This window comes from Nicotiana attenuata, chromosome 6 (assembly GCF_001879085.1).
Source record: "Nicotiana attenuata strain UT chromosome 6, NIATTr2, whole genome shotgun sequence".
Classification (NCBI taxonomy): Eukaryota; Viridiplantae; Streptophyta; class Magnoliopsida; order Solanales; family Solanaceae; genus Nicotiana; species Nicotiana attenuata.
The window spans coordinates 15,737,919-15,810,007 of NC_031994.1; the positions used below are offsets into that span (position 1 = coordinate 15,737,919).

The 72,089-nt window shown below is 37.8% G+C and overlaps 3 protein-coding genes and 1 long non-coding RNA gene across 10 annotated transcripts in view; 3 read left to right on the forward strand and 1 right to left on the reverse strand.

The window, feature by feature from the left end:
- On the forward strand, positions 17,475-26,279 carry LOC109226643 (protein SPA1-RELATED 4-like). 2 transcript variants are annotated; one of them, XR_002068097.1, is made up of 7 exons: positions 17,475-18,678; positions 18,795-18,952; positions 19,773-20,721; positions 20,799-20,991; positions 21,075-21,386; positions 22,137-22,196; positions 25,563-26,279. XR_002068097.1 is itself a non-coding variant. In XM_019391464.1 (7 exons), exons 1-7 carry the CDS (start codon positions 18,019-18,021, stop codon positions 25,749-25,751), a joined length of 2,475 nt encoding a protein of 824 aa, XP_019247009.1. In that variant the 5' UTR covers positions 17,477-18,018; the 3' UTR covers positions 25,752-26,279. The 2 variants fall into 2 exon arrangements, 1 of the variants encoding a protein (XP_019247009.1); XM_019391464.1 differs by having other exon boundaries at positions 17,477-18,678; positions 20,799-20,945.
- Positions 27,013-36,810, reverse strand: LOC109227655 (beta-glucuronosyltransferase GlcAT14B-like). Its single transcript, XM_019392855.1, has 6 exons — positions 36,708-36,810; positions 36,103-36,211; positions 31,528-32,111; positions 30,591-30,666; positions 30,379-30,494; positions 27,013-27,512 (listed from the first exon to the last, which is right to left on the reverse strand). Exons 1-6 carry the CDS (start codon positions 36,808-36,810, stop codon positions 27,013-27,015), a joined length of 1,488 nt encoding a protein of 495 aa, XP_019248400.1.
- On the forward strand, positions 38,164-54,163 carry LOC109226644. 6 transcript variants are annotated; one of them, XR_002068098.1, is made up of 9 exons: positions 38,164-38,422; positions 41,356-41,443; positions 41,706-41,934; positions 50,166-50,332; positions 50,419-50,858; positions 50,961-51,198; positions 51,278-51,483; positions 53,209-53,517; positions 53,620-54,163. It is a non-coding gene; the product is annotated as an uncharacterized LOC109226644 (long non-coding RNA). The 6 variants fall into 6 exon arrangements; XR_002068103.1 differs by having other exon boundaries at positions 51,048-51,198; XR_002068099.1 differs by having other exon boundaries at positions 50,260-50,332.
- LOC109226645 (late embryogenesis abundant protein D-34-like) overlaps positions 67,347-72,089 on the forward strand; it is a 4,927-nt gene continuing 184 nt past the window's right edge. Inside the window, exons 1-3 of the mRNA XM_019391465.1 lie at positions 67,347-67,815; positions 69,083-69,406; positions 71,926-72,089. The exon at positions 71,926-72,089 is cut by the window's right edge and continues 184 nt beyond it. Of these exons, the coding sequence (XP_019247010.1) occupies positions 67,486-67,815; positions 69,083-69,406; positions 71,926-72,081 (810 nt within the window). The 5' untranslated portion in view covers positions 67,347-67,485 and the 3' untranslated portion in view covers positions 72,082-72,089. The remainder of the gene's footprint in view (positions 67,816-69,082; positions 69,407-71,925) is intronic.

Consider the following 72,089-nt stretch of genomic DNA (forward strand, 5'->3'; position numbering starts at 1 on the left):
ATAAACCATCTCATTAAGAATAAGTATAAATTTTAAATTAAATTATTTTAAATAACAAATAAAAAATTCTTTTTAAGATAAACTAAAATAAAAATATGATACATAAATTAGGATAAAGAGAAAATAATTTTTTATTGCGAATGCTGTGCGGAGAACAATGAACTACCGCCTCATTTTTTTATTCCACATTGATAGTACGAACTTTCATGTAATCGTCAGCTTTCTCCATTCCTCTTCTTGCTCGTAACAAAACTACGTAAGTTACAAATCTCTAGTTAAATAGTCAAATACTCAAATCATCTTGCCGCGAAGCACGGTTTAATTTACTAGCCATTATATATTTAGAATTTCACCTCATAAAGTTACTTTTTCCAGAATTCACTTATAAACTATACTGAATTTATTGTTGTTGACATACAGTATAATCACACACACGTCCCGTGATCAATTATAAGTATATCATATTATAATATTGTGCATATCCTTTTAATAAAGAAATACTATTTGAGCATAGCTGCTATTTTCATAGAGTTGGAACAAATCTAACTGAACATCAAACTGTAACGAGACTGATTCGAATTCCACTGCATGAAATGCTATATATTCTATTGAACCAATATACTGACAAGGGTTTAAAAGGGATTCAAGAATAAAGTGCCATTTTTAGTTTAAAGTACCAAAATGAATCAAATCTGAAACCTCTCGATTGCGCTATCTTTAGTTTCTTTTATTCAAGTGGCTCAAAAGTTCTATCTAAGCGATGACGTAAAATGGGTACCCTATTTTTTATTCAATATCACTATGCCTCATAAATACTATTATTATTTTACACCTGCACGTTTTATTCTACAGATACTTGGTTCTTTTCACTATGACCACAAGAATTTAATAAAATTAAAAAAAAAAAACAGAAAGTATAGTCAAGGTAGTATAAATGAGTACTTCGTCATCTTGAAAATCAATGGTCCTTGTTCAATGCTCCCAGTACTCACCTGTTGATGTTTTAAAAAAATTGCTCCTAATGTCCCAATTTAATTGGTATATTTTTTTTTTTGGTCTGTTAAAAAAATATCTAAATATTATTATATTAAAATTAATTAGTTCTAAATTTTTTATTTTACTTTAGTTGAGAGACTAAAGTCACAGAAATATTTATAATTTATTTCATATTATATATTTTAAACATAAATTGCGATGGTAAAACCTTTTTAATGGGAATTTGGTCCACGCTCCACAGGGAGATGACTTTTCAATAGCAACATAAACTTTTCATTATTTTCAATGAAATATTTAGAGAATATAAATTAATTTAAATTATAAATTTTAAATTTTTAAAAAAAAAAGTTATGTTCAATCAAACACTGTATAAATTGGTATGGATTTTTTTCTCATAGAAATGACACCAGGTAGCTACTCTAAAGGCTGCTATTTAAGAATTAACTAGTCTGTCATGAATTTCAATTTTTCAATTTAAATTTTTAAGATAAAAATACTTAAAATTAGGATTTTTAATTTAATATTTTAAAATAAAATAAATATTGACTAATCTCTTAGAGCCCGTTTGGACATAAGAATTTTTTTTCTTTTTTCCAAAAATTTTTATTTTTTTCCGAAACAAGCGTTTGTTCATAAAATTTTCAATTTTCACTTGAAGATGCCTATTGAAAATTTTCAAAAATTTGAAAACTCCAAAAAGTTGTTTTTCAAAATTTTCACTCAAATCACTCATATATATATATATTTATATATATATATAAATATATATATATATATATATATATATATATATATATATTAAACTAAAGACAAGTACAGAGAGAAATTGATATATTATTCAACTTTCAAACTCATGTACATAATGAAGTGAAATCTCCTCTATTTATAGAAGAAAGGAAGCTGCTAGCACGCTGCTGTGTAAGCTGCTACTGCAAGCTGCTGTTGTAAGCTGCTTGTAAGTTGCTTGTAAGCTGCTACTGTACCAGATATAGATAATCTTCTACCGGGGGTAATATTTATCCATAACGGAGTACCGAAATGATAAGCTTCTTCAGGAGGCTTATTTTCAATAGTATACAAAATAGATAAACATATTTACGGCGGAGTCCCATATGGATAAGCTTCTTTAGGAAGTTTATTTACAATGGAGTACTAAATGAACATCCATAATGTAATATATATTTATAACACTCCCCCTTGGATGTTCATTGTGCCTCATTAAAACCTTACTAGAAAAAACCCCGTGGGAAAATATCCTAGTGAAGGAAAAAGAGTACACATATTTAGTAATACGCATTGCTAGGTTCCTCATTAAAAACCTTATAAGGAAAACTCTATGGGAAAAAACCTTAGTAAGGAAAAAAGAGTGCATCGATTTTACTCCCCTGATGAAAACCTTGTTTCAAATATTTGAGTCTCCGCATTCCAATCTTGTATACCATCTTCTCAAAAGTTGAACTTGTAGATAATATTATCCACCACTAATCCAGATCGATTTAAATTAATCTCATCAAACCGAGAAACTGTTGCAAGTCATTTCATTGAGTTGCTTGCAACCTGCCTGCATAAGCTGCTTGTAGATAAACTTCAATGGAGTACTAAATGGATAATCTTCTACTAGAAGATTATCTATAGCGGAGTAATATATGGACATCCACAATAATATTTTCATAACACTCCCCCTTGGATGTTCATCATTATGTGGCTCGTTAAAACCTTACTAGGAAAAACCCCGTGGAAAACATCCTAGTCAAGGAAAAAGAGTACACTAATAATATATATTGCAAGCTGCCTCATTAAAAACCTTACTAGAAAAAACCCAGTGGGAAAAAACCTAAGCAAGGGCAAAAAAAAGTACAGTGCATACTTTACTCCCCCTGATAAAGACTTAGGTATTTCAGGACCAAGGAGTTCATCATCCTCTTCTGAAGGTAAGAACAGATCCTTATTCACTTTAAGTGATCAAAAAATCATTGGTGTACTCAATGGGTGTGCTTTGTCCATGTAAAAGCATTTTAAGACCCTTTTTGTATAGGCAGATTGATGGATAAAAATCTCATCTGCTAAACGTTCAATTTGCAGACTAAGATAAAGTTTTGTGTTTCCAAGATCTTTCATCTCAAATTCTTTCTTAAGATATTCAATTGCCTTTTGGAGCTCTTCTGGAGTTCCAACAGGATTTATGTCATCAACATAAACAGCAAGTATAACAAATTTTGATGACATTTTCATTATAAAAATACATAGACAAATAACATCACTTACATAGCCTTCTTTCGGCAAAAATTCACTTAGGCGATTATACCACATGCGCCCAGATTGCTTTAAACTATACAAAGATCTTTATAATTTGATCGAGTACAGTTCTCAAGATTTGAATTATATGCTTCAGGCATTTTAAATCCTTTAAAGATCTTCATATAGACTTAATCAAATGAGTCATATAGGTTATGCCTTGCATTTAAATTGCATGACATCTCCAGGTGTCTGGACTACAGGTCCGATCCTCACAATCTTTTACAATATTGTGTACTATATTGTATCAAATATATCATCGACAATTATTTTGTATCGGTTCCTAAGCGACATGATGGGTTTACCGTACCTTAGCTTTATGTTTTGATGATCTAACAAACTTACTGTCAAATAAGGAACCTGACACACTGGGTTCACAACTCAAATCAAGGGACTTCAACTTATGTGAGTTGCTATGACTTCAGAAGATAGAGAATCAACACAGGGACCTGATACCCTTGTGTTTCCCTGACAACAGTACGAAGTCAACTGTCTACAGCTGGAAAGTGACTGCCTACACAGTACACTGAAATAGTGCAGCACAGTTCTGCAGTCACTTCTCATTTGACCTACCGAGTGATTACATCATTCAAGTTATGTCATCCATGTTGTATTAACATTAAACATTACAACAAAACATCACTTGAACGCTAGAGAATTCAGTAAAGCACTCTAACCGTTTTGCCTGCCAAGCATTCAATTCTCAAGTGCATCAAGAACAAAGAACAACACTACTACGGACCAGTTCCTATAGCAAGTATTTTGTATGTCCTTAGTTGAGTTGTAACTTTGTAATTGTTCTTCATTGTAATTCCTACTTTGCTTATCTAGAAGCGTGATTTAGGAACCCCTTGTAAAGCATAAACCTTTAGTGTTTGTGTCGTGACTAGAGTTAGTCATGAGTTGAAGTCTTTGTAATAGGTGTATTACAAAGTGGCTTGTAATAGGAGTATTACAAATTAGTGAGGGATTAAGAGTTTAATTCCTAGATTGCATAGGTTGTAACCTAAAGTTTCTCATAGTGAAGTTGAAATCCTACCAGTGTAGGTCGTGGTTTTTTATCCCCTTGAGCAGGGATTTTTCCACGTAAAAACTCCCTGTTCTTTTTACTTACTGTTATATTAGCATTCTCAGTGGAAACTCATATAGGACCTGGTCTCTATATAGTTAGGTGGACTCATATATTCTATCAATTGGTATCAGAGCGGGTTCTTTCTATCAGGTTAGCACCCAGAAAGGATCCTCATGGCTGCTCCACCAAATTTTGAAGAAGGTCTGTCTACATATAGACCACCCAGGTTCAATGGGCAATACTATGGGTGGTGGAAGACAAGAATGCATGACTTCATCATGGCAGAAGATTCTGAGTTGTGGGATGTTATTTGTGATGGTCCTTACGTCCCAACGAAGAAGGTTGGAGATCCACCTGTGACGATGCCAAAAACCAGGAAAGAATACAACGACGCAGATAGGAAAGCTGTTGAGAAAAAATTTCATGCTAAGAAAATTTTGGTGTATGGCATAGGACCTGATGAATACAACAGGATCTCAACCTGTCAATCTGCCAAGGAGATATGGGAAGCTTTGCAAATAGCTCACGAGGGAACCACTCAAGTAAACCAATCTAAAATTTACATGCTCACCACCGAGTATGAACTCTTCAGAATGAAGGACGACGAATCTATTCAAGACATGCACACAAGATTCACTTCCATCATAAATGAGTTACACTCGCTTGGTGAAATTATTCCTAGGAACAAGCTCGTGAGGAAAATTCTCAGTGTCCTGCCCACTTCATGGGAGAGTAAGGTGAATGTTATTACTGAAGCAAAGGATTTGCAAGAGCTGACCATAGATGAGCTAGTCGGAAATCTGAAAACCTACGAAATGAAGAAGAAGAATGACAGTGAAAGAAGAGAACCAAAGAAGGAAAAGAACCTGGTACTCAAAGCTAAAAGCAATGGCTCAAGTGAGGAGGACAGTGACATGGCTTACTTAACCACAAGGTTTCAGAAGATGGTTAGAAGAAACGGAGGGATACCAAAAGGAGGCAGTTCCAGCAGACTAAAGAATTATGACCTTTGTCATAAGTGTGGAAAGCCAGGGCATTTTATCAAGGATTGCCCTCTCCTGAAGCAAGAACATTTCAAGTACAACCCTGACAAAGCAGCAAAGAGGAACCCGATGCCTGACAAACGCTTCAAAAGAAAGAACGTTGCTGACAATGTTGTAAAGAAAGCTCTTGCAGCATGGGGAGATTCCTCCAGTGAGTCTGAAGAAGAAACTGATACAGGTGATAGCGCTATGATGGCGGTTGAAAGTGAAGCAAATGAATATGATTCAATATTTGCTTTGATGGCTCAATCAGACAATGATGAAGATGATGACAATGATGAGGTAAACTTCAGGGATGTTCAGAGAAATCTGAAATTCTACTCTCCTAAAAACCTCATGTCATTAGCAAATGTGTTAATTGATGCCTATTATAGTCTTGTAGATGACAAGGATGCCTTGACCATAGAGTTAGGAGATGCTGAACAAACTAGAGATGACTTGGTAGTGTGTGTGGTTGATCTGAAGAAAACAATAAGTGATTTGGAGAATGAAAAGGTGGCTTTGACTGAAAAGTTGTTAGTGTAGAACATGAAAGAGATGACTTGATGGTAGTAGTTCTTGACCTAAAAGAAACCATTGAAAATCTAAGTAAAGAAAAAAATGACTTAGTTGAAAAAATTGATGCCTTAGAGCAAGAAAGAGATGACCTCCTAGTTGTGATTATAGATTTGAGGGAAACAATAGAGGAACTCAAAGCAGAGTGTGGGTCTGGAAGGACTCATAAAGGAAAAAGAGTTGCTAGTGAAGCACATATTAGGCTAGAAAACGAATTAAATGATGTAAAAGTCATTTTGTGTTCTGAACTTGAAAAAACTAGACAACTCCAAGCAGAATTGGATAGAGTAAAAAATGATCTTGAAAAATCTCTTAAGTGGACCTGGTCCTCAGATGCTATTACTGCTATGTATGTTCACAATGGTGGAAACAGGTAGGGGATAGGGTTTCAAAGGGAGAAAACTCCCTACAACCCTCATAGAAAGTATGTTACTGTACCCGATAATTGACTGTGTACCCACTGTGGGAACAATGGGCATTTCAAAGAAGATTGCCAAGCTAGAGCTCAGTCTCTTCAAAAAAGCAAAGTTTTTGCTGAAAAAGTAACTGCTGAAAAGGGACCAGGTGCCACTCATAAAAAACGCATGTTACCTGCATCGACTAAAAGAGCATTTATTCATCCTCTTGCTTATTACAAGGGACCCAAACTTGCTTAGGTTCCTAAATGTAACCCTTGATTTCCTTGTGCAGGGAACAGTGAAAGGAAGCAGTCAACAATGGTTCATGGATAGTGGATGCTCAAAGCACATGACTGGGAATACCATGGACTTCCTTTCACTAAAAGCCCTACAAGGAGGGAGTGTATCCTTTGGAAGTGGGAAAAAGGGATACATTCTTGGAGTTGGAAAGATTAGGAATCACTCACTCACTCAATTGAGAATGTGTACTATGTCAATGGGCTCAAGTACAGTATCTTGAGTGTTTCTCAAATATGTGATAAAGGAAACAAGGTGGAGTTCCTGTCAAAGATATGCACAGTTACTAATCTAATAACGGGTGAAGTGGTACTGGTGGCCAAGAGATACAAGAACATCTACGTTGCTGACTTTGAGTCTCTACAAAGTGGTGATCTGAGTTGCTTGAAAGCAGTTGATGATGATGCTGAGTTGTGGCACAGAAGACTGGGGCACGCAAGTTTTTCTATACTAAACAAACTAGTTCAGAAGGACTTGGTGCGTGGTGTGCCCAAGTCAAAGTTAGTGGAGCACAAATTTTGTGATGCCTGCACCAGAGGGAAGCATGTGAAATCCTCATTTAAGCTAAAAAAGGATGTCAGCACCTCAAAACCATTTGATCTCCTTCATATGGATCTCTGTGGCCCTATGAGAGTGCAAAACAGAGGAGGAAAAAGATACATTTTTGTGATAGTGGACGATTATTCCAGATTCACTTGCACCCTTTTTCTTAGATCAAAAGATGAGACCTTTGAGGTATTTGTAGCCTTTGTGAAGAAAATTCAAGTGAAGAAGGATTCAAAAGTAGCCATAAGATCAGATCATGGAATAGAATTTGACAATGCCAAGTTTGATAATTTCTGCAACGAGAATGGGATTACCTATAACTTCTCAGCCCCCAGAACTCCACAGCAAAATGGAGTTGTGGAAAGGAAAAATAGAACCCTTGAAGAAATGGCAAGGACAATGTTGATCGATAGTGGGATTGCGAAGAACTTCTGGGCTGAAGCTGTCAACACTGCCTGCTACTTGGTGAACAGGTGCATGATCAAGTCTCTCTTGAACTAAACTCCCTATGAGCTGCTGAATAGAAGGAAGCCCAAGCTGACTCACTTAAGAACATTTGGTTGCAAATGCTATGTTCTCAACAATGGAAAGGGTCAGCTTGGAAAATTCGATGCCAAGAGTGATGAAGGAATCTTCTTAGGATATTCTTCTCAAATTAAAGCCTACAAGGTCTACAATAAGCGAACTCAGTGCATAGAGGAAAGTGTACATGTAATCTTTGATGAGTCCTACCTTTCCTATAAGAAGAGCAACAAGGGTGATCAGGATAGAGAGCCCCTGTTAGTTCCAGGTGAAGTCATTGATATGGCAAACGGAAAGGCAGATATGATGAGTCAAGTGAAGGAGTCAGGTGAGGACAATGCAGTTCCTTCCTCATCAGCTGGAGAGGAACCAAGTACCACAATTACAACTACTGAAGCTGAAGAAAGAGTGGTTGATGCAGTTCAAGGTACTCCATAGGTTGCTGAGGGAAGAATGCTAGGGGACCAGTCAGACTTACCCAGCTCCTCTACAAATGATGCTCAAGTTCCCAACTGGAAACACAAAATCTCCTATCCTCTTGACAATATACTTACCCCTCTAGATTCAGGAGTACAAACCAGATCAAAAGCCAGAAATTCACTTGCCTTCTTAGCCTTTCTTTCCCAAATAGAACCCAAAAACATCAAGGAAGCCTTAAAAGATGCAGACTAGATCACAGCCATGCAAGATGAGTTACATCAGTTCGAAAGGAACAAAGTACGGCACATGGTACCTCGACCTTCATATCGATCTATCATAGGTGGGTATTCAGGAATAAGCTTGATGAATATGGAAACACTACAAGGAACAAGGCCAGTCTAGTGGTTCAAGGTTACAATCAGGAGGAAGGAATTGATTATGATAAGACTTTTGCTCCGGTTGCTCGTATGGAAGCTATCAAAATCCTCATTGCATTTGCATCACATATGGAATTCACTCTGTTCCAAATGGATGTCAAAAGTGCATTTCTGAATGGATTCCTTAAGGAAGAAGTCTATGTAAAGCAACCTCCAGGTTTTGAATGTCATGAACACCCTGAATATGTGTTAAAATTGGATAAGGCATTGTATGGGTTGAAGCAGGATCCCCGAGCTTGGTATGAAAGACTGTCAAAGTTTCTCTTAGAAAATAGCTTCACAAGAGGAAAAATTGACAACACTTTGTTTCTAAAGAAACGAGGGAGGAACCTGCTCATCGTTCAGGTATATGTTGATGATATCATTTTTGGGGCAACAGCTGATTCACGGTGTGAAGAATTTGCCAAGCTCATGGGAAGTGAGTTTGAGATGAGCATGATGGGTGAATTGAATTTCTTCTTGGGTCTTCAAGTGAAGAAGTCCACAAAGGGTACATTCATCAGTCAGCAGATCAAGGAGCTTCTAAAGAGTTTTGATATGGAAGCTTCAAAAGTGATTGACACTCCCATTGCCACTGCTACTCGACTCGATATGGATGAATCTGGCTCTCCTGTGAATCAAACCATGTATAGAGGCATTATTAGGTCTCTTCTCTACCTCACTGCCAGCAGACCTGATATTGTCTTTAGTGTGGGGCTATGTGCAAGGTTTCAGTCAAATCCCAAGGAATCTCATCTGAAGGCTGCCAAGAGAATTTTGAGATATCTTAAGGGAACACAGGACATGGTCCTGTACTACCCTTCAGGTGATAATTTTAATCTTATAGGGTATGCTAATGCTGACTATGCGGGTTATCTTGTGGACAGGAAAAGTACTTCTGGAATGGCTCATTTTCTAGGATCTTGTCTCATCTCATGGGGCACAAGGAAGCAGAACTCAGTTGCTCTTTCAACAGCTGAAGCAGAATATGTTGCTGCAGCTTCCTGCTGTGCTCAGCTCCTATGGATCAAACAACAATTAGAAGATTTTGGTGTGTTCACTGATTGTGTGCCTCTTCTATGTGACAACACCAGTGCACTCAACATGGCCAAGAACCCGGTTCAACATAAAAGAACCAAGCATATTGATGTGAGATATCATTTTCTCAGAGATAATATGGAGAAAGGGCTTATCTGTATGAAGTTCTACAGTACAGAAGACCAAATTGCAGATATCTTCACCAAAGCACTAAGCAGGGAACATTTTGAGAGAAACAGGCTGAAGCTGGGGCTATTAAGGCCAAATTGAGAACTTGATTCCTACCATTTGGCTATGAAAGTCACATTCAGGTAACATTAGCTAAGGTGTTTTCCGGCCAAGTCTAACTCACTTCAATACCGTTGCAGGTAGACACGCATGATAATTACAGAAACTGCAGAAGCATTGCATGAAAGGCAAAAGAGGATTGAGAACTTTTGACGGACAGCTCAAGAATTAGGTTCTTGTACCACAGGTTAGTAGTCTTGTGCTTTTTCATACATATCTTAAAAGGATGCAAAAATCAAGTGCCATGTCATCAACCTTTTCAGACCCTGCATGTCACGTCTTTTCATTTCAAATCCCTTCATCTCCCTCTGAAACGTTGCAATTCCCCACAAATTTACCGCCGTTTCAGAACTGGTTTCTCTCTACCTCATCATTATTCCTTCTTCCATTAAAATCCTTTCATTTATTTGAACGATCACATCTTCTCTTCAGTCCTTCTCCAGAACTTTCAAACTTCATCTCTACCATGGCTGAAGATCAACCAATAATCCCCTCCTTAGTTAAGAAAACCCCAGAGAAAACCCTTGATTCTTCCGCTTCTAGTGAAACACCTCTCACCATCTCCTTTTCAAACACCACTGAGAGGACATTCCCAAACCTAATTTTCCTACACCCTTTATTTCTTTTGTCACTCTCTCAAACCTCTCTCTCCCTCCGAATGTTGAGAACTCAGAAACCCCGAATTGTGATAGTCTTTCATCTCTATCACCTGAGATTGTCTCTGAACAAAGCAAGGGTGGAGAACAGAGTAAAGTTCCACAGGTAGTAGAGGTCTCAGAGGTTAGTATTGATCAGTCTACAGTTGTTCCCGCCTGTGAGATTGTGGCACCCAAGGAGTCTCAAGAGAAAAAGGCCGTAGAAAACATATTGGTCACATCTGCTAATGGAATAGTGCATGGGGTGATCTCTTCTGTGCCTGAGTCTCAGAGGAAAGAGACATAGTTCTCAATGGAAGAAGGAGTTGTGGCGCTCTTTGAATATTCTGCACCAGCAGAGACTACTGGGACCCCTCTAAAAGGACTTGACCCTTCTCCTAAGGAAATAGGTCAAGGATCCTCTTCCTAGGCCAGTCTCGACCCTGAACCTTCTCCACATTTTGATGTTGAGCCCTTGGAAATTTTAGCTCCTGGTATGAGGTCTAGTGATGAAGAAGATCAAGATGATGTTGCTCTAGATGCGTTCATTGCCAAGAGGAGAGCAGTAACCACTCTTGAGCCTTCTCCTAAGTGACCTACTACTAGAGGAGGCCTTTGAGTCTGCCCTGCAGAAGAGTAAACGGAGTAACAAGAAGAAGAAAAAGAGGCTGGTGAAAATGGGGAGGTTGTGTGCGACAAAACATTCCTGTAGTGGAAGTAGATGAGGAAGCAGCAAAGGAACCAAGTTCATTGGTGAAAAGGTCTCAGAAAAAGAAGCGAGAGGAAGATGTTGCTACGCCAAGTTCAAAATCAGTGAAAAGTGGTGGAAAGCTAAAACAAGTTGTAAGTGAACAATCATTGTATGATGAGGATGTGTTAGTGAAGTCAGGTGGAAAGGAAAAATCGAGTGTAAAGTCTGGAAAAAGGAAGGTGGAGACTGTGAGGGAACCTGATTCTGCAAAAAGAGTGAAGCGTGAGAGTATGTGTGCTAAAGAACAACGGAGGTACCAAAAGGTTCTGTGGGGTCGGACTTTTGACCCAGAAATCTCTGAAATGGCTGGTATGAGGCACTTAATAGACATGGCCGAGTTTCAACAGTGGGGCTATCTGTTCAAGGTGGATGTCCCTAAAGTCTATGAGGATGAGGTCCAATGTTTCTATGCAGACCTTTTTCCTGTTGAAATAGATCATATATGTGCTTTGGTCAATGGAGTTGATATTGTGTTGGATGCTGCTCTGCTTGGGGACATTCTTAAGGTTCCTGCTGATGGTATGTCTTCTATGAAGAATGTGTGTGGGTCAAATTTCAGAAATGCTATTGTGAAGGAAGGTGCAGTCCAGCACGGAGAACGGGTACACAAGAAAGTTGTGCTTCATGTTTATCAGTTGTTGTTTGAGTTGGTCAACAAGGTTCTTCTACCCCGTGCTGAGAGAAGGTCCATCACTTCCAAGTCTGACTTGTACTTGATGGAAGCACTGGATGGGTTCCGTGCTGTAAACTTGCCAGCCATCATGATTGAACACATGCAAAAGGTGGCTACTTTCAAAGATGGGAACCACGGTCTTCCTTATGGATTTCTTCTCACGCATGTTTTCAAGTTCTTTGATGTGCCTTTGGGACATCCCAAGATGGGGACCAAGAAGCAGACCTTCTCTCAAACTACTTTGGAGGAATGCGAACATATTGAAAAAGGTGGAGGGGTAGGCAGCACTTCGACAATCTCTCAACTTATCAATGCTCAAAATCTTGCTACTGAGGAGATTCGAAAGTTGAAGGTAAGGAATGTGAAACTGGAGAGTCAGCAGGACCAAGGGGCACCAGGGTCAAATGAGGAGATCGCTCGTCTGACTAAAGAAAATGCTTATCTTCGGCAACAAGTGGAGAACCTGAAGGAGAAACTGCGAGCAAATGTCGATGAATGCCCGAATAGATCTCGTTCTCAACACCCTTGTTGCCGCCTCTAAGCCCCCTCCTCCTAGTGTCCCCTGGGCAAACCTTTCAGTGACCAGTTTCTGGATTATCTCTTTTTTTCTTATTTTGATGACTTTGGCAGTTGTTTTTGCTTTTCTTTTGTGGTGTGGATGGGATGTACTTGTACTGCTCCCACTGATAACAGTCCAATTTCTGCCTTTGCTGTAATGGCAAAGGCTTATGTTTTATAAAAACTATCCTCTTTTGTTGTTTATTGTTTATGTTGCTCTGCTTCTCTTTTTTATCATGTTGTGTGCACATATGTGGCATAAATTAGTTTGGCTAGACTTCTTTATGTTTATTGTTTGCTTGTGTATTTTTAATGATGCCAAAAGGGGGAAGTATAATTGAAACAGGGATCTGATTAAGGGGGAAGCATAAAGTCAGGGGGAACTTGTGAAATTCCTGTTACTTAATCTGGTTTATTTTGCTCTAAACATGTGTTATCAATTTATAAGTTTGTCATCATCAAAAAGAGAGAAATTGATGGGTTTACCGTACCTTAGCTTTATGTTTTGATGATCTAACAAACTTACTGTCAAAGAACCAGATAAGGAACCTAACCCACTTGGTTCACAACTCAAATCAACGGACTTCAGCTTATGTGAGTTGCTATGACTTTAGAAGATAGAGAATTAACACAGGGACCTGATACCCTAGTGTTTCCCTAACAGCAGTACGAAGTCAACTGTCTACAGCTAGAAAGTGACTGCCTGCACAGTACACTGAAACAGTGCAACACAGTTCTGCAGTCACTTCTCATTTGACCTACCGAGTGATTACATCATTCAAGTGATGTCATCCATGTTGTATTAACATTAAACATTACAACAAAACATCGCTTGAACACTAGAGAATCACTAAAGCACTCCAACCGTTTTGCCTACCAAGCATTCAATTCTCAAGTGCATCAAGAACAAAGAACAACACTACTACGGACCAGTTCCTACAGCAAGTATTTTGTATGTCCTTAGTTGAGTTGTAACTTTGTAATTGTTCTTCATTTTAATTCCTACTTTGCTTATCTAGAAGCGTGATTTAGGAACCCCTTGTAAACCATAAACCTTTAGTGTTTGTGTCGTGACTAGAGTTAGTCATGAGTTGAAGTCTTTGTAATAGGTGTATAGCAAAGTGGCTTGTAATAGGTGTATTACAAGTTAGTGAGGGATTAAGAGTTTAATTCCTGGATTGCATAGTTTGTAGTCTAAAGTTGCTCATAGTGAAGTTGAAATCCTACTAGTGTAGGTCGTGGTTTTTTATCCCATTGAGCAGAGATTTTTCCACGTAAAAACTCCCTGTTCTTTTTAATTACTGTTATATTAGCATTCTCAGTGGAAACTCATATAGGTATCTATATAGTTTGGTGGACTCATATATTCTATCACGACATAACTTGTTGAGATCTCATCACGTTCTTTATTTTCAGGTACCCGAACTTCTTCTGGAGTTTCATGAAATGTTATGTCGTGGGCTCTTCTAGAGCTCATTTCCTCCTTATTATGATCATTTTGATCATTTGCTCCTATCATTTTTCAAGGATTGTTACCTATGTAACCGATCGGTTTACTATGCTTCATGCTTGCAGTAAACTTTATCCTTCAGGGACTTTAATTTTAATAGGAGCATTTGCAGCTGAAATTTGATATTTAACTTTGGATCAACAAATGCTTCTGGCGTTTGATTTGAATTATCTTCTGAGTGAGGATTATATTTAATGATAATTCTTCATATAGCATATTTTTCAGCTGCTTATTCCATCCTTCAAATGTTAGAAAAAGTAACATATATCCCCAATCTTCTTTGGAAAACCTATCTTTGTGCATTGTAGTAGAGAAATTAATCATATACCACACATAAAAAAGTTATTAGATAGTAAAAATATTTGGTTTCTGATCTTAAACCAATTGTGAGGGGAGGACTTATCATATATTGTTGGTCTAATGCATACAAGTGCTGCAATATGCAATTTAGAAAATCTTAGACCAACACATGAAGCTTTGTTCTCATAAGCAATAGTTTAGCCATTAATACGAGGTATTCAATGCTAAACCAGCTTGGATATAAACCAGCATTATCAAGATGAACTGTCTTGATTTCATAATCTGAAAATCATGCTCTTATTTGAGAAAAGCAATTTCAAATGCCAAACTGCAGGTTGACAATAATCACACATGTAACCATCTCATATATGCATCTATAAGTGGTTCACATGATAGGTGAATGGGCCCATATTCACCTTTTATATATTTCAGAATCAAGAGTCTTAGTCCCAACTTTAGCTGGTATAATCAATTTATTATGAGAACAAGCAGCACATGAGAATTCTTGAAAAATCTTCTAGTTCTTCAGTATATGCTTATCTGAATTCTCAAATAGCTCATTTAAAACTGGCAAATAAAAACTTCAAGTTTACCATGGCATATGCTATCTCTTAGCAAACTTCTGGTTTACTATGGCATAAACTTTTGCATTAGTAAACTTCTGATTTACTGTGGCTACTTTTGTAGCTACTTTTGTATTAGTAAACTTCTGGTTTACTGTGATACATGATGTAGTACAAATTGAAGAATAAGGCGGGTAACTGCCCCTATGACTGTGGAAACATGAATATTTTCAATCTTTCAATCATTTGTAGTCTCAGTATGATTGTCATTTGTATTAGTAAACTTCGGGTTTATCATAACATATGTTTTGACCACAATAATGACAAATAAGCTCTTCGGGAGCCTTCAATTTATTGTCCACAATCAAATATTATTCAGACACTTGTATCATGTATCTTCTAGACAAACAGTTAGCTCTTCGGGAGCTTTTGATAAATTTTGTATTACCAAATATTGCTCAAACACTTCTGGTATCATGAGAGAAAATAATAATCAAATAGACAATATAAAGCCAATTCTAAATTTATAAATGACGAAAATTAAGAATTTTAATGTTCTACCACTAACTTTGTGACAAATATCTCCTTCAAGGAAAAATACCATTAACATCTGAATATTTTGTATCAATGCGGCAACCACATAGTCATTGCATCCTTTAATAAAAGATACACGAGTTGTTATTTCCTTCGGGCAACTCAATAACTAACCATAATTTACTAATGTGGTTGTAGTAGAAAGCATTCTACAAGAATGCTTTTGCCTTAGAATGATACTTAATAAAATTATCCAAGATGTTGTACGACAATGATCTTTATGCCACAAAAATAACATTTATATCCTCTGTTATTCTAGCTCTTTGGGAGGTGAGTTGTGGTATTCTTCATTCACCCCAGGGAATAAAAATGTGCTTCGAAAATAACTTTGAATAGCTCATTATTTTGTTTAAGCACAGAAAGACACAGTTTCATAATATTTTCCTGCTTCAGGAGAAAAATTCAATAATTTTACTACTTTAGGAGCAAATTTAAAATACAAAATATTGAGTATATATTTAATTCTCTCAATCATATTACCTCTTTTGGAGGTGAATCGTAATATATTTATATTAAGAGCGCGTTCATATTTACAAAGCTTTATTAATATTGTCACATTCACTTCAGGGAATGGATTAATATTATCAAAAGTTCTCTTCCTTCGGGAGATGGAACATAATTATCTGAACGTGCAATGACCACATTAAATTGTGATAGCGTCTGACCTCTTTTAATATATTTGCTACTTCAGGAGCAAATCGAGGTATGTGTGAAATAAAGAGAAATTTTCTCTAACTTATCTTCACTGTAACCATAGCAAGCCTAAATTATCACTTCTGGTGGTCATAGGCATATACCACTTCTGGTGGTTAACAAAATTTTGTTACAATGTGATATACGAAACATAACCACTTCTGATGGTTGTATATTTCTTGCAACCTTTGCTGGAGTTTAAGTGAATCTAACAATTACCCACTTTTAATCCTTTATTAAGATAATCAAGGAGAAAAATAAGTACAAAAATAACGATTGTATAATTATACGTAGCCCCCAACCGTTTGCCACATAAACTACTGAGGTAGCCTCGCGATAATAGCTTGAGTAAGATCAATTTTTTCTTTCCAAGTTTACGAGACCTCATCCAAGTAAAATGGCATCTGCATCATTATTTGGCTAGAAAGACGTTATTAATATACATGATAAACATATATTTAGAAATAGAAAGTTCGCACCTTGGATACTTTCAAAGATTTGCTCGAGATGGCAGAGTCTCGTGCTGATAACGTATTATAAAATAACGACTGTAAAGTAAATAAACTAAAGACAAGTATAGAGAGAAACTGATATATTATTCAACTTTCAAACTCATGTATATAATAAACTGAAATCTCCTCTATTTATAGAAGAAAGGAAGCTGCTGTGTAAGCTGCTACTGCAAGCTGCTGTTTAAGCTGCTACTGCAAGTTGCTGTGTAAGTTGCTTGTAGATAAACTTCAATGGAGTACTAAATGGATAATCTTCCTGAAGAAGATTATCTATAGCGGAGTAATAAATGGACGTCCACTATAATATTTTCATAACATATACGTGCACTTAACTGACAAGAGGGGTTGCTTTGATGGTAAGCAACCTCCATTTCCAACCAAGAGGTTGTGAGTTCGAGTCATCCCAAGAGCAAGGTGAGGAATTTTTGGTAGGGGTAAGATCTGCGTAGGCACTACCTTCCCCAGACTCCACTAGTGGGATTATACTGGATTGTTGTTGTTGTATACGTGCACTTAACTTTTTTTTTTTTTTTTTTTTGGAATTTGGTCCACAAGAGATGAGCTACATTAATATTTGGCCTCACTGCTAACTGAAAGCGAGCTTTGAGGATGTGAAAGTGCCACGTAGATGAGATGTAATAGAAGCTAAAATCAGTGGATTGTAGATAATGAGTGGACCCCTTGAGGAATATAAAAATCAATTATCATTAAATTAATGTCCTGCACAGTAGCACTGTGTTTTTTTTCTAATAAAATAAACCCCTTTTTCTTATTTTTATTTTTATCCTTTTTTCCATGTATGGAAAGACTTGTTTTCTTTTCATACATCCTGTCAGAAAAGGAAAAGATTTTCACCTAATTTTATGAGGCTGCAGTACATTAGTACTTCTTCTTTACAATAATAAATCAAAATGTTTTGTATTTTCTAAAACTACAGTATCTGTTGTGTGGTTCTTGTTTTTTTTGTTTGCTTTTAGCTGATATAATAGTAGTACAAACTCAGCTTCTTTCTGCTGATATTATTTTTGGCGGTGCTGTTTAGTCTTTCCTCAGATATCTAATGTTTCTTTGTTAAAAAGTAGGTAGCTGATATCACAGAATTTTGTGGGGTTGATGATTTGAACTATTTGTGTAGTAAAAATGAGTTCTTGATTCAGCATGGCTATATTGGAATCATACAGTAGTTTACGAGCTCGATTCGAAATTTAATATTTGTACATATTTAGTAAAATTTTCCGCACCTGGTTGGAAGTAAAAGGATGTGGTAGGAGTCTGAGAATTTCACAGTTTCTTGATTTTTGTGGCTGTGGATTGAGCTACATGCAATTATACGTGGATAAAAAATGGAGGGTTCATCTCAGTCTGGTAGGGAGAGGTCTGAAAATTCAAGGGGTTTGAATATTTCAAGTGTTGTGGATAGGAATTCAAGATTTTGTTATGATTCTGGATTTTCTGATGTGAATTGTCTTAAAGATCAACAGGGCAGGAAAACAATAGGTGGTAGTAGTAGTAGTAAAGATGTTAGTTTGAGACATTGGTTGGATGATCCAGAGAGAAGTGTTGATGTTCTTGAATGTTTGCACATATTTACTCAAATTGTGGAGATTGTAAACTTGGCACATACTCAGGGGATAGTTGTTCATAATGTGAGACCATCATGTTTTGTCATGTCATCTTTCAACCGTGTTGCTTTTATTGAATCTGCATCCTGCTCCGATTCGGGTTCCGATTCGTGTGAAGATGGGCTAAATAGTTCATCTTCACCTTTGCCTATTGAATCTGGCATAGTATCTGATAGCAGTTGTTTGCAGTCAAGTTCAGGTCATATGGTGCAGACTTTGGAAGCTAATAAGAATAGACATATTGAAGAAAAGAAGCATACTTTTCCAATGAAACAGATATTGCACTTGGAAACTAATTGGTACAATAGTCCAGAAGAGGTTGATGGATCTCCAAGCACTTGTGCTTCAGACATTTATCGACTCGGAGTCCTTCTCTTTGAGGTTAGTACTAGCAATATATTAGCAAATTTTGTGGCATTGAGGTGTTCCTTTAGTTAAATTTTAGTGTCCTCTATGATGATGTTTTTATCTTATTGATGCTTATAATTTGTGAGCAGCTATTTTGTACCTTCAACTCATCAGATGAGAAAATTGCAACTATGTCATGTTTAAGACATCGTGTCCTACCCCCACAATTGTTGTTGAAATGGCCTAAAGAAGCTTCATTTTGCTTATGGTTATTACATCCGGAACCAAGTAGTCGGCCAAAAATGGGGTGAGCATTCTTTTTCGCGCCCACTTGGTTTATTCTTTTTGCCTCGGAAAGTTTCCCTTAACGCATTCCATTCTTGAGTTGTTTTGTGACCTGATCAGTTTGTTGTTTAAGTCTTCCACTAATATTTACTTCTGATTTATAACATCATCCTTGAGAACCTTGATTCTAGTCTTTTTGCTATCAAACTAGAAAAACTATTACATGTCTTGCAACAGCAGTATCCCTTTTTTTTCATTAAGAAAATTGGTCGATGCAATGGCTTTACGTCTTGGGAGTAAGATCATATGCATTGTGAGAAAGTAAACTAATTACACCCACCGAGAGTGCCTATAGTTGAAGATATGACAGCACTAGATTTCACGCAGAATTAGCTATTGTGGACAGCTTGATTCTGCATCTTGCAATCTCTTCATAAGGCCTTGTCTCAGTGACAATATGCAAAATCATTGCTGATTTACGGTTCAATGTCCATCTTGAACCTTATTGTTTATTGATAAGGATGTCCATTGTTTCATCCAAAGTAGAAAGACCAAAGAATTCTAAATACTTGTTGATAGTAAAAGAAAATAGATAATAATGACACAAAAGAGGTATCTACTAATGAGTACTATCTGAATATTGTGAGTCCCTTTCTAATGATGAAATGCATTTCGGACGTCTTATCACTCGCTTGAATTTTCTACTATCTCTGCTTCTTTCATCGAATTTTCATTAAAATGGATATTATGCAATTGATCATCTTAATCCGTAGTGATTTTAACACCAATATCCTTGATTCTTTCCCAGTCTCTCCTCATTTGTTCTTTTCAATTGATGACAGCGAGTTGCTAGAAAGTGAATTCCTCAGAACTCCAAGACATGACTTAGAAGAACGTGAAGCAGCAATAGAGCTTAGAGAAAAAATAGATGAGCAGGAATTATTGCTGGAGTTCCTTTTGCTAATCCAACAGCGAAAGCAGGAGGCTGTGGAAAATTTGCAAGAAATTGTTTCTTTTGTATCGTCTGATATAGAAGAGGCGTCTAAGATGCAGACAACCCTTAAGATAAAAGGAGGCTCAAGCTTAGAACCAGCTAAGCGCTTAAATCCGCGGAGGACAGATATTACTGAAGATGATGATTCCGGGAGCTCTGGATCTAGAAAGAGATTTAGGCTTGGCACAGGTGAGAAATCCGATGGTCATCAAGATGAAAGCCAGAAACCCGAAAGGCAAATTGAATATAAAGGCAGCATTTTAGCAAAAAGTTCCCGTTTGATGAAGAACTTCAGAAAATTGGAGACAGCTTATTTCATGACAAGACGCAGGATTGCTAAAACAATGGACAAATCTACGAGTAGACGTTGTCAAACAAGTACGGAATGTAGAAGTTCCGGTACAGCTACTGAAAGGAGTTCTCTGAGTAATTTGTCATCAAAAAGATGGTACAAGGAGGATGGACAGAGTGGATTTATCAATTCGTACTTAGAGGGTCTGTGCAAGTATTTTTCTTTTAGCAAGTTAGAAGTGAAGGCAGATTTAAGGCAAGGGGATCTTCTAAACTCTTCCAATCTTGTATGTTCTCTCGGTTTTGATCGCGACGGTGAATTTTTTGCAACTGCCGGTGTAAATAAGAAGATCAAAGTTTTTGAGTATAACTCAATTCTAAATGTGGATCGTGATATACACTATCCAGTCGCTGAAATGGCTAATAGATCAAAGTTAAGCAGTATATGTTGGAATGGCTATATCAAGAGCCAGCTCGCCTCAAGTAACTTTGAAGGTGTGGTGCAGGTTAGTCAAATTCATGATCATTATTGCTTTTTTATTTAACAGAATCAGAAAGAAGTTCGCTTAGAAATATGATACAGGTATGGGATGTCACAAGAAGTCAGCTTTTCATGGAGATGAGAGAGCACGAGAAACGCATTTGGTCTGTAGACTTTTCCGTAGCAGATCCAACCATGTTGGCGAGTGGGAGCGATGATGGTTCTGTTAAGCTTTGGAATATCAATCAGGCAATTCTACTTTTGCACTTGGTGGATGTCAGCTTTAAAACTAAATGTACTACAGTCATCTAATTATTATTGTTGTATAGATTGAATGTGGATGTGTAATAAGTTGGTTTCTTACCTGGTTTGCTGCAGGGAGTAAGTGTTGGAACCATAAAAACAAAAGCTAACGTCTGCTGTGTTCAGTTCCCCGTTGATTCTGGACGGGCCCTTGCTTTTGGTTCAGCAGATCATAAGATATATTACTATGATCTGCGAAACTCAAAATTGCCGCTATGCACCTTAGTTGGGCACAACAAGACAGTGAGCTATGTCAAGTTCATAGATTCAACAACTCTTGTGTCTGCATCTACGGATAATACGATAAAGCTGTGGGATCTGTCATCGTGCACGTCTCATGTTCTTGATTCTCCTCTTCAGTCTTATACTGGTCATATGAATGTAAAGGTATTGTACTTTGATCCTCCCTTATATACCAAAAGCAAAGTTGGGTTTGACAAACAGCTTGATTCGTTTACAACCCTTGGTGGAATCTACTTATGGGTCCAACTGCAACGATATCTACCTGTGAGGACCATATTATAACAGACTTTAAGTAGATGAGTTAGAAACGGAGAGTTGAATAGCTTTTCGTTGTGAGATAAAGAAATGGAGGGAGAGAGGTCGACAAAAGAAAGTGGGGTAGTGGTGGCAACAGGGCCTAAACCAGAAAAGTAGACGAAGAAAAAGAGGTGTACAAAGGAGGGATAAAATGTGTGTATACGTAGCATAATCTTAATGAATTTCTTGTTCGAGCTTGTCTAGAATAGCTAGACAATCAGAGTTCGAGCCAAGCCTGTGAGGCACTTCAAGCATTCTTATGTCATATTGTACTCTCTTTATACACCGTGGGTTTGTTGCACTTATTCAAATGGTAGAGTACTGGCATGAAACTTGTATTGATTTCCTAATGTAAGCTTATGCATCTACATAAAAAGCCGTGTATGTTCTCAAGGGTAAATGATTTTCTGTATCATCATTCATCAACACTACCTCCAATTTCTTCTTTTTAAGACATGATTGTTAGTAACCAAATCATGTCTCTAGTTTCTTCTTACAAGTTACTCCCGACTTGTACTTTGTATCTTCCCTTTCCCATGGTAACGTAATTGTGCCTGAATGTACTTTGCTATTGATGAAAGCATTTCTTTATTTCAGAACTTCGTTGGCCTATCTGTAGCTGATGGTTACATAGCAACTGGTTCAGAGACAAATGAGGTATCATTTATTACCACAAAGTTGAATCTTATACTTGCGTACTTAATTGCATTATAAATTAGTTTTGAGCAATACTTAGATTGTAATAGAAAATGTTTGTTCACATGATCACATCTATATATAAGGATAAATAGTTTGACTAATACTGGATCTTTGAGCATCATACCTTAAGGCAGATACATGAGGCTGCAGTTTGTGTTCAAAGTTCAAGTTACTTTTAAACATAGTGGTGAAGTTGCTGAATGCAGTCCATAAATAAATTAAACAAATGACACAGTAGTAGTGATACTGTATTACAGCGTAGAACACGTGATTTTTGTACATTTATAACATACTATCTTGATTCACAATGACCATTTCCCTGTTACATGCGCACTAAATCAATCAGCCAATTGACTCTGCCTCCATCACAAACAATCGGCCATATGAATCATCTATGCATATTCTGCTCAATTCGGATATTTCATTTCAATACTGAATCTTTAGAGGCAAAATAGGGTTCTACTAGAGATCTCTAACCTCAAAAATATACTTGTGCTCATTATGGCACATAAGAATAAACTCTTGTTATAATTACCGATTTATTCAAAAGAGTTCATTTTTGTTATGACTGCTGATTTGTTGAAATGAGTCCACTTCATGTGAAACTCAACTTCATTCTTCACATGAAGATTCAATTGGTGAAGAATTTCCTGGAGATTATCTAAATGATTCCATTTAAGTTGTTTCATCTTGTAAAGTGTCGATTGCTTGGAATTAGTCCAAGACCTGGTGATACAGCCTACTGGATATCAGCGCTGCATATATTCCTTATCCGTGACTTTTGGGTGCATCATATTTTTATCTATAGTTTCTCCAAAAAGTCATTTAAAAGGAAAGCCTATCTCTATAGTTAGTACATGCAAACCTCTCTATAACAACCTCTTTTTTTCCGAACATTTTTTGGATGTTGTAGTGAAGTGCTGTTGTAGAGAACATATATACAACATAACATGAAAAATTGGTTACATAGGCCGTTATAGTGAAGTGATGTTATAGAGGTAGAGGATGGCTGTTGTAGAGAAGTTTGACCATAAATGCAAAATGCAAGGTCTGGCGGTTATTTTGTGTTTTAGTAGTTCAGTATGTCTGGTTCTAGATGCTAAGTTTGTACACTGATAGTTTGACACAGTTTATTATTCTGGCCTAACTCTTTGATTGTTCCGAATCTTGAGACTGCTTCTACATGTAGAAATCAGTTTATTAACAGTAAATTCCATGCGGTGAAGCAAAAATTAAGAAAGCACAAACTGGTCAAAACTTCACTTATGCTGCCTATAAAATGAAATTTGGCATCAGCACCCTCAAGGCAGGGTGTAGTCTGCGTGTTATAGATGACACGTTGGGCCTTGTGCATATTCCACCATGTGGCAATTTTCATTGTGTACTATTCTAAACGTGTTTATCTAGACGTGTATAGATATGCCTTTGGATCATATTGAGCATGTACAACATTGGATACCTGATTGGCCTAGACCATATATCAGAGACGTGTGTACCATCAACGGGATAACCAGCCCTAATCAAACAATCACATCCTTGCATGTATACCTAGTGATGGCTGTCGTTTATTTGCCACATAGTGTTCCCCCTTGGTACCTTAAGTTGATCTCTGGCACAAGCAGGTTTATAGGCAGTCTGCAAAAAGATGTTCTCCTTGAGCTTCAAGAGGAAACCAAAGGATTTCAGCTACATTTTGTTGCTCTAAATTCACATAAATCAGCCAACTATAATCTGATTTGATTAGTTGGTCATTGACTTCCTTTTGTCACCTAATTTCGTGTCCATCTTATATCCTTCAGAGAAAAGCCATAGCTTTTGGAAGTATCTTCGTCTGAAGCCTTGCTAGCTGCAAACAACCCAAAAAGGTGCCAACTTAAGTATGGGAACATTACTGGTCCTCAATGCAAGAGCAGGCTACTTGTCTGGAAAATTTACACACATTTTACGCATGTGTTGAAGTTGGGTCAGCAGAGGAAGAGCCAACTGCGTGGAAGAATAAGAATTTGTTTTTATAGAGATGATTGAAATGGAGGAGTGCTATAGGAGTAATATGCTAACAATGTGAAGGGCCAGTAATGTAAACGAATAGGCACCATGGTGTTATATGGGAGTGCATGTTGGTTCTCCGGACTCAACATATGCACAAACTAGATGAATGTCATAGAAATGGGAATTTTAAGATGGATATATTGTCATACCAAGACTGAATAAAGATTAGAAATGATGACATTTTCCGGGTTGTACATAGACCTGTATATTCATCGAGCTGGAGGTGTGACAATATGATGATTGAATGTGATAAAATGAGTCTTGTTTTAGACCATCTAGAAACAGCTAACTGCATAAGTGGCAGAGAGAGAACCTGGTGAAAACTCATTCAAAAGTACCATGGTCTCGTTAATGCTCCTATCAAGCCTCAAATTCTTCATTTCAGCCGTAGGATCATCATACTCTTGGCCAAGCCTCTCATTTAGGTCCAATACATACTCGTCCCAGGATAACTAAGCCAAATGTTTCCTTCCATGCATAAAAGGTTCGTGCCATTGGATTACTTCTCCCCCAAAGTGGACTACTTCCACCTTGACCCTCTCTGCTCCAATGGGTACACCATCAATTTAGAAGAACTGATCCACCTTACAGCTATGTTCTCAAATCAGACCCATCAAAACTCGGGAAATTTTGATCTTTGACAGACTAGTGAAGTAAATGGAGTGAAACTTTAATCTATTTGCTGGTGTGGCCAAGAAACAGGGTTCTCAGACTCCTAGATGGTCGAAGTGCGGTAGATTCTTCATTCTCTCTTGTGTGTCCATTTTAGCCATGAGCTTTGCAATTGATTGCATATGCTGTAATCCTGATTGATCTTGTTTCCTCTTTAGATCTCCGATTTATTTCTTCATTAACACCATCTCCTTCATGTCCATGGTCGATCGTGTTTCTGTGAGAATCTTTAAGGCTGGAGCTGACGATTGAATGGCTCTGATACCAATTGATACAAGCAAATGAATAAAAATTGAAAAAGTTAACCTCGAGGAAAGAGGAGTTTCGAGAAAGGGTCGAATAGCTCAGTTAAGGGGAAGACTCTAAGAACAATTCAAAAGATTGACAGCTAAAATGGGTGTTATTGTTTTAGATGAGCTCCAAATGGATGATTACAAGTAAATGATACTGTAGAACTAAGCTGGAAATTGGCCAACTCACTCTAACCAAATTTCCTGCCAAAATTGAATTTGGAAACTAACACCCAATTGGTGGCTATTAGTGCTGATTACTTCTCAATTTTCCATTATTAATGTGGATTTGGTGCTTTGTGTCATGCTGCAGGTTGTCATCTACCACAAAGCTTTTCCTATGCCAGCATTATCATTTAAATTTAATAGCACAGATCCGCTTTCTGGTGATGAAGTGGACGACAGTGCACAGTTCATCTCATCCGTGTGTTGGCGTGGTCAGTCCTCTACCTTAGTTGCTGCAAATTCTATGGGAAATATCAAGCTCTTGGAGATGGTCTAATGTGGTTCAAGTCCCCAAAATCTTGACCGTTGCTTTAAGAAGAGGAAATGTGTGAACGAGAAGAGTTCGGCACAGGTAAAATGAGGGGGTTACACCAAGATACTGTTGTAGCTGATATAAGCTAGATACAATACTATGGTAACAAGGAAGTTGCCATCAAGAAACAAATAATTTTGCAATTAGTTCATGGTGGAAGCAACTCTCTGGAAATATGAGATTTTGTCTCATAGTGGAAAGTGTTGTAAATAAATATTGGTTTTGGAGAGGAGTGAAGAGTTGCAAGTGTTAGTTCTGTTTGTATATTCTATAATTTTGAAGTTCTTAAGAAATTCTCTGCAATGTTAGATGTTGGCCTGATGACGTCTAAGCGCATTCATTTTCCAGCATATTCTGTTTAAGATGTTTATGCTGTTCATGACCAGCCAATTGGTTTGACATAAAGCATGCACAAATTATAACTTCTAAGTTATTTGGAGCACATCTTTCCAATGGGACATTGTTGGCTAGTGAGATTTGATAATTCTATTCCATTTCATTTCTGAAACTGTTTTGGTTGTTTTATTTGCTTTTTGTTATTTTTAGCCAGATGATGGTAACATTTTCAGTGTTATATTTTAATCTGCTGGCCTGCCGCCTGTTAATTAGGCAAGTTTCAAGATTGATTGAGAAAGGCAAAGGAGAACATAGAAGACATGTTTCTCTATTGGTTTAAGATCCAACCGAATATTTGATGTTTCACCATGTGACACATTACAGTTTATCTCTATATCTTATGATGGTTAACTTTTTATTTTTTAAGTAGTGTCACGTGGATATTATGTAACGTGAGTTGTGTCGCGGCTATAGTTATATAGCAATTTTATTCATGTGGCCGCTTACTTGCGTTTTTTGGGGTAAGATCTAGCATGTTTTGTCATTTTTACTTCTTATAATATATAAGCCTAGTTGAGTTGTTTTTCCATTATAAAATTAGTTTTATTACTTTTGTGAAGTAAATTAAAAGTTAAATAACCATCCATGGAAACATTGACACCAAAGTAGTGACAAATGTTGATATGTGTTGTCAATGTAATATCCCACTCGTGTTTTTGGATCAATTAACAAGCAGGGATAAAATAACGACAACTTTTGTTCCTCAATCCCAAGCAAGTTGTTTTCACTATATGTATCCTCACTTATCGTCCATGTTATACCATTTAAGCCCGTCTCAGTACAATATTATTAAAAAAAAACTAAATAGGGGTAAAATTACAAGGAAAATCTATTTACACTGGTTTTGACTAAATTTAGCTGACAAAACTAGTCTACCAATAAGTCTCCTAAGCCTTTGAGCCCCTGGACCTGGTCTAAGTTTTGTTGGATTTCCAACTTTAGAACAAGGAGGATTTCCAGCACACCAACCACCAGGTGTGAAACTACCATTACTCCTGTTAAGTAATTCCATATCAATCTTGTCTAAAACAAGATCATCTTGCTTGAACTTACGCGCAAACGCCGCGCCACTTGCAACCATTTTTGCAGTATCATTTAGGGAAAGAGTATGTGGATGTTGTTTTGGAGGAACATCCCAAGAAATATAGTGTAAGTCATGGTTAATAACAGTTGAAGAGAATTCTGGTGCATTGCATACAACAGTCTGAAAGTAGCCTTCTGGAGAGGACACAAAATTTGAGTAGTATAGAAGTAGGTTCCTAGGAAGATTATCCCAACCCCATATGCAGTATTCCACAAATGCACGTGAAAGGATCATCCAAGCTGAACCTATAATAAAAGTTTGTAATATGCTTCAGAGTTTAAGTTTTATGTACTAATGGTGTACAAAACACAATTTACACGATAAAAATTATAATGGACATATTATCACGTGCTAAATTACACTGATAGTGTAATTAGTTTCATAATCAAGAAAAGAAAAACAATATTACCATTATGATGCACACTAGGTCAAAATTCACTTGATGGTGTATTTGCTCCCCAATGTGGTAAAATAGTAACATATCCATTTCTGTTTCTACACTAGAGATAGTGAAATTTTGTTACTTTCAGTTACTAACTTTTTTAGCATAATAAGTTGCTAAGTTTTAGGATGAATTTCAATTTCAAATTTATATTAGATTGTTTAATTAGGTTAGTTGAGATATTTTTTATTTATTTTTTTTGAATTTTAAATTATATGGAATTTTTGTTCCTAATTGATTTTTTTTTGGTTTTCCATCCGATGTCCGGTACTCATATTGGAGTCTGACTAAATCCGGATTCGTCCCAGAAAATCCCACATTGGAGGGTAAAGCGCTCCCTAACAAAGGCGACTCCATACCCAGGGACTCAAACTCGAGACCTCTAGTTAAGGATGAAGGAGTACTTACCACTCCACCATAACCCTCGTTGGTTCTTAATTAGCTATTTAAAGCCTTGTTATGCTTAACAAAATCATTGAGAGACATTTTAATCAATACTTTTAATCTTTTTGTTGCCCCATCTTTCAAAAAACCAACAGTGGTATCAGAGCTTCATTGATCTTATAGGATCTGTGAGTTCTTCCAAAGAACCATTTTCAAAATATTTTTAACCAATATCCATTTTTAAACCCATTTTCAAACATGACAAGCAACAGTCTATCTTTGAATGCCCTACAAACTTTCAGTGGCGAAAACTATTGGATTTGCTCAGTAAAAAGAAAATCATATCTAAAAATCTATGATTTATTGAATATTGTAATGGAAGAACAATCCTTATGAGCAATCCCTGAAAATCCTATCATTGTCCAGAATCAAATACTAAATAAGACAAAGTCACTATAGGTGTTTTTTATGCACAAAACCATAAGACGAAAAAGAAAGAAGAAAAGAACAAAAAGAATTGCACTACAAAAATGTGCAATTTCAACGATGCTCAAAACAATCCTCAAGGACAAACAATAGAAGCAAGAATTGAGGAGGAGCAACTTTTTAAATTGCAGCAACTGAAGCAAAGGAGGAGTATTAAAATTTTGTTGCTTTAAGTTACTGCAGTAACTTTTTTAACATAATAATTTGTTTAGGTTTATGATAAATTTCAATTTTAAATTTCTATTAGATTGTTTAAGTTAGTTGAGATATTTTAGGATTTTTGAATTTTGTGGATTTTTTTTGTTCCTAAATGACTATTTAAAGCGTTGTTATGCTTAACAAAATTATTGAGAGACATTTTCAATCTATACTTTTAATCTTTTTGCTAATAAAAATTGCACGGGGCGCCCTATTTGGTCACCCCCATTTAACCTATACCCATTTTTTAAAAAATTTTTAACTTGTACCCACTTTTTAAATAACTTCAGCCCATTTCTCCTCCTCCTTCTCCTCCTTCATTTTCTTCTTCTTCTTCTTCTTCTTCTTCTTCTTCTTTCTTCTGCTGCTGTTGGTGCTGCTATGAAACTTCAGTTCATGGGATGATTGCCATAAGTATGTTTATCAGATTATTTAAAAATAAATTATAAATAATTACGTAAGTTAGTAGACAATAATTTGTGAATATTTCCACGTACGTGAAGTTTAAGGTCACACTTAGTGATTCTTTTCATGATAATTCTGTTTTTTTCACGTTTATTGTTTCAAAAATTCATGATTTAGATACTGTGGCAATCTGATTATTTTATAGTATTAGTACACTATGAAAGAATAAGGTGATTATTTATCTAGTATGTTAGAAAGCTTTTTCAAAAACTTCAGCTTATATAGTGCTGAAGTTTTTACAAATGAACTAAATAACTTCAGCATCTTCTGCTGAAGTTCGTATTGCCTTTGCTACTTCAGGCCCGTCTACTAGAATGCTGAAGTTTTGCGTGATTGTCTTTGCTACTTTAGCCCCGTATGCTGAAGTTACGCGAAAAAGTGAGTACGCTTGTAATTTTTTTTGCAAAGCGGACACAAATTAAAACGTGACCCAAAAAACGGGTATAGATACAAATACCTCTTTTTGCTATCCTATCATTTGAAAAACCAACAAAAATTGATAAATCTGACAGACAACTTTCGTAAAACCGAAAAGTGTTCTGGAAACTGAAATTCTGATGCAAACTATCATTGGTTCATCAAACCTAAAAGCTAAATGTGCTCACTTGCATATTGATAATTTGATATTCAAAAATTAACCTGAGGGAAAAACTTTCACGGAATAAATTGCAAATGTTTTGTTAACACACACGTATTTTCAACTGTCAGAACTAATGAGATTACAGAATTATTACTACTCTCTCTGTTCCATTATATATGACATTCTTTCCTTTTTAATATGTTTAAAAAGAAGATATGTTTCTCTTTTCGGAATCTCTTTCACTATTTTACCATTAATAACATGCTCCATTAGGCATAAAACAAGTTGTGTGGGTAATTTAGGTGTGTGCCAGAAGTCTTTTAGTATTTCCTAAACTAGGTACGTGCCCCGTCAAACATGTTGGACGTGTACAACATATGCAAATCATGGGGAAAAAGTAGAATGTACATTCTAAAATGCAATAGTTTATGGCATCAACTTGAAGTATATTGGCATGGCATTTTCAGTTTTCTATTTGTAGTCGTGATGCATGAACATATGTTAACAACGTTCAAAATGCATATACAATTTGGCAAAATCCATTGTCCAAACTAACCAGTGAAGAGTTTAAAGGCAGTGGGAACACTTCTCCTTGGTGTGACCCAAAATATATCAGACTTTGTGGTCTTATATAGCCCAGGGTCTATAATAAGTGGCATTGCCCTTCCTGTCCTGCAAATAGTAACATGAAAAATTAAAGCTCAAATGGTAAAATACAACAACAAGAGGACAAAGTGAGAAACAGAGAGAGAAGAATTAAGAACATACTCTTTCCAACCTAGCTCACTTGTGTGCTCAATGAAATTCAACTCTCTTTTCAAATCGGAAAATGTGAAGAGAAGATCTACAAAAAAAAGGGAAATCATTCTAAGCAAAAAAACAGAAGAATAAATAAGCGAGACCTTAAAGTAACCCAAAGATGGGCTCTGGACAACTTCTGGTATGAGAACACTAAACAACGTAGGGGTTGTTTGCCTTGGGAAACAAGTTATCTCAGGATTAATTATTACGCGGATTTAGGGTTATTATTATCCCACTCACCCATAGGGATAAAAATAACACTACAATTCCGGGATAACTAATCTGCGGTTAGTTATACTGCGATTTTATCTTAACCAAATGTGAGATACACTCATCTCAAATTTAATTCCAAAATTAATTATCTCTTATCTTTCGTACCAAACGAGCCTTTAGGGACAGGTTGATACAATTGGTAGGATATCGTATTTTTTTTAGGATATCCCTACTTTCCGCTGTATATGTTAATTATTTTATTCAATACTGGAAATTCATTGAACTGACTAATTGTGTAGGCCAATAAGCACGCCTTACCAAAAGATGGTTCGACTAAATCGGATTTGTGCAATTTAGACTATGGGGTAAAATGACCTCCACCAAGAGATGACCTGAGTAAATTTGGATTCGAACAATATAACTCCCTATCGAAAGGTGGAGATTTGCGCAGTGTAAACCTACTAAGAAAGGTAAAGCATCTCTAGTAAGAAGTTCTTTATTTTCAACGCTCGAAAGTATAAGCCTGCTAAGGGGGGTAAAACCCTCAAACCAAGAGAAAAAATAGAGCCTAGTGGTCCAGCCCTATCCTGAACTCTGCGCATAGCGGGAGCTTAGTGCACCAGACGGCCCTTAAGAAAATTTAAAAAAAAAAAAGGAAGGAAGGAGAGAGCTAAAAGAGCATAGAACTGACCATCTTGAGTCACTAGAGGATAATCAGAAGCACTCAGATTAATAAACCAATCCCAATCTTTATGCTTCTCAAGAAGAATAGCACAAGCATGAAGAGTATTAGCAACCATAGTTGGTCCCCTATATGTCACCATATTTGCTTTACTAATCATATGCACATTTCCAACTTGGGAAAAAATTGGATCTTTTTCCACTCTTAAAGCAAGTTCCAATCTCTCTTGTACATATGATTCCAAGTCCAAATGAATAACATAGTAATTCCATGGGTGATATAATGCTCTTAGACTTCTCCATAGCTTTTCAAGATCACCTTTTGATCCAGAAATTAAGTAAGCGAATCGCGGGATGGGAGGATTAATAGGAGGAGATGGAGCTAATTGCTTGATTTTTGCTTCAACAAAATATGAACTAGCTTGATTATTTGTCATAAAACAAGATGAGAATATTGAGAAGATTGAATTGATTGTGTAAAATGGGAAAATAAGACTTATGTTGAAGGAGGTCCCTAGAAGGAAAATACACACAAGTAGGATTATAACTAGAGGATTTGCACATGTTTTCTTCTCCATGTTTAAAGACCCCAGGCTATTGAGGATGAAATAAATCAGATGGTTCTATTTCTCAATCTTTTTGAGTTGTTCTTGTGAGACCAAAATCGAAAAAAATTAAAAAATCAGTCATTCACGATCACTGACAAAAGATTCCTCGTTCTTTGTTATTACCAAGAATTCTCCGACTTCTACAAAGTTGACACTATGAAGAAAATTCTCAAAACACTCGGTAACTACTAGCTTATAACTAGAAGCTATACACTTTGTACTTGGTATCATAGGTTTTATGACAGTATTTTATTGGACATTGTATTTTAAGATATTCATTTGATGTTAAAGTATGAACCATTATATCTGTCTCGCATGATCATTAGTTACCGAGACATGTATTATATAAGTGATAATAGAAAAGTCAATTTCACTAAGGAATATCAAATGAAATTTAAGTATTGAACAGATAAATGAATCTGCAAGTGTTATTCTTTTTATAAATGGTCTTCAAAGTTGTATTGTATTATACTATATATTATTAAATTAGTGTTAATGTTTTCTATAAAAGACAAATAAAAAAGTGCCGTTGGAGATATCGAAATAGAGAGAATTTTAGGATCGAGGAAAGTAAATAATTGGCAAACGGCATTTTACCCTGCATCAGCTGATATCTATGTACTCTTCGATTGAATTCAGTCAGAATAAAGACGCAAAAGAAATATATTTCTTCTCTAGTTTGACCACAAGACGGCAATTGTCTGGTCAAAATCTTAATAACTTTGAATAATTGAAGAAAAAAAATGTAAGTATGCAACAAGTATAAAAGGTTTAATATGTTTGACAGATGAAAACAAAGTTTAATTGCTTATATATACTTTAAGAATGATTTAAGTACTTGACTCTAGAATCTTAAATTTTATCTCAAAGAGTTTCTGCACTGCACTTGGCAGCAAAATGTATAAGACAATCAAAGACTTAAAGACGAATTGGTTCCGCCAAATGGCATCTTCGTAGCACATCTATATATTAGTAAAACAAAAATTAATTATCAAAATTGAAATTGTTAAGAATAATTAATTTAATAGAAGTTTTATGTTGGTATAGGAATAAAAATATTGTTTTATAAGTCGCCTGCAGTCCCCAGTTTTATGACCATGTGTACCATGAAATTCACACCACAAATTGTTATGTTGAGGAAGAGGCAAACCTGAAAATAAAGAAGATAATGAACACCAAATTTTAACGTGGAAAACCCTTCAAATCGAAGGCAAACACCACGGGATCAAAAAGATCCAAAAAGCTCCACTATAACAATAAGAGGGTTACAAAAGTTCTCCAAATTGGCTACACAACAAGTGCCGAACACGGAGCAACAATAGCAACGACAAATCAATTGAAGAAAGAGGAGAATCCACAAAAACGAAGCTGCTGTTCGAGGATCGAAATTAGGTCTACGGGACTCCAAATCCGATCTCCACCGTTCAAATCAAAGATCAGGATGGTACAAACACTCAATCAAAATATCAGCCCGATCCAATAGCTAACGAATCGGAAAACATGATATGAACTTGGCTGGTCGGCAACCAATTCCTGCTCAGGTAACTAATTCGAACGCTCCTGAAACCTCTCTTAGAAGATCTACAAGGGAAAAGCAAAAATTCATGCGCTATCCTCCTGATTAGAATGTACTTTTGACTGACATGGGAGAACTTGATAGCTATGATGAAGCCATGGAAGATAAGATGAAGTCACTCTATGGGAATGGCACATATGAGTTAGTGAAATTGCCGAAAGGTAAGAGAGCTTTATCTAACAAATGGATATTCAGAATAAAGCAGGATAACCATACCTCTGCGCTTAGGTACAAGGCGAGGTTAGTTGTTAAAGGTTTTGGCCAGAAGAAGGGAGTTGACTTTGATAAAATTTTCTCCCCTGTTGTGAAGATGTCTTCTATTCGTGTGGTTCTAGGCTTAGCCGCGAATCTATATTTAGAGGTTGAGCAGATGGATGTCAAGACTGCTTTTCTTCATGGTGATTTAGATGAAGAGATTTATATGGAGCAGCCTGAGGACTTTTTAGTTAAGCTTGTAGATAAGCATGCGTTTTACAGAAAATTGGAAGGCGTGAAGCCTGTCAATTGTTCCTCTACTTGAAGACACATTTGGCCCCTTGGCTGGAGCGAGGAGTTTGCTGGGCCCATGCCCATGTTGTCCAGCCAAAGGCCCAATGACCTAATCCTATTCTCTTTTGGTTTCCATTCTTATTCGGAAATGGATTCCATGTTTATTCCTATTTAGAGTTGGTTTTGAAACTGTGCAAGTCTTTCTAATGATTGATAACCTCTAGGCAATGGCAAGCCTGAACTTGTTTGTTACACAGACTCTGATTTAAGAGGCAATCTTGATAATTCAAGATCCACTTCCGGTTATTTGATCACTTTTGCAGGGGGAGTTGTTTCTTGGCAATCTAGATTACAAAAGTGCATAGCTCTATCCACCACAGAAGCCGAATATATTGCTGTCACAGAAGGTGCCAAAGAACTATTATGGATGAAGGAGTTTATTAATGATCTTGGCTTTGAGCAGCCACGGTACATCTTATTTTGTGATAATCAGAGTGCTATCTGTCTCACCAAGCACTCCACTTTTCATTCTAAGACCAAACATATAAATAGAAAGTATCATTGGATAAGAATGGCCGTGGAAGAGAAATTATTTGAGGTTGAGAAGATACACACTGATGAAAATCCTTCGGATATGCTGACAAAGGCGGTGGTTGCAGGTAAACATGAATTTTGTAGAAAATTGGCAGGCATGAAACCTGTCAATAGTTCCTCTACTTGAAGACACATTTGGCCCCTTGGCTGGAGGGGGAGTTTGTTGGGTACATGCCCATGTTGTCCAGCCAAAGGCCCAATGGCCTAATCCTATTCTCTTTTGGTTTCCAATCCTATTTGAAATTGGATTCGGTTTATTCCTATTTTGAGTGGGTTTTGGCTTTAAGAGAAAGCACCACTCATGATCTATAAATAGGACAGCCTTGGAGAATATTCTATGCTCACTAGTACAAGTCTTTGAAAGACTTAAGCACATAAGAGTGGTTTTTGAGAGAGCTTTCATCAAGAGAGAAGAGAGAAGAAAAGTATTTATTTTGCTGCAGATTTTTATTCCAACCAGCCAACTTCAAATTACGTTTTCCTCTCTTCTCTCTTAATGAAAGCTCTCTCAAAAACCACTCTTATGTACTTAAGTCTTTCAAAGACTTGTACCAATGAGCATAAAATGATTCTCCAATGTTGTCCTATTTATAGATCACGAGTGGTGCTTTCTCTTAAAGTTCAAACCAACTCTAATTAGGAATAAACACTAAATCCAATTCCGAATAGGAATGGAAACCAAAAGAGAATATGATTAGGCCATTGGGCCTTTGGCTGGACAATATGAGCATGGGCCCAACACAAATATGCGTCTCTCTGATTAGGGTCCGACCGAATTGGTTTCGAAAACCTTGCTTCCTTTATGTTCCTCATGGCAGAAACAACTCCACAAGGCTAATGTTGAAACTGTAATCAGACAACTTGGGGTAACTAAAATCTCGGGATCTAAATGGCTCTTTATCTTGCAAGCTTCTACTACTTCATCCACGATCAATTCTCCTGTCTGGTCCAAGTCTTTCTAATGATTGATAACCTCTAGTTTCACGTCCTTGCCTTGCCCCAAAATCTGACCTTTGGTTTGGTGCATACATTTAAAACTGGCTCCTGGAAGCCTCCGGTCTAAGCCGAGGTTATTTTTTTACATTTTTAAATTTCGATCATGGTTAGAAACTCTGAAAGAAATCAGAGAATTCAACTGATCATTTGATTTGATTCATAAAGATTATGAACATTAGCAGATGTGGTTTCCTAAAACTCCAACAAGCTTTCTATCAACTTTCTTGAGGCATCTGAGCATAAAGAATTAAGGCCCATGATAAATGATTCCGCTGCCCATTTATTTGGTACTGCCGATAACAACATTCTTTCGTTTTGGAACCTGATCATGTACTCCCAAAGTAATTCTGAATCTCCTTGAGCAATTATGAAGATATCTGCTTTCCGCGCTCGAATTTTTCTTGCTCCAACGTGAGCTTTAATAAAAGAATCTGCAAGCATTTCAAAAGAATCAATTTACTATTTAGGTAAGAGTGAATACCATGTTAAAGCCTCTTTCATTAAGGCCTCTCTGAATTTCTTTAGCAAAACTGATTCGATCTCATTTGGAGCCAAATTATTTCCCTTTACAGCAGTGGTGTACGTTATAGTGTGCTCCAATGGATCCGATGTTCCATCATATTTAGGAATATCCGACATCTTAAATCTATTTGAGATCCACTCTGGAGGCCGCACTAGGTTTGAATGGCAACTGTATATACTTCTTTGATTCCAGACCCTTTAGGACCGGAGGTGCTCCCAGATCATCTTATCCATCCGAGCATAAAATTCTCTAGCGTTTTGATCCATGTGTTATTTATCTTTCTCATGCATTTCATGAGTTCAGCCCTGAAAGGATCGTATGTAATGTTTTTGTTTCCGGATCCATTGCCTGTGCCGCTTGTCCAGTTATTATCCGATCTAAACTCCCCCTTGAAGCTACGTTACCAGTTCCCGGAATCATTTGATTTGTGGGTAAGCCAGGAGGGTCTTGAACTCCAACATCTGAATTTTTTGAAGCAGCCGATAATGCTTCTTGAAGCTCAGTCATTATCCAGTCTTGTCTTGAGAGATGGTTCATTATTTTCCTTTGTTGCGCTCTCAAAACTTTTATGGTATCGGCAACGGGCTCATCATCAAAATCATCAGGAGTGGGACTCCTTGTACATGAGTATTTCTTTCCACCCAACTTGGAATTGATTCGTTCCCATCATGGTAAATCTCACTAGTCAAATCGTCTTGCTGCGAATTGCTCATAGGCTCGTTGTTGTGGTTCAGGATAGCGTCGAGCAAATTATTAACATCATTGTGTTCCATAGCTGCATTATGCTAACTAAAAGCAACAAAAAAAAAATTAAGTTAGCGTAAGATGAATAGACCAAATAATACCACAATTGTCTAAGTCTCACGGCGGGCGCCAAATTATTTATTGGTAAAGAGGTACATTTGAATTTGTATATGATTTATACACACATGGATTGAGATGATCTTATTAGTAAAATTAAAAAGTATAAAGATACTCAAAGAAGAATAAGCCTGTAGTTCTGATATACTCCGCTAGAGTCAAGCTAACAGCGAAGTTTCAATGAAAACCTTTTTGTATATAACTATGAAAATGAGAGAAAGAGGAATTGATTTGCTAATTCTTGTTTATTGTGTCCTTACAATGAGTACAAATACTATTAGTAGTTAAATTTGGGGAGACAAGATCCTCAAAACTTGCCCTCTTAAAGATGAATAACAATTCTCTTGATGGTTGCATAATATTGGGAACAAATGCTAATGCCTACTCCATTTAATGTTATTTTCTTCAACCGGTGTCTTACTTTTAAATCCACTTATGTGATCTTTGTGGCCCAGAATTTACATAATACGGGTACATGTTTTTATCCGGTATTAGTTGACTGCCGACTCATTTCCATCCTGTCACCATTGTCACGTATCTGCTCAAAAGATATCCATTTATAAACTCTAAATTTTACCCGATACAGTACACCCACAAAGCAACATTTAAATTTTAATTTTACTTACAAACTGAACTCCGCCAGCAAACTTCCAACACTACTAAAAAACGGTTCTATTGGAACGGTTATTTGGCAACGGTTATAGAACTGTTACAATAGATTATGTTTTGGAACGGTTTTAATCATTCCAATAGAGTGAAAAGGCTTTTGGTACACTTCTGAAGCAAACCGTTCCCAATAGGATAGTAACCGTCACCATAAATGAAGCTATGAAGACGGTTTATAAAGACGATATAATAAGGTTATTTATGGGAACGGTTTACTGAAATAAAATATGTATTGGGACGGTTTATTTTTCCCTCCCCACTTTCCCTCCTAAATATTTATTAAAAAAAAGAAAAATAAATGATGACCCCACAAAAATTTTAATACTGTGTGTTTTGGTAAGATAGAAAGGCAGAACCTTTCGTCTCTCTCATCAGCATCTCTTCGTCTCTCTCTTGTCTTTAAACCTAGAAAGATCCGCCATCGACGAACTGTGCGACCTACTCCGGCGAAGGAATTCTGACGAAGGACAGCCATTTCGGCTAATTTAAGGGAATCTCAAATGTAGATTATCGGTATTTTTTCGTGTTTGATATTTTCTGTGGTTGTTCGCTTTCGCTATTGTTTCGCCGCTTCTTCTGTTTTCTTTCTCTGGTAAGATTTCTGATAAACCCATTAATTTACTCTGTCCTTTGTTTGTATTATATGATAAACTAGTGAATTCACCCGCGCTTCTCGCGGATTATTAGATTTACGAATGCCAAAATTTATGAATTTTCTTTTATCTTCAAATTCAAATAGTTCAAGTTTTAACCAATTATATCATCCACACTTAACTTTATACATTTTTCATAATTTTCCATTCACTTAGAGTTTTTAGTCTTCCAAAAAATACTTGATTTTTGTATAATCTATATAAGTGAAGCAATACTTTTATTTTTCTTAAAAGAAATTAAATAAGGAAAAGAATTTCAAGAAAAACTTTTTCTGTACATATGTTTAACAAATTTAAGACATGATTAGTTCCTTGTACATTTATTATGTGCATATAAATATCTTATTATATGAGTCTGTTATGTACTTTTCGTCTTTTATTTCCATTTTTTTTCCTTTTTTAACCATTTTATTTTTAACTTTTCCTTTTTCCCCTTCCCCTCTTTCTTACTTCTCTAACGGTTTTCTTTCTTTAAAAAATGTTGAATTGCTTTTTCTTTTTCAACTTCCTAATAATAACGATAACTAACAAAAAGATAATAATTTAAAAAAATAAAAAATAGTGCATAAAAATATACTCTATTATAGGATATTATTATACTATGCATTAATTATCCAATTTAATTAGAGAATACGAAAAGAATCAGTTTAATTAGAGAATAAACAGTGCACCAACATTTAATAGTTTTTCTTTTTTGATCACTGAACTTAATAATTTTTCATAGAATCCTTACATTAATTTGGTGCATGTCTTCTTCGTGGTCGTACCACTTCCTTCTTATTCAGATTTGTTTTACCATTTGGTCCTTTTAATGCTACGCGTATAGTGAATTATGTTTGATTAATGATTATCGGAATATTGGATAACAATAAAGATGAATTTTTCCACAGAACACTCATATACAATTTTGGGTTGGTGAAAGACAACATGAATAACCTTTCATCACTGGCAATGTTTTTTTGATTGGCCGCCGAAGTAATTACCAAGTAGAGCAGTCCAACAGACAAAAATAAGAATAAGGCTTAAAATAGATGCATAACTTAGTGTGAGATTCCAATCTTTGTAAATAAAGATAGAAATAAAACAAAAGAAAATTTCCCTTGCATACAAGTAATTTCTTTATTGCCGTAGAAATATGAACGACTATCCTTCAACCTAGTGTGAGATTCCAATCTTTGTAAATAAAGATATAAATAAAACAAAAGAAAATTTCCCTTGCATACAAGTAATTTCTTTATTTTCTTTATTGCCGTAGAAATATGAACGACTATCCTTCAACCTCCAATATAAATTACAGGAATATCTACTTATTGTTTTCCTTTCCTACAAAATTAGAGAGCCTAAATAAGTAAAACAACCGGGTAAAACTGATGTACATGTTTAACTTCTTTTGGTTTCTCAAGTTGAATTAACTTAGAAACATAAGACAGTTCACCATAAGATTACTCACTCTCCTATTTAAAAATCAATACATCAACTCATCTTTCACCAAAAGTTCAAATTCTATTATCAATTGCAAATAGTAATTATAATAAAAAATTAAATCCATCCAAACCAACGCAAGAAATTAAATATCCCTTTCTGCAGTTTGTTTTCAATTCCATAGCAAATGCTATCATTTCGTGTCGAAAAGATATAATGAACTTTGCACGAATAAGAAAACTAAAACAAATAGGAGGAGGAAAAAATATAAACTTAGAGAGTGAATCTAATTACCTTGAAGAAAAGCATCCAACGTTAAGGTATATCACGCCCACAATACAAATGAGATAGCATGAAATATCAAAAGCTAGCAAATATTGAGTAAGAAGCAATTATGGGACTCAAAAGTATAAACTTTAAAAACGTAGGCATACTTTTGTAGATGAGAAAATGGGTCCATTTGCCAAAACAATATGCTGCAGAATTTTTCAAAGNTTCACTGTGGAAGCCAAGATTTGGCTATCCATTATCTGTTCCAGGATTGTGCTAGCTAGAAATGAGACTGAAGTGACGCCTGAGAAGGTAGTATTTTTCAAAGCACATTTGAAGCTAAAATGGATGGATCACATCTTGATAGCACATGAAGCTTAGGTATTGTCTTTTTATCTCCTACCTTTGATGCATTAAAACACATTAATAAAAATTAATTAAAGGGAAGGGGAGAAGAACCATAACGTTTACAATATTGAATGTACACTTTTAGGCTTTTAAATATAAGCTAAACTAATAGAATGGAGAAGAAAAAAAAACGAAAAACCAGAAAAAAGATAAATATGAAAGCTGCCCAAATAGGGATGCCACATCAGCTGGTCAATTCCCAGCTTTATATATATATATATATATATATATATATATATATATATATATATATATATATATATATATTGATTTTTTGATTTCTAGTTTGTAAAACTATAATTATCTATTTAGTTGGAAAAACAAGTTAAACTTTGTTTAGGGTTTTTTGAGGTATTTTCAGTTGGAAGTTTTGATCTGACTAACGGGAAGGATTTGAGCACCAAAATACATGGTCTGTCGTTTTATACTATCGGCAGACTATACGAGCATGGTGTTACATTAAGGGTGTTAGATAATGAATGTAGACATAATTTAAATATAGACATAATCTTATATAATATACATAGCTAGCATAATTATAGGGATCCACAACAGATTTATAGGATTTCCTTTTTATTCTTTCCATAGTTAAGGCTCTGTGTACTTATATATATACTTGTTACTTCTTGAATACAATACAAGAGAGATTTCTCTATTGTCTCTGTACTTTACATGGTATCAGAGCAGGTCTACTGCTCGCTGGAGTTGAGTCGAATCCGCTGCCGAAATTCCTTGGCCGGAAGCTAATCTAAGGTCTTTTTGACATTTTCAGTTGACTTGTGGTGATTCTCTGATCATAGAACCACATTTTGGCAAAGAACAACCTCAGACCAGATCTTATTCTCACTTTGTTTGGTCAGGTTTGAGTTTGGTTTATTGGTTATTCGATTTCTTTAATTCTGTGGTATTTTTCTGTGTGAGAAGCTTGAATCTTTATTTTTGACTCACTGTCGTGATCGATTTGTGACTTGATATTGTCTGTTGGGTCTTTCCTTATCAGAAACTTTGTTGGTCTCTTATTTTTTTTGAGTTGGGGGCAAATTCGTTTGGTTCTCTAATTTGGTTGAGTGGATTATTAAAGTTGAATCTTGTTCAATAGATTGTTAATTTCTTATCTACCAGGATCTGTTTGGGTATCTTTCAGCTTCGGGGAAATGACGGTAAAGAATAATAATGCAACAACTCCTAGTCCAACAATCTTGGTTACGGATGAGTTTCTAAAATTCCTTCAATATCATAAATCAGTTAAGGACTTCTTCAGTCACTGCCTTTGCTGGGTCAGATAAAACATGTCTTATCACCTCTTCCAACAAATGGGTGATCGATTCAGGTGCTATAAATCACATGACAGGTAATCCAAATATTTTTTCTAGCTTTCGCTCACATAAAGCACCCTCTCCGGTTACTGTAGCTGATGGGTCAACTTGTAGCAGTGTTGGATCTGGGACTGTTAAACCAACTTCCTCTATTACCCTCTCATCTATATTTAGTCTACCAAACTTGGCCTTTAACTTGATTTCTGTTAGTAAAATTACCAAAGACCTTAATTGTTGTGTTGCATTCTTTCCCGATCATTGTTTGTTTCTAGATCTTAAGACGATGCAGGTTATTGGTAAAGGATATATATCTGGTGATCTTTACATCCTTAATGAATGGTAGCCACGGTCTATTGCATGCTCTAGTATCATGTCTCCTTTTGAAGTACATTGTCGACTTGGACATCCCTCTTTGCCTTTGTTAAAGAAGCTCTGTCCTCAGTTTCAAAATATTTCATCATTGGATTGTGAGTCATGTCGATTTTCAAAACACCATCGCATCTCGTTAAGTCCAAGGGTTAATAAGCGAGCTGAGTCAGCTTTTGAGTTAGTCCATTCTGATGTTTGGGGACCATGTCCGGTTGTTTCTAAAACTGGGCATAAGTATTTTGTCACTTTTATAGATTATTTTTCTCGAATGACTTGGATTTACTTTATGAAGAACCGCTCTAAAGTGTGTACTCATTTTTCTGCCTTTTGTGCTGAAGTCAAAACTCAATTCAATGCTTCAGTATGTACTCTAAGGTGTGATAATGCTAAAGAATACATGTCAGAGTTATTTCAGTCCTACATGAGACAACATGGTATATTACATCAGTCTTCATGTGTTGATACACTCTCTCAAAATGGAGTTGCTGAGAGGAAGAATAGGCATCTACTTGAGACAGCTCGAGCACTCTTATTCCAAATGAAGGTTCCTAAATAGTTCTGGGCTGATGCGGTTTCTACGGCTTGTTTCTGATTAATCGCATGCCATTTAGTGTACTCGATGGTAATGTGCCTTATAGTGTTCTTTTTCCGAACAAGTCATTATTTTCGGTGGAACCTAAGGTGTTTGGAAGCACATGTTATGTTCGAGATGTTCGACCATCTCTTAGCAAGTTGGATCCCAAGGCTGTGAAGTGTGTTTTCTTGGGCTATTCTCGCCTTCAGAAGGGGTATCTATGTTATTCTACTGAGCTTGGCAAATATTTAGTGTCAACTGATGTGGTATTTTCAGAGACTACACCATTCTTCTATGCACCTCCCATTTCTACAAGCCAGGGGGAAGATGAGTGGCTAGTATATCAGGTTACCCGTACTTTGACAGAACAATCAGATGATACTCTTCGATCTTCCAGTTCTTCTATTGAGCACCAATCAACTATTATGCTTTAGTACCTGCTCCAGCAAGACCTCCACTTGTTCAAGTTTATTCGCGGAGGCGAGAGACAAATGATACATGTCCCGTACCAGTTACTGCATCATCTGATCCTCCTTTGCCTGATCCTCAACATAACCTTGACCTTCCTATTTCTCTTCGCAAAGGTACACGTACTTGCAAATCGACATATTCTGTTGCTAACTTTGTTTCCTATGACCACTTATCCTCTACGTCTAGATCTATGATTGCTTCTCTAGACTCCATCTCCGTACCCAAAACAGTGAAAGAGGCTTTGAATCATCCTGGATGGTCTGGTGCAATGCTTGAGGAAATACATGCATTAGAGGACAACCACACATGGGATTTGGTAGATTTACCAAAGGGAAAGAAACCAATGGGATGCAAGTGGGTCTTTACAGTTAAAGTTAATCCAGATGGTTATATGGCAAGACTTAAGGCCATACTTGTGGCGAAAGGGTATGTCCAGAGTTATGGGGTGGATTATTCTGACACCTTCTCCCCGGTTGCCAAACTCACTTCTGTCCGCTTATTTATTTCTCTAGTTGCGTCCGAGAATTGGCCTTTACATCAGTCGGATATCAAGAATGCGTTCCTTCATGGTGATCTTCTGGAGGAAGTGTATATGGAGCAACCACCCGGTTTTGTTGCTCAGGGGGAGTATGGGAAAGTCTGTCATTTGAAGAAGTCCTTGTATGGCTTAAAGCAGAGTCCACGAGCTTGATTTGGCAAGTTCAGTGAGGTAGTTCAGGAGTTTGGGTTGAAAATGATTTAGTGCGATCACTCAGTCTTCTATCGGAAATTAGTAGGTGGCACTATTCTCCTTGTTGTATATATTGATGATATTGTTATCACAGGAAGTGACTATGCGGGGATTTCTTTCCTCAATTCTTTTCTGCATACTAGGTTTCATACAAAGGACTTGGGCCAGTTGAAATACTTTTTGGGAGTAGAAGTAAATAGAAGCAAAAAGGGAATACTTTTGTCTCAGAGAAAGTACATTCTTGACTTGCTTGCAGAAACTGAAAAGTTGGCAGCTAAACCTTGCAGTACTCCAATGGTTCCTAATGTGCATCTTACGAAAGATGATGGTGATCCTTCTGATGATCTAGAGAGATACAGAAGGTTAGTTGGGAAATTAAACTACCTTACTGTGACTCGTCCAAATATTGCTTTTGCGGTAAGTGTTGTTAGCCAGTTCATGTCTGCACCAACGATCAAACATTGGGCAGCTTTGGAACAGATTTTGTGTTACTTGAAAGGAGCTCCTGGACTTGGCATATTATATAGCAATCACGATCATACTCGTATTGAGTGTTTTGCAGATGCTGATTGGGGTGGACCGAAAATTGATAGAAAATCTACTACAGGTTATTGTGTCTTTGTTGGAGGAAACCCGGTATCATGGAGGAGTAAGAAGCAAAGTGTTGTATCTCGATCCAGTGCAAAATCCGAGTATAGAGCTATGTCACAGTCTACATGTGAGATTATGTGGATATATCATCTGTTGACTGAAATTGGGTTAGAGCATCCAATACCAGCAAAACTCTGGTGTGACAATCAAGCTGCCCTCCATATTGCATCAAATCCGGTGAATCATGAAAGAACTAAGCATATTGAGGTTGATTGCCATTTTATTCGTGAGAAGATTCGGGAGAACTTGATCTCCACTGGCTACGTGAAGACAGGTTAGCAACCGGCTGATTTGTTCACAAAGGCATTGAATGGAATTCGAGTTGATTACCTTTGTAACAAGCTGGGCATGATCAATATCTATGCTCCAGCTTGAGGGGGGTGTTAGATAATGAATGTAGACATAATCTGCATGTAGACATAATCTTATGTAATATACATAGCTAGCATAATTATAGGGATTCACAACACATTTATAGGATATCCTTTTTGATTCTTTCTATAGTTAAGGCTCTATGTACTTGTGTATAGCCTTGTTACTTCTTGAATACAATACAAGAGAGATTTCTCTATTGTCTCTGTACTTTACAAAGGGCTTTCTTATTATCTATCGCCATTTGTTCGTTCGTTTCTTTATTTGTTTGCTTAGAATAATGAGCGACGTGTTTGATTTGGGATGTGTGTTTTGATTGCTGTGTTTGTCCTCCAAAAAATTCTTTACAGAATGATATCCTTATTGTCGAGAATTTCCCGAAATATTTCTTTACTTATAGGATTACGCTGAGTATGTTTGGTTCAACATCTTTCGTGATAATGCCTACTCCTCTAGGAAGGCTTCTTATTAGCGGAAGTATTTTTTAAGTGCATGTTGCATAATTATTTTATTTAAAGTTATGTATTGAAGAAAAGTAGATTAAGCTGTTGTTAATCACCTCATTGTCGATGATTAGCTTTTGAATTCAGAAATGTAATTTTTCTGTATATTAGTAGGGTGGATTTTGGCTGATTTCTGTATGTTATGTAATATTTTCACCTCAAATAAATCGCTTTTAGTAAAATGAAGAGTGAGTTTGTTTGTTAAAGGGGGAAAAGGGACCGCTAAATCATCACTGTTATCTTTGAAATTTATTTCCAATAGTCTGCTGCAATGTTGAGAACAGAAAGGGTTCTCTTTGATGTTTTAGTGCTAGATTTTGTCATCTGACACACTTCAATAGATTTCCTTTCATATTTCATGAATTTGTTTTAGACAGGATGAGTTTGATGGCATGACACTTGTTTAGAATATACATTTGAGTGTATTTTCATTTCATGTTCGATATTCCAGTCCAGAAAAAGAAAAGGTACTATGAGTTCGCCTACTCTGTTAATGGTGCATAAGCCTATTATTTTACTTTGTGTTGTTAATAAGCCTATGAGTTTTCCGGTAATATTGCTAATAAGCCTATTATTTTACTTTGTGTTGTTAGTATTATATGATACATTTTGTGATTTATGGTTTGCAAAATCGGGGGTTTAGTTGGTGGATTTTAATTTCGTATTAGAAACTATGAGTTTGCCTTACGTAACTGTTTATGTGATGGTTTTGGTGACTGTAAAATTTTGCAACAATGAAATTCATATAATTTTGACAATAAGTGGCTTTTTTTTATCTTTCTTATTATATGATTTTTTATTAAGAGTATATAAACCAATTTTATACTATTTGTTTTGGTGTCATATAGGATAAAAGTAATTTAATGGATAATAGAGGTAAAAGGTGGATGGGCCTTCGAAGGTCAACTGATGAGTACATACAAAGAGTGAATAAATTTCTTGATAAAGCATTTGAACGAGCTTCCCAAGGAAATAAAATATTATGCCCTTGTAAAGAGTGCGCTAATTGTTTTTAGCATCATAGGAATGTGGTGGAAGACCACTTGATTGATAATGGTTTTGTTCATGGATACAACAAATGGGTTTTTTACGGGGAAGGATTTTCCTCGAAAAAGACTCCATGCCCAAGCAGTAATGATGAAGGTTCTGACATGTATGACGATATTGATGGATTACTTCATGATACATTTCGAAATGTTGAGGATGATTTGGGACATAAAGTAGTGAGGGATGGACCATCGAAAGATGCAAAAAGATTCTTTAAATTAGTAGAAGAAAGGAAAGAAGAATTATATCCAGGGTGTGAGAATTTCTCCAAATTAGGCTTTACTATTCGGTTGTACTTATTTTAATATATTCATGGGATGAGTAATGTGGCATTCACAGACTTGTTGGAGTTGTTAAAAGAGGCATTTCCATTTGCTCAGCTACCCGAGTCTTTCTACAAGGCAACAAGCATGATAAAAGATTTGGGTCTTCATTATGAAAAAGTACATGCATGTCCTAGTGATTGCATGTTATTTTGGAATGATAATATAAATGCAGATAATTGTTCTGTGTGGGGGTCTTCTAGATGGAAGAATGTTTTTGGTGTCTTGACTAATAAGAAGACTAAAACCCCTGCAAAGGTTTTAAGGTACTTTCCATTAAAGCCTCGGCTTCAGAGGATATTGATGTGTCCCGAAATAGTTGTAGCTATGAGATGGTATGTCATTGAACGACCGAATGATGGAAATATAAGACATCCTCCTGATCGTGATGCTTGGAAGGAATTCTACTCCTTGCAACCTGATTTCTCTAGAGACCCTTGAAATGTTAGATTGGGTCTTTCAAGTGATGGGTTCAACCCGTTTCGAACAATGAGCATTTCCCATAGCACGTGGCTTGTTATGTTAATGAACTATAATCTATCGCCTTGGATTTGCATGAAGCCAGAGTATATAATGTTGTCAATGATCATCCCAGGCCCGTTGGGAAATGATATAGATGTGTATCTACAATCACTAATTGCTGAATTAAAGGAACTATGGGAATTCGGTGTAGAAACATTTGATGCCGAATCCAACCAGATGTTTCAAATGCGTGCAGCGTTAATATGGACAATTAGTGATTTTCCTGTACTAGCAATGCTTTCTGGATGGAGCACAAAGGGAAAATTTGCATGTCCCACTTGTAATTATGGCACATGCTCTCAATATCTCAAGCATAGTTGTAAGATGTGCTATATGGGTCATCGGGCATTTTTGCCTCCTGAACATCCATTTTAAAGAGATAAGAAATCATTTGATGGTAAGGAGGATCATAGACTTTCACCTACTCCTTTGTCGGGTACAGAAGTCCTCGAAGAGTTGCGTGAATTCAAGAATGTCTTTGGAAAGGGCCAAAATAAAAGGTCTCGGGATAACAAGTGTCCATGGAAGGAAAAAATCCATATTCTTTGAACTACCATACTGGGAAACTAACAAATTGAGGCACAATCTTGATCTGATGCACATTGAGAAGAATATATGTGATAGTATTCTTGGGACATTATTGGAGATAGATGGAAAGTCTTGATCATGTAAATTCTCGCTACGATTTACAAGAAATGGGAATACGAAAAGAGATTCAACCAATACAAGATGTTGTAAGTGGAACAATTTCTTTGGCTAAAGCTTGTTTCTACATGAATCCAGAAGAGAAGAGGCGATTTTGCACCGTCTTTAAAAATGCCAAATTGCCAAAAGGTTGTGCCTCGAATATATCACGTTGTGTGCATGAGAAAGAGATGAAAATATCGGGGTACAAGAGTCATGATGCTCATTTTATAATGCATTACTTGCTCCAAGTTTCTGTTAGAAAATCGTTACCCAAGAATGTTTCTTTGGCATTGATTATGTTGGGCAACTTCTTTAGAGCCATATGCGCTAAGGTTATAAGGCGAGAGGATCTTGATAGATTGCAGACTGAAATCAATGATATTACATGTGAGCTTGAAATGATTTTCACTCCAACCTATTTTGATATAATGCCTCATTTTCCAGTTCATTTAGTAAATGAAATTAAGCTTGGGGGTCCAACTCATTGTCGTTGGATGTATTCCACTGAAAGAAACTTGTGCAGGTATAAGGCATTTGTTCGTAATCGAGCTCATCCAGAAGCGTCAATTGCAGAGGGGTTTTTGGCCGAAGAGTGCTTGACTTTTTGTTCGAGATACCTACATGATGGGGTGAAGACAAGATTTAGTAGGTACCAAAATGGGGATGATGGGTATGTGAAGGAGCAAAATTGTCACCTATATTTCCTATAATTGGCCATCCAATTGGAAGTAAGAAAAAGAGAAAAGGAAAGATTTTCCTCATGGATTTGCAGTTATGTATTGAGGCAGATAGGTATTGTCTCTTCAATACTGAAGATGAACAAGTGGAGGCGTTTATCATGTAAGATAAAATATATTATCATCACTTGTATTATAAGCTTTATTTATTTTATTTTTTAAGATTTTTAAATTTAATTGATATGGGCTGATGATTAAATTTGAAACATATGGCTTGCGGGGAACATAAAAATTTAATTGATAATCGTACTAGATCAAATGCGTGGCTAAGAGCAAGAAATCATAGTCGAAACTTTGCCAACTGGTTTAAAGAGAAAGTAAAAAGCATTGACGTGCCCAATCATTTGCGATAGCTAGCTAAAGGACCTAATACATTGGCCAAACGATATACTGGATATTTTATCAATGGCTACTTGTTTCATACAATGACGCGGGATGCCCCGTTGAAGACTCAAAATAGTGGAGTGACTTTGTCAGCAACAACTGATAGTTTTGCTAGTGCTAGGGACCAAAATCCCATTGATGGAGAGGTTCTCTATTATGGAGCTATTCAGGATATCATTGAGATTGATTATTGGGGTCGCTTTAGTGTTGTACTGTTTAGATGTGATTGGTTTCGTAATGAAGTAGATGAATATGGTTTAACTCGGGTATACTTTAACCGATTATGTAGTCCTGATGACTCTTTTGTGTTGGCATCTCAAGTACATCAAGTTTCTTATGTGGAGGATCCAATTGAGAAAGATGTTTATTATGCAAGGAATAAAGTCCCTATTGATTTGTATGATTTGGAGAAAGAGAATATTCCTAATGTTGGGGAGACATTTTGGAGGGAGCCTAATGATGAAGCAGCTCCATCAACTAGATTAGCTGATATTGATTTTTGATGGTCGAGAGAAGATGTACCTCTTGATGTTATTGATATGCCAACTGATGCGCAACATTCACAAGATACAGTTATGGAAATATCTGAAGAGGAGGATGATTTAGATGATACGGATTGGGATTGGATGGAGGCTGATGATTGAAGAAGAAACTTTTGATTTTTATTTGTATTTTTTATCTTCATTGTCTTGTTTCGAACAATTTTTTGTTCTTGTGTATGCTCTTGAGTTTTTAGTTTGTTTCAGTTTCAAACTTTTGTAATATGCTAAATACTAGAAACTATAGTCTGATACGAAGCTATTTTAATATGTTATATGGTTCACAAGCTTAGTTTGTTTCATTTCAAGCTTTTATATTATCCATTGTCATTTCTGGTAACTGATCTTCCATCTTAGGAATTGGAGGCCATTGTATGCAGTAGTATAACTCTATAGTGCTGCGCCAAATTGCTAATATTCTGGTGCTTCTTTTGTTCTTCTGGTGCTTAAGCAAGCAAAATTGGTCTTTGAACAGACAAGACTTAAAGACAAGAAATGAGACTTAAGACAAGATGATAGTCCTGGTGCTTCTTTTGTTCTTCTTTCACTTTGTTGTTGCTGCATTTATATAATACCTAATAAAGCTATTTTTATTTGTATTCTTTATCAGATTTGATAGACATGAGTCAAGAAAGACCTTCAAAGCCCAAAAGAAAGACAAGCGCGACATACACAAAACCTGGAACAATGGCATCTTTGGCAAACCAAATAAGGACTTCGTTTAGCCAAAAATATGTTGTTCCTGCTAGACAATCAAACAAAGAGCGGCCGAATATTATAGAAGAGAATCTGCCACAATATCTAGGAGTAGTAGCCCATGTACAAACTAGATCAACCACTTCTACAAAATTTATTGTTCCTGCTAGACAATCAAACAAAGAGCGTCCGAATATCATCGAAGAGAATCTGCTAGTGCCACAATATTTAGGAGTAGTAGCCCATGTACAAACAAGATCAACCACTCCTATAACACAAGTAATAGAGGAACAAGTAGAGGAACAGGTACAGGTGGATTCTCTCCTATCGAAGATGAACAATGTGAAGAACAAGGTAAGAACATATAGACTTTATCTAAAAATACTTACATCCTATTTCAGTCATAAAAAATGTATGAACAATAGTAATTTGGTGGTTTTCTTTGGTTCGTTGAAGGCCCTTCTAATCAAACAAAAAAAGAGGTAAAACAAAGATGAAAAGTGTACATGGACGACATGAGCGTAAATTGATTTTACTTGACAGCTTAAATCAACCCGTCGGTCCTAGTGAATACGGTGTGATAGAGCTTGGAAGCTTCCTCAGCACATTGGGAAGGAATGTGACTCTATGTCCTCTTGATATTTTGGATTGGAGGAAGATGGACACAAAAGAGGATATATGAGAATATACCAAGGTCTGGACTTCTTAATTATTAATTTTTAGTTGAAAATCTTTCATATTTTCTGCACTAACAGATTTGACACCAATTGTAGGATAAATATGATATTCCCGAAGCTGGAAAAAAATATATTTTGGAATCTATTCAAGCTGCCTGGAGAAAGCACAAGAGTAGATTGAAAAAAGATCACTTTGACGCCTATAAAAATGATGAAAAGCTCGAATGCAACATATCCCTGAAGATGTTCCAGTTTCTCAGTTTAAGGAACTCCTTAGGTATTGGAACTCTGAGAAACTCCAGGTATGTGACTTTTTACTTGTTCTTATTCATCTTCTTGAACTTCTTCTTCTTCTTTCTGGTTTTCACCTTCTTCTTGGCCATTGCTGGTGTCTTTCCCTTCTTTATCTGCTTTAGGAATGCTACTGTAAATGTTTTCAATTGCTTTCTAGTTGTCTGCTTCAGGGATGCTACTGTAGTCTGATAGTATTAGTACTTGTGTGAAATTAGAACTATGTAATATGCATTGTATAAATAATGTGAGAGGGACAGACTGAGTATCCTTGATGATTTTTTCCACATGTGGACTGGAAAAATGTAGTTTAGGAGTGCTGTCGCTAAGTGCTTGACAGCCCGTTAACCCCTCTGCCAAGTTGTTCATATTAGCATGTCGCCGAGCACTAATATTCTTAACAAAATCATCACTGCCTCATTTTTCTTTGTTACTGCTCGTACTTAGAACTAGTTTTTGTGCTGGTACTTAAAAGGCAATATTCACAGATTAAAGAGAATTTGAACAAGGATAGTTAAACCTTTGACACACAATCAAGAGCCTTTAAACCTCGTACCACCAATCTCCAACTGATCTTGTCAAGGAAAATCCGCCGCAAATGTCCAATCCACACAAGACTTGACTTCTTCTCTGGCATAAAGAATTCTGTGCATACAATTTAGTCTTCTTACGGAAAACTCTGATCAGGTAAAATAACATAGTGAGATAAAAAGAGAATTCTGCTTAAATACTTCTCTAGACAGTGGACATACCCAAATAAAGTATTAAGTTACAAATTTAAGGAAGATACAGTGCATTGATAACATCTTGGCGATGGGTCTTTTCCATTCTTTTGCTTCTTCTTCTTCACTGCCTCCTTATTCTTCTCCTTTATGAGGGTATTTATTTACAAACCAGATCAGATTTAATTTTCATATAAGTAGGAGACTGTTTATTAAAATACAAAAACTGAGGATATATAATAAAAAACAACACATATTAACTGAAAAACAAACTGATTTTGTAGACAAAACAATGGATGAACCTTCCCAACATGTGTAATTACCTAGCTACCTAGAGGCTTGAGGTAATCTAGGAGAGAGCAAAGCAGTGAGCGCATGGAGTATACCATGCTCTCCTAAAAGGGAATGTTATATAAAGTATGCAAAGGCAGAAGAATTGGATGTTAAAATGAACATTATGAGATATACTCACAGTCAACACTCACAGATTTTCCATTTTTTAGTCATTATACGGGCCAACCAGCTTGTTGTCCGAAAGCGCAACTATCAGTATATAATGATCATAGACTTAATGGAAGAATGATCATATAAATATAATTTACTTGTGTAGATGCATCTGAATAAGATTGTTTTATCAATTGCAACTCTTTAGATTCTTCTGCTTAAGATTAAAGAACGTATGTTAATGTACCCGTTTAGGAAGGAATGATTTAGTTTTCATTGTTATATCAACTGCAACTATTCAAATTCTTAAATTTTGTTGCTTCTTTGCATCCAAAAAGTCCCTGGCATCACCTTGTAATTTTTTGACATGTTGAACATCTTCCTCGACCAAGTCAGTGACACGTTGAGCTGCTGCTACTGTTTTTCTTTGCAAGCGACGACAATCCATCTCCTCGTTGCTGCTGTTTTTTCTTTCTTTCAATGTACTTCCATTTTCCATATATTGTGTTTGATATATAATTCTAAAGTCCTACTTGTAAGTTGTTGTTTGATGTTTCTTTCTGTTTGCAGAAAATATCTAAAACTAACATTGAGAATCGGAAAAAGTTGAAGAATCCTCACACTGCTGGAAAAAGAAGTTTTGCTTTATTTCGCTCTAAGTTGGTGTGTAACTAGCAAATCATGGCAAAATAAATTCAGTTTTAGCTTTTGTTTTGTTCATGGTAGATCAGCAGGAATGCTGACTCACTTTCATGTAACTAAGAAAACGACAAGGAAACTTCGGATCCTTTATCAGCAAAGAAAGTCTTTGTAGCTACAAGAAAAAGAAAAGCTGGTCGATCATACAAGTCCTCGGATGAAGATACAACTAGTAAAATCGTGCGAATTATATTTAACTAATGTTATATCGAGATCAATTATTTGTTTCAATTTGTTTACTTTTTATTTACTTGAATTATATATTTTGAATTTGCTTTATAGGCTGAAATGGAGGAAATTGAAGCACAACAAAACGAAAATGGCAATGAGTCCGTAGAGGCATTTGCATCTGTCATGGGACCTGAACATCTGGGATGTCTGAGAATTTATGGACGGGGGGTTACAAGAACTTCTTTGAGAGGGAAAGTAGGATGTTGTGCACGGTAAAATCAGAGGGTCCAATTTCCCGTCGTTATGATGCCCCGTAGGTATACTTCATAAGGCTCGAGACTGGGGTCGAGGTTCACCTTCGAGGGTTGTCGACGCTCGACCTCGGGGTAATGCAGACCAACAGCTATATTGGAAAAGAGGGGAATTTCCAACGGGTGCATGCAATAGAGCCGGTAGAGTCTGTCAGGCTAGTCTAAGCCCGCGTCATGACGTCAACTAGCTGTCTCATCTCCATATCTTTGTAATTAATGTATTTTGTACTATGTTGGGATTCCCCTCCTATATAAAGGGGATCCTTGCCATTTTGTAAACATCTGTTGCCCCATACTAAATACATAACAACATTCTCTCTGCTCTCTAACACATTCTTTTGATATTTTTGCTTCCATTTATTATCTTCATTATTGTTCATCATTTATTGCTTATCATTGGCCATAAAGAGCCTTCGTTAATTTTATTATAACTGTTAGTCGCTCTCCAACTGCCTTCGATAGCTCCCAGTCGAGCATTGGAATCGACCTTGGAATCGACCTCAAGGCCCCTGAGTCGATAAGCTCGAGGCCACGATTGTTAACCCATCGGTTTGGTTATTGCCTTATTCCTAATTCTTATCTTGTTCCTAAGTCTTACACATAGCATCAACTGCTTAACAACCGGCATAAAAATAGATCACATATTTTTAGAGTCCCATAATCAAATTTAATTGTTATTATCATTTTCACGGTAAAGAGTTTGGCGACCGCCGTGGGGCTAAAAATAATACTCCCTCCGTTCCAATTTATGTGAACCTGTTTGACTGGGCACGGAGTTTAAGAAAAAATGAAGACTTTTAAAATTTGTGGCCCTAAACAAGTCCAAATGGGGGCCCAGAGTATTTGTGTGGTTATAAAAGCTTCTCATTAAGGGTAGAGTTGTAAGTTTAAGCTAAATTGTTACCAAATTTAGAAAGGGTTCATTCTTTTTGGAACGGACCAAAAAGAAAATAGGTTCACATAAACTGGAACAGAGGGAGTAGTGATTATTTTCTTGCTGGTTTCATTACACAACGCAAGTTATCTTTCACACTTTTTCTTGTCCAAGATCTTTAATTTCGAGTCGAAATGCCTAACTTAGTAAATAGAGGCGAAAATAACTATATCGAGAACCACGAAGAGAATGATGTGGCTGTTCTAGATGTCGGCATACCACCACGGAACCCTGTGAATGCACCGGAGACGACCTCCAAAGGTACGACCTCGCACGACTCCCAATACGTTAACACCGCTCCTTGCGCTCACCAGAAAGAGCACCGAAAAGTTCCGCGGGAAACTCGGCAAAATCCAACCTGGGCAAAGAAAGAGATTCCCCGGCATGTCGTTCATATGATTATTGGAGGGACCGACATTCCCCAAGGTCCCATGATCAAACGGACAAAAATATCCGCCGCAATAAAAGGGCCGATCCGAGACAGCATGGCCGAAGACACCCTCGCATTCAGCAAAGAGGATCTCGAGACCTTGGCAGAATCGCACAACGACGCGCTGGTAATCTCGTTTCTTTTAAGCAATATTCGAGTTAAACGTGTGCTCGTGGATCCAGACAGCTCGGCCAATGTAATCAGGTCGGAGGTAGTAGAGCAGCTTGGGTTGCTCGATCAGATCATACCTGCCTCCTGGGTCCTCCACGGCTTCAACATGGCCGGCGAAGTAACAAAAGGAGAAATTACCTTCCCGGTCGACATGTCCGGTGTGGTTCGGAACACCAAGTTTCAAGTCATCAGTGGCGACATGAGGTACAATGCATTGTTTGGCAGGCCGTGGATACACAGTATGAGGGTAGTACCGTCAACTCTGCACCAGATGATAAAATTTCCAACAAAGGATGGCATAACGACCATATATGGAGAATAGCATGCGGCGAAAGAAATGTTCGCGGTTTGATGAGCCTAGGAGCATACAGACCCCCGAGGACGACGAAGAAGATTTCCTCACTCCTCGAACTTTTGTTGACCCCGAAGAGTCGGATACAACGAAATCGACTATTGAAGATCTGGAGCAAGCTATTTTGATCGAACACCTCCCAGATCGTAAGGTATACCTGGGAACGGGATTAACCCCCGAACTCAGGAAAGAATTCATTCAATTTCTTATTAATATATCGACTGTGTCGCTTGGTCCCACTTAGATATGACAGGAATTACGCCGGAGATAACCTCCCATAAACTGAGTGTCGACCCCAGGTTTAAACCGGTGAAGCAGAAGAGAAGACCCCAGTCCGAGATAAAACACGCGTTCATCAAGGATGAGGTAACCAAACTTCTTAAAATAGGGTCCATTAGAGAGATAAAGTACCCCGAATGGCTGGCCATCATAGTAGTGGTACCCAAAAAGGGAAATAAGCTAAGAATATGCGTAGATTATAAAGACTTAAATAAGGCGCGTCCTAGGGATTCGTTCCCATTGCCTAACATCGATAGTTTGATCGATGCTACGGCTGGCCACGAGACCCTCACCTTTCTTGATGCCTACTCGGGGTATAATCAAATTCAGATGAACCCCGAGGATAGGGAGAAGACTTCGTTCATCACGAAGTACGGTACCTACTGTTACAATGTAATGCCCTTCGGACTAAAAAACGTGGGGGCTACGTACCAGCGCCTAGTTAATAAAATGTTCGAGCATCAAGTAGGCAAATCCATGGATGTTTATATTGATGATATGCTAGTTAAGTCTCTGCGCGCAGAAGACCATTTGACTCATTTGCAGGAAACATTCGACATCCTCAGAAGCTCAACCCCGAGAAATGTGCCTTCGGAGTGGGTTCGGGCAAATTCTTGGGCTTCATGGTATCAACAGGGGGATCGAGATTAACCCCGATAAAATCAAGGCCATCGAAGAAATCACGGTGGTAAATAACGTAAAGGCCGTGCAATGGCTGACAGGGCGAATAGCGGCTCTGGGCAGATCCATATCAAGGTCATCCGACAGGAGCCATCATTTCTTCTCTTTACTCAAAAGGAAAACCAACTTCGAATGGACTCCAAAATGCCAACACGACCTAGAGGAGTTGAAGCGATATATGACTAGCCCACCTCTGCTCCACACGCCAAAGGAGGATGAAATATTGTATCTATACTTGGCCGTATCCGAAATAGCGGTAAGCGGCGTGCTAGTCCGAGAAGAGCAAGGTACGCAATTCCCTGTTTATTATGTAAGCCGGAACCCTAGGGATGCCGAAACTAGGTATCCACACCTAGAAAAATTAGCTCTTGCGTTAATAAGCGCATCGTGAAAATTGAAATGCCACCATATTTGCGTTCTAACGACATACCCCCTCCGGAGCATATTGCACAAACCCGAACTATCGGGTCGATTGGCCAAATGGGCCATCGAACTCGGGGGGTATGATATCGAGTATCAACCCCGAACGACCATCAAGTTCCATATTCTGGCGGATTTCGTGGCCGATTTCTCGCCCTCCCTCGTGCCCGAGGTAGAGAAGGAACTTTTACTAAAATCAGGCACGTCTTCCCGGGTATGGACCCTGTTCACTGACGGCGCCACAAACGTGAGAGGATCCGAACTCGGTATAGTCCTAAAGCCGCCCACGGGCGGCGTGAACAGACAATCTATAAAAACTGCAAAATTGACTAACAATGAAGCCGAGTACGAGGCTATGAACTGGCCAAAAGCCTGGGAGCCGAGACCATCGAAGCAAAATGTGATTCACTCCTGGTAGTAAACCAGGTGAATGGGAGCTACAAGGTCCGAGAAGGCAGGATGCAGAGGTATTTGGACAAAATCCAAGTCGCATTGCGTCGATTGAAATAATGGACCTTAGTCCACGTGCCTCGAGAGCAGAATAGCGAGGCCGATGACCTCGCAAACCTGGGATCATCTGTTGAAGAAGATGGCCTACTCCCGGGCTGTTATTCAACTATCTAAATCAGTGGTCGAGGAAGGTCATGCTGAGACTAATTCCACCAGCCTAACATGGGACTGGAGAAATAAATATATTGATTATCTGAAAGACGGAAAATTGCCCGCGGATCCGAAGGAATCGAGGGCCCTGCGAACCAAAGCAGCCCGGTTCTCGCTCGATGAAAACAAGACTCTGTACAGAAGAACCTTCGATGGCCCCTTAGCAGTATGTCTGAGGCCAAGGTATACGGATTATATACTCCGAGAAATTCACGAGGGTACTTGTGGAAACCACTCCGGCGCCGACTCCTTGGTCCGAATGGTAATCAGGGCAGGCTACTACTGGCACGGCATGAAAAAGATAATAAGGAGTTCGTCCGAAAATGCGATAAATGCCAGAGATTTGCCCCTATGATTCACCAACCCGGCGAACAACTACATTCGGTCTTATCACCATGGCCATTCATGAAATCGGGAATGGACATCGTTGGGCCCCTGCCGACGGCACCAGGTAAAGCTAAATTCATTTTATTTATGACTAACTATTTCTCAAAATGGGTGGAAGCGCAGGCCTTTGAGAAGATAAGAGAAAAATAAGTCATTAACTTCATCTGGGACCACATTATGTGCCGATTCGGGATTCCTTCCGAGATAACATGCGATAACTGGAGGCAGCTCATCGGTAGCAAGGTAACACGATTCCTTGAGGATCACAAGATCAAGAGAATCCTATCGACGCCCTACCACCCATGTGCGAACGGCCAGGCCGAGTCCACAAATAAAACCATCATCTAAAACTTAAAAAAGAGGCTGGAAAGCGCCAAGGTAAAGTGGAGAGAAATGTTGCCCGAGGTGCTATAGGCATACCGAACAACTTCAAAATCAAGCACGGGGGAAACACCTTTCTCTCTAGTGTACGGCTCCAAGGCTTTGATACCAGTGGAGGTCGAGGAGCCGAGCGCCAGATTCCAACACACCACCGAGAGCTCGAACAACGAGGCCATGACAACGGCCCTCGAACTGTTAGATGAAAAATGAGAAGCCTCGCTGGTCCAGATGGCCGCCCAGAAGCAAAGGATCGAAAGGTATTATAACAGGAGAACAAACCTCCGACATTTCGGAGTTGGGGACTTGGTCCTAAGGAAAGTCACCCTTAACAGCCGAAACCCTAATAAAGGAAAGCTAGGCCAAAATTGGGAGGGACCGTACCGTGTCCTCGGAGTAATCGGCAAAGGGTCTTACAAGCTCGGTACCATGGAGGGCGAACCGCTTCCAAGCAACTGGAACATATCGATGCTAAAACGATATTACTGCTAGGGTGTCCGATTAATAATTCATAAACACCCTCGAGCATGTTTGCACTCTTTTCCTTTGACCGGGTTTTTATCCCAACAAGGGTTTTATCGGCAAGGTTTTTAACGAGGCAACACCTATATGCTACCTAAGGAAAACTCAACAAGTATTCAAGGCTTCTTTTGCAATCAACCTCGAATACTGGGGGGCATCCCCCCACGGAAGGTCACCCACTCGGATGAGCCAAGATACGCCGAATGGGATCTCGATAGGAAAATAATGTACCAAACCAAACGGTCAAACGAACTGTGTCCGTATAGAACAACCAAGCTCCTAAAAGCAAAGGCATGTATACTTGTACCATGTAATCGAAGAATACTTTTTCATCAAAGCATTTCACGCTTCAACAGAAACTCGGTGTTTTTCGCAAAAATGGATCCTCTGTCAAAAACGTCCCGAACGCTCGGGGACTGGCATCGACGACTTAAAACAATGCTCCCCCGGGTTGGAGCTCCTAACTCATAAGCCCTCAATAAGGCAACATTGAGATCACAAAACAGCTCCAGAGCCAAAAGTCTCCCGAACACTCGGGGACTGGCGTCAAAAACTCAAGGCTACGCGACCTCTGGGTCGAAAACTCCGAAATCGTAAAGCCTCAATGAGGCGACACCAAGTTTGCAAGTGATGTCTCCCGAGATGGGAAATTCTTGATAGCTTAGGGACTACCGTCAATCGCCATCTCCATCGTAATGACTCCCGAGCTGGGAAATCCTCGATAACTCGGGGACTGCCGTCAATCGCCATCTCCATCGTAATGACTCCCGAGCCGGGAAATCCTCGATAACTCAGGGACTGCCGTCAATCGCCATCGCCAATCGCCACTTATCAAAACACCCGAGGCCATAAGACCCCAAGCGGGCAGACTTAGTCTCGTAAGACCTACATAAGGAAACAATAATATCTGTAAGACCTCAAGCAAGGCATGAATCGCACTTGTACCAAGTGACAATATCTGTAAGACCTCAAGCAAGGCATGAACCATACTTGTACCAAGTATCCAAAACTGTAAGACCTCAAAGGCATGTCAAACTTGTAAGACCTTACTAAAGGCATAAACCCGATCTCAAAGTTAAGGCTATATATCAAACTTGTAAGACCACTAAAAGGCATACCCTCGATATAGACGCCGAAACTATTTCACTCGGGACTAAAAAGTGGCTCCGGCCAAACATAAATGACTACGGTCACAAGGCTGTACCAGCCAAACTAACACGACTTGGGGACGCCTGACCGTCGCTACGAAATCACAAACCTTCAATTACTTCAAATCTACTTCGAAAAGAACCGGTTAAATAGTCTACCCTCGATATAGGCACAAGAGCTTCGACCATGTAAGCTCCTAAACACTGGCTTCGAGATACTCAGCCTCCGAGCCGAACCTCCCAAGGTGCTCGATCATCGCCATATAATGACTCACAATCGAGGTTTTTTATTAAACCGTCGAAGAGTTAGGCAAACACTTTCAAAAAATCCTTATCAAGGGAAAAATAAAGCCTACACAAAAGGTCTCATCAACCCAAGGCATAAGAGCCATTGTAGCCAGCCCGCATAAAAGGTCGCTTTGACCCAAGGCGTAAGAGCCATTGTCTCCAGCCCACACAAATCCAAAAACTTGAGGGTTGAATGAGCTCGAGTCGAAACCCGACTTGGAAACTGAACCCAAAACAGTTTACCAAATATGCCTAAAAAAAAGGCGTAATAGCCATTGTCGCCAGCCCACATAAAAGATCGCGTCGACCCAGCGCGTAAGAGCCTAAGGGCCAGCTTGAAATTCTAAAACTTGAGGATCAAATAAGCTCGAGTCGAAACCCGACTCGAAGACTGAGCCCAGACTAATGAAAATGCCTAAGAGCAAAAGCATAAGAGCTCAAATACCACCTTACACTAAAAGGGGGCGTACCGACCCAATGCGTACGAATCACTGTCACCAACGCTAGAATCAAAGGTCGTGCCGGCCGAATGCATAAAATCCAGGCCTAACCCGAGAGACTCTCGGGGACTGATCTTTGACCATTACGGGCCGCCCGACGATAGCAAAGCCCGAGGGTCTAACCCAAGATCTGGGGCCTCGATCGAAAGTCAAAAGACGTCACATAGTATTTCCGAAAAACAAAAGGGAAAAGAGGGGATAGGAAACAAAAAGCCTTTTTATGGCCCACATGGGGGATGTTTATAAGTCCCGAAAAAGCCCTTACAAGGAAAGAACCGAACAGAACCCTAATACATCATCAAGCCTACATCTACGATGGCTCCACTGAAGGTTTCACCCCGATGACTCTGGCTCCGCCTTCATTTTTGTCGCCTCCTGAGCCACTGGCCGGTGCACCTCCGAAAGCAGGCAAGGCAGCATTATTCTTCTCTAGGGTTTTTACCCTCCCTAGCTCGGCAGGCAAGATGATAGCTCCCACATGTATATCCCCAAGAGTCTGCCTCCGAGATCCCAATTGAGCACGCTCCACAGCTCGAGTCGATTTTGGCTCAGCCTCCTCAGGTGCCCTCCCGGCTTGAGCGCCTGTCGCAATGCTATCCTCTCTATGCAAAGAAATGAGCGCCTCGGCTTTGGTCTTGATCCTGAATAATGCAGCTACTAACTCAAAATGGAAACCTCTATACTTGTCGTTATCCTCCCTCGCGTCACTAAGCTGACGCCCAACTAAGGCCACCTTTTCCTGGAGGGCATCCCTCTCAGAAGTTATCTCTCTCACATGCCGATTGAGTTTGGAAACTTTAGAGTCTCTAGCCCGGAGCTCCTCCCGCAGCAGGGCACCTTCCTTCTCAAACTTCAGGAATCAGATCCAAGATGTTAAAACACTGGGATCTGGCAAACATTCAGGTAACGGCAAACGGGGATTAGGTAACCTGTTCAATAAGGTGAGCCTTCTTGCGCTCATGACGGGTCACCTCAGCCTGATACCGGGTGAAAGTCTGATTGTAAAGCACCTTGGCCCGAAGCCACGAAAAAAGACAAGTTAAGAAGACAAAGGCCAGAGAGACAGACAGGATTCGCAAAAATTACCTGCTCACAAAGCCTGCTCATCTCGCCAAAGACGAGTGAAGCATCGATCTCAGGGACTCCCTCGGGGACGGTTGGGAGCCTTTCGAGCGCATCTCCACCTTTGGTAGACAACCCCGCATCGAAAGATTCTTCACGCGGGACATCTTGCCCCCCCGTTAGGAGGTAGGGTCGTTCCCTAAGGAGAATCGATCACGACCACGGCACTAGCAGGGTCAATCAAGACCATCCCTTGTCCATTTAGGGCCCTAGAACTAGGCTCCTCCAAACCAACTACCGATGGCATCCCAGCCCGAGGGGAACTCTGGTCACCGACCAGCTCGGGGGCGGCACCCGATACTCCCTCAGTTGTCTCTCCACTCCGAAGTTGGACCGCGACTACGTCATACTCTGGCTCGGAAGCCACCATCTCTACGGCCCAAGGATCAGCCAGGTTTATCCCTTTCTCGGGCGCTGTCGAGAAGCTATTTTCCCCCTCACCTTCAACTCAAGGATTTCCCATTGTTTCTGGAGTTAGGGCTGCCAGGTCGATTTTAGTATCTTCCGCCTTAATCTTCTTTGATTCTGAAGGTCCAATCGACGGATCCCTCTGCCTTTTCTTCCCTTCATCGGCTACCAAAGAATCCTCCCCGCCAAGCAATGCTCCCTTCATCAAGGGGAACGAAAGCACTGCCAGTAGCGATTTAGGTCAAAAAGTGTGACTACAACAGGGGTAAGGGCTCACCATGATCCTTAGCTTCCCACCGAGCTTGGGACAAATCATGCCATACTCGCTCAGCATACGGGCAAATCGAGTCTAGACGGCCAACCCAGCTCGGGAAGTCTGTGATCGCGCCGGGATAAATTGTTGCGGCTGCATTAGCAAGAAAAATTAAGTGCCCGGAAGAACGTAGTCAAAGAAAAGCGAGGGAATGCTAGATAACGTGTCTACTTACGTTCCATATTCCACCTCTCGGGGAACGACATCCTTTCCGTCAGGATCATGTCAGAAGTCCTTACTCGGACAAAGCGGCTTATCCATCCCCCATTCCCAAGCTCCTCGGTACAAGCAAAGAGGGCCTGCGGGGCTCGGCAGCGGAGCTTGACCAAACCCCTGCGGAAGAGACAGGGGCTGTACATTTTTATCAGATGATCGAGGGTGAAGGGCATCTCCTCAATCATGTTCACATAGTGCCTGATCATATAAACAACACGCCAGAACGAAGGATGAATTTGACCGAGGGTCACTTGATACCGTTGGCAAAAGTCGAGAATCACGGGATGAATCGGGGGCGAGGATGGCCCAACGGCCCTAGGGTAAACGGGTAAGTATACACACTGAGAAAATTGGCTTTGTATGTCGTTATATCCTCCTCCCAAGTAGGGATCTCCACAAGCACTGTGTCCCCCCAGCGACAATCGGTTCTCACTCTTCCGGCGTCTATTATTGAGCTAATATACCGAGATACAGGCTGACGACGCCCCAGCTTCTAAGAAGGCCTCTTGACCTTAAAATCGGAAGCCATCGCGAAAAATCCTGGAACGCATTCCTCAGTACGAGGAGGCATTGCCGCTTTGCCTTGAGATAGAAGCGAAGAGGATGAGGTCACATTCTCCTGAGAAGCAGGGGCGGAAGTTTTCACCATTCCTAAAAATTTTGGGAGAGAAAGGGAAGTTGCGTTCCTAAGAAAGAACAAAAGTAAAGGCAGAAGGAACCTTTTTTTGGGGTTTAGCAAGGCAGTGAGTTGTAAAGAACGAGAAGGGGAGTATTTATAGGAGCCCCGCGGGCGCATTGAATGAGGTCAAGGGATAACTAACTGCCATAATCAATACGAAGGCCTTCAAGGAAGTATCGAAGGGTCAAGAATTCAAGGCCGTTTCTTATCACTTTCACTCTAAGAAATGCGGAGATTATCTGTGCACGGTAAAATCGGAGGGTCCAATTTCCCGTCGTTATGATGCCCCGTAGGTATACTTCACAAGGCTCGAGACTGGGGTCGAGGTTCACCTTCGAGGGCTGTCGACGCTCGACCTCGGGGCAATGCAGACCAATGGCTATATTGGAAAAGGGGGGAGTTCCCAAGGGGTGCATGCAATAGAGCCGGTAGAGTCTGTCAGGCTAGTCTAAGCCCGCGTCATGACATCAACTAGCTGTCCCATCTCCATATCTTTGTAATTAATGTATTTTGTACTGTGTTGGGATTCCCCTCCTATATAAAGGGGATCCTTGCCATTTTGTAAACATCTGTTGCCCCATACTAAATACATAACAACATTCTCTCTGCTCTCTAACACACTCTTTTGATATTTTTCCTTCCATTTATTATCTTCATTATTGTTCATCATTTATTGCTTATCATTGGCCATAAAGAGCCTTCGTTGATTTTATTATAACTATTAGCCGCTCTCCAACTGCCTTCGATAGCTCCCAGCCGAGCATCAGAATCGACCTCGAGGCCCCCGAATCGATAAGCTCGAGGCCCCGATTGTTAACCCATCGGCTTGGTTATCGCCTTATTCCTAATTCTTATCTCATTCCTAAGTCTCACACATAGCATCAACTGCTTAAAACCGGCATAAAAATAGATCACATATTTTTAGAGTCCCATAATCAAATTTAATTGTTATTACCATTATCACGGTAAACAAATGTTTTGAACCCTCTTCAAATACTTCAAATTCTATACAAAAATTGGAGGAGAAGATACAAAGAATGGAGGGAAAAATTGAGGACCAAAAGGCAACTATCCGTCAAGAAGTTGTTGCAGATGTCCTTGCACGGCTTCAGTGTTCAGGAATTGATATTGATGCTAATATTATTCTAGCGGCATTGGGTGATAATTCATTGGGAGAAGCTTCATCTGCTCAGCAAGCATCATTGCAACCAATCCGTCGTCTATCTACTGGTATCAACCAAGAAGGCCAACTCATTCCAGGTATTAACTCATTGAAAATTTATTAATTTTTGTGAGATCTACTGTCTTAGGTTGGTTCTTCATGTGCTGCACTTAATTATTTTAACGAGGTTGCGATTGGAGTGACTGTTACTTGAGCAGGTTGAATAATTTAGTTGTGATGTTGTTTTGTGATGTAATAGTGTTCGAAGATGTTAAGGCAGATTGTTGCCCTAAAGATAACATATTGGAGAGTTGTTTGATATGGTTTGGAGAGTTGCTTGATATGGTTTTTCTGTTGCTGATTCTGGTTTGTTGTATGTTGTTAAATATCATTGTAACAGACGGGAGAGTTGAAAATTATACTTGTATATAACATAATGTTGTTTTGAGCAGGTTAAAAATTTTGGGATAGTCGTATTTACAAAGGAAACTCTGCCGAAAATTTTAAAAATTTAGAGAGTTAGAAATTTTTTGAGTTATCAAATTGGTCATTCAACACTTTTATTCAATTATCTTAAAATTTTCTTTGTTTAACTATTTCTGATTGAATTTTGTAGGTGCATCGATTGCAGATGAAAGTAGTGATGAAGACCTTACTTGAGTTTTGTTGATCGTTGTTAGACTTTCTATCATCATGTTCAAGGATATTTTAGTTTAGAACTTTTTGTATGCAAATTAAAACTCATCTATTTTTGACATTTGAATTGTTGATCAAACAATGTATTCATATTTTGTTTTTGTATATGGATAAAGCGAGTTAGATATTTTAATTTTATTTCGTGGTTTCTATAAGTTATAGTATACAAAATTTCATTGCATAGGAAAATATTTCTCATTTTGCTTCCATAAATGTAAGATATTATAATAGTGAGTTATTGCGATAGACAATATAACCGTTCCAATAGACCTAGCAAACAGCAATAGCAACACTCTAATAACTGTTGCAAAATGTTGCAATATCCGTTACAGTAGGATACAGATAATTGTTCCAATATATAAAAAAAAACAGTTAAAATATATCATGCAAACTGTCGCAATAGACTTAAAAAGTCGTTAGTATAATTATAACACAACGGTTTATAACCGTTCCAGTACAACAGAAAACCGTTCCCATAGATTGGTCAATGGTTGCAGTTATAACCGTTACAATAGCCATATACGGAGACGGTTTTCAAACTGTTACAAATAATCATTCCAGTTGATCTATTGTAACGCTGAATCTTGGAACGCGTCATAAACCATCCCATTAGCCCTACAGGGACGGTTTTAGTATCTATAGGTACGGTTTTGAAAGGGTTGCCATAGGCTTAATTTCTAGTAGTGCAAACTAACTGTCCAATTTTTTTTTTAAAAAAGATATTATTAAGCGTTTATTGTAGATCAGCCATTTTCAGAAAAAGTCATATTATTTGCATAAAGAGATTAACAAATTAATTAATTAGGTTAAAATTTGGATTATAACTATCATTACGTAAGTGGCGGATCTGCTCCTTGTTACGTTGGTTTGAATTGAGACGTGCTAGCTATTGTTACTATGATAGTTACAAGAAAAGAATAGAAAAAAACATGTTTACCTCCAAAATTGAGCTTAACAATTAGAGATATTTTATGGTTTCAAAGATACATGATATATTCTAATACTAGTAATTATACAAGTAATATTGAGCTTAAGTAAGGAGAAATAAAGAACCAAATCAGTGTTGTTGTAACAGTAGGGGGCCTCGAGCTTGATTTATCCAGGGACCTCGAGGTCAGATAAGAATAATAAAGTATGAACAATAAAGTAAAGGCAATAAAGCTAAAGAATAATTGAAGAGCACGTTAAACAAGAAGAATAAGAATGTTTTATTGCAGTGAATGATCTGATGCCTTACAATATGATTGGGATCCCCTTTATATAGGAGAACTCCTAATATAGTACATTCCTTATAAAAAGTAAAGGATTCTATTGGTACAGGTGTATAACGGTCTAGTACGGATTTGTACCATTTTGTACAACCCTTATCCTATATTTAATGTCCAGGTCCACGTGTCCTTGAAAAATTCCCGCTCTTTCTTGATTGACCTCGAGACAATGCTGCCCTCGATGCGGTCCGTGCCAGACACTCAATCAACTTCCCCGAAGTAGGTGTTCCTTAGCCGGATACGACGCTCACTTCGAGTCTCTCGAACTCAGGCCTATAGACGATTTAAGCCTTCAAAATCATATTCCTCGATTTTGATCGTATACAAAACAGATAGACAGCTTTTATTTTTATTTGAAATGAGAACAAATATGCAGTGTCTTGCTTATAACAACAGCATCTGTAACATGAAGAATGAAGTGTTTCACCATTTTATTCAACACGTGTACTATACCCAATTAAACCTTCACTCCATCTAGCTAACTATCTAGCTAACTATGCACCGCTTCATCACCTTAATTCATGCACCTTCTGTGCGTTTCCTAATTTCCTTTCCCATATATAACCAATTTAAAGCTGTTCAAATTCAAACTCTTAAAACAAAAGCAGTGAATTAAAAAAGCTTGACTTCTCGGAAAAAACAAAAAGCAAAAATGAGTCAAGAACAAGAAAGAAGACCTGATCAGACTGCAGGTATAGAATCTATCAAATATGGGGACGTATTTGAAGTCTCAGAAAAAATTGCGTCAAAACCCATAGCGCCTAAAGATGCAGCTTCGATGCAATCAGCTGAGAACAAGGAACTTGGTCACATTCCAAAAGGTGGTCCTGCTTCAATTATGCAGTCAGCTGCCGTTTTGAATCAGCGATTTGGTGGCGTTGGCCGTGATGACATGACAGATATAGCCAGAGATAAGGGTGTCACCGTTTCTCAAACGGAGATTGAGGGGACTCCAGTTGTTACAGAGGCCGTTGGTGGAGAGGTAAAATTTGCTTAAAGTTGAAACTGCACCAAAGTATGATAAGTTCTTATCTCTAAAGATACAATTTATTAAAGAGTTTTATTTTATTTGTTGATATATAGTGTATATAATATTTTCGCACCGTCAGGTTATAAAAGTTAATTGTGTCAGTTTATAATATCATTAAACCACATATTGAAGGTAATTACCTACAATACTAACAGGTAATGATATGGTGGCTCAGGGTTTTATACAAAGGAGATTACCAAATGTTACGTCTGGGAAGCAATTTTTAACATTGTCATTTTACTAGAATTTTTTCTTCATGTAAAGGGCTAATATATAACCTAAATTTTTTTTAGTTTTTACTCATTTTGTACAGTATATTTTTTTTTGCAAAGGAGATTTAATTGAAACCACCTTTAAATTTCTTCAAGCTAGTTCCGGGCTGTTTATTAATTAGAAACATAAGGTGATAACCAGTGACGGATCCAGCATTACCTTGAATGGGTGCTTACTATTAATTAGTGCTCCCAAATGATGGGAGGATTCAGATTGATATGGACGGATTGAATACATACGTTCTAGATAACACGAATAAAATTTCCGAACAATTCATATTTAATGCGGATAAAACATAAATTGAATGACGAAAAATATGAATATCCATATTTTCTTGAATATTATCATTATTGTTAGGATTCCAAACGATAATATAGACCGCCAAATATGGTGGTGGTAAATTGAATATATTTTCTTTTTGTGCCACGATGAACTAAATGAATTGAAGAAAGAAAAAATGACAAAGTTAAGAACAAAGGAAAGCCATGTAAAAGGGAGACGAAAAAGAAAGTCAAAGAGTGCACTACGTAGAACTCCGGATCACGCAGCGCGCATACTTAGATTTCATTAATAACCAGTAGCACTCACTAGTCTGTTTGAGTAATGGGTGCTCACCTAAATACATATCCATTTCATGCGAAATTGTCTATAAAATTATATGTTCGATACCATGGGCAATGGGTGCTTGAGCACCACAATTCTGTATATGGTCCGCCCATGGTGATAACCTACCAGAGAGCAGAGTAAATAATCTGGTATATTACTACACTAATGTTTAACTGATGTTCTAAACATTTTGTAGATTTACTATACATAAAACTTAACCCCATTTTAAAATGATTGTTACTTGAGTAGTTTAAGAACTTGAAAAATATGTATTTTTCCATCTTTTCTGTAGTTCGTATGTACCAAAGAATTTCTTCGATTACTCACTGTGAATTTTTAGGTTCTCGCACAATATACTCATCCATCAACAGGGGGAGGGGGAGGGGGAGAGGGAGGGGGTGGGGGGAGTACAGTGGAAGCTACACTATCACTTGATGCTGATGTCGTGACCATAGGCGAGGCGTTGGAGTTGGCGGCTCTTTCTGCAGGGGACAAACCAGTGGACGAGAGCGACGCGGCAGCGATACAGGCAGCGGAAGTGAGAGCCACGGGACTAGGCCATGTGGTGCCAGGAGGCGTAGGAGCAGAAGCTCAACGTGCAGCCGCTGTCAATATCCGAACCACGCGAGACGAGCAGAAGACCAAGCTCAGTGATGTTCTTACAGTAAGTCTCCCTCATCAGACATCATTCTTTTTTTAAATTAAAGTTATATACACTGCTGTCTTATAAGCAGAGGAATAGTTACTATGTTTGATAATGTGTGTGTAGAAAATTTTTGAGTTGTCAATATATAAAACATTGGATAGACTACAGGAGTACTTTTTATGAGACGTATTTCTTCTTGAGTTTTTAATTTTTGTGTACAGACAATATTTTTTTTTTTTTGGTAAAAGCAGATACTTAATACTAAAATACTAAAATAGTTACAATCCAACCATGTTTGTAGGGCTGTCCAGGTGGCCAACATTGTTGGTTAAAGTAGTTTTTCTACCAATGTAGTTCCTAAGATGTATGCATATATTGCATCATTAGCAAATACCAGATGAACTATAAAAATTCATGTCTTGTCAGAAAGTTTCTCTGCTCCCTCTTTAGCTAGAAGGTTTGCCACCGGGTTCTAGACCCTGAAATGACTGGATTCTCCGGTCGAGCCATCAATGACCTGCATTAGATATAATAGGCAAATGACCAGCATGTAACATCTTAACTACTTTCATTGAATCAGTGTTAATCTACTTTCATTCAATCAGTGTTAATTATCAGAGGAGTCGGTTTGTGTTCCAACATTTAAATTTTTTGGCATTAGATTAAAGAGAAATTTTCATAAAGCACTATCTTTTGGTAGTAATTAGTCATCTATAGATACCATTTGCTATATTACGGATTATAGATACTTTTTATGTGGTTATAAGATGTATTTGATGTATTTAAGCTACCGTATTCATGAATACGGTAGCAAAAATAGGCGTGAATCAGGGAAGTCCAGCTAATCAGTTTGTTGTATTCGAGTGTATTCGACTGTATTCATGGAGTGAAACATGGGATTACAGCTGGACAGATTATTGTATTTGACTGTATTCACGGCGTGAAATAGGGGATTACACTGTTTTTAAAACGGAAAGTGAATCAACTAACATAATAGACTCCTAATATAACTCAACAAACTCAATTATAACACACAAAATTTGTATTTTCAGTTATAAAAAGGATTCTCAACCAAAAAATACCCCAAAAACATAGTAATTTTCAGAGAATTATATAATACATCTGAATACATAAATTATATTAATTAAAAAAAACTTGTGAATACATTCATGGCATATAGCGAGACAGTGAATACGATGAAATACATAGAATACAACGGGATATATTGAAATACAATGAAAAAAAGACAGAAAATACAATAAAATACATGGAATACAGCGAGATACATTGAATTACAATGGAAAAAAAGAGACAATGAATACAATGAAAATCATAAAAATACAGCGTAATACGTTGAAATTACATTGAAATATATTAAAAGAAATGTTCTTCTTCATCTCGAAAGAAAGAAATCGTCACTCAGTGGATCTCCGAAACCGAATCCTCTTTCCACGACTGCCGCCATCTCCTCGTTGGACTTGACCTCACGCCAGCTCCGAGGAGTCCAAAATCTATTAGATGTTTAGCGGAGCCCCGGATGGTTAGGAGAATAAGAATTGTCGCCGAACAAACTCCAGTTCGCCATGTTCTCCAGCCTCCAACATTTGCTACACTGTTGGCTTTTATTGTTGGAATGGTTCCTCCCATTAAATCTGTTGTGTATGGTAACACTGCTGGTGTAAAGGGAGGGGAAAGTGGGAAGGGATAGAAAGAAAATCGGTGGAAGGAGGAGGAGGAGATCGAAAATTTTAATGGGATGGGGGAAGAGAATGGGATGTATCAAAGTAGAGAGAGAATGAAAATAGTGTAACTGATTAGCGTATTTAGTGGCTTAGGGCTAGGAGGTAACCAAAATTAAATATTTTGCTATAAACCTTAAAAGGTATCTATAGAATATAATTTTTTTAAATGGTATTTATTTAAAATAAATAAGGTGTTAACCTTTGCTATAGGTGGTAAAAATTCCTAGATTAAATAGATTAGAAAACTAATCATAGTCATGAGTATATGTTAGACCTAAAACATAGTTGTAGGAGTAACTTGATATTATATGTACAATAAAATTCTATACTACTGATCAGTGTATATAACTTAAGTATTGATTTATTTTTTTTATGCTCCTAAGTTTCCTTTTTACTCCCTAGTCCCTCTCTTCTAGTTCCATAAACCTACTTTTTTGCTTTGTGAGATTCAACCTATTCAAATTTGACAAACATTTTGAATATCTAAATTTGAACTTTAAAATATTAAGTTAATTTAATTCAATTTAGCTTTAAAGACTTTAATTTGTGGAAAATCGTTAGTAGATACCTGTGACTCGATTGGTGAATTGTATCTCTCCCCCCAAAAAAGATGTTTTCTGTACGGACGCTTAAAGAAAATATTTTGGCGAATGAACAAGATATTATTCAAATTTATTTATTTTCCGTCATTTATTTTAAATGTCACTAGAAATGTTGTCGTATCCTTACTTTCGTCTAGTTAAAGCATAAAACCGTAAACTGAAACGAAGGGAGTACATTTTTCTTGATCTTTAGGATGCAACAAGCAAACTTGTGGACGACAAGCCAGTGACGAAGGAAGACGCGTTAGGCGTGGTGGGAGCTGAGATAAGGAATAAGCCTGATTTGGCTACACACCCTGGAGGCGTAGCTGCATCCATGGCCGCAGCTGCCAATCTGAACAAACCCTGAAATGTGTC

What these genes read in the sequence shown, in the direction of transcription:
- LOC109227655 (XM_019392855.1), bottom strand. Translation starts at nt 36,810, where the DNA reads ATGACTGAGCTTCAAGAAGCATTATCGGCTGCTTCAAAAAATTCAGAT. An exon ending in TCAAATGATTCCGGGAACTG is followed by an intron (nt 36,212 to 36,707) that starts GTAACGTAGCTT and finishes AAATGCTTGCAG; the next exon opens with ATTCTTTTATTAAAGCTCAC. An exon ending in TGCCTTTAAACTCTTCACTG is followed by an intron (nt 27,513 to 30,378) that starts GTTAGTTTGGAC and finishes CTTTTATTATAG; the next exon opens with GTTCAGCTTGGATGATCCTT.
- LOC109226643 (XM_019391464.1), top strand. Translation starts at nt 18,019, where the DNA reads ATGGAGGGTTCATCTCAGTCTGGTAGGGAGAGGTCTGAAAATTCAAGG. An exon ending in AGTAGTCGGCCAAAAATGGG is followed by an intron (nt 18,953 to 19,772) that starts GTGAGCATTCTT and finishes AATTGATGACAG; the next exon opens with CGAGTTGCTAGAAAGTGAAT. An exon ending in CTGGTTCAGAGACAAATGAG is followed by an intron (nt 22,197 to 25,562) that starts GTATCATTTATT and finishes GTCATGCTGCAG; the next exon opens with GTTGTCATCTACCACAAAGC.